General features: G+C 43.0%; 1 protein-coding gene and 1 pseudogene across 1 annotated transcript; both read right to left on the bottom strand.

Moving 5' to 3' along the window:
• Positions 1-31322: 31322 nt before the first annotated feature.
• Positions 31323-33477, bottom strand: LOC105733428 (60S ribosome subunit biogenesis protein NIP7 homolog; annotated as a pseudogene).
• Positions 33478-38359: 4882 nt separating this feature from the next.
• Positions 38360-64934, bottom strand: STEEP1 (STING1 ER exit protein 1). Its single transcript, XM_012475826.3, has 7 exons — positions 64750-64934; positions 60918-61035; positions 44885-44926; positions 43742-43880; positions 42311-42400; positions 41165-41257; positions 38360-39364 (listed from the first exon to the last, which is right to left on the bottom strand). Exons 1-7 carry the CDS (start codon positions 64871-64873, stop codon positions 39302-39304), a joined length of 669 nt encoding a protein of 222 aa, XP_012331249.1. The 5' UTR covers positions 64874-64934; the 3' UTR covers positions 38360-39301.
• Between the last annotated feature and the right edge of the window lie 7155 nt (positions 64935-72089).

Below are 72089 nucleotides of genomic sequence, written 5' to 3'. Positions count from 1 at the left end.
TCCCTGTTCTGCTTGAAAACATGAGAAAAAGTTTTTTTGTGTGTGTGTGTGACAGAGTCTTGCTCTGTTGCCCAGGCTGGAGTGCAGTGGCACAATCTCGGCTCAGTGCAACCACTGCCTCCAGGGTTCAAGCTATTCTCCTGCCTCAGTCTCCTGAGTAGCTGGGATTACAGGCACCCACCACCACACCTGGCTAATTTTTTGTATTTTTAGTAGAGACGGGATTTCACTATGCTGACCAGGCTGGTGTTGAACTCCTGCCCTCGTGATCCACCCGCCTCAGCCTTCCAAAGTGCTGGGATCACAGGTGCGAGCCACCACCCCTGACCAAGAAAAGGCTTTAACTGGGGGAAAATATATGGGTAAATTCACAACGCCAAGGTCCCAGGTGGGCATTCAGAAAATTGCAGCACCTGACAGGAATGATTAGATATTCAACAGTGCTCATTAACCTTTTTCAATCTGCAGCACACACAGAAAATATTTGTCTTGCAAAAAGAAGGAGGTTTCTTATGGCCAGAGCTGCCCCAGTCTCTGCCCAGCTACCCCAAAGGCTGAGAGCAGCAACATCTCAGGATTCTTGGAATTTTTGCAGCATGTGGGGCTGACAGATGTGGCTGTATTATATAAGCAGTTGCAGAAACAGTGAGCATTGTCAGGATTCTCTTTCTCCTCTTTCCAAATAAGTCAGTCAGCAAAACGTTTGGGTGGGTGGCCCTGCCTCTTAGACACCCACAGAGTACATGGACACAGGTAGGAATCATCACTGCACAGTTGGGCAAGGGTCGTATATGCCTGGTTCAGCACGCTCTGGATCCATTGTGCTTCTTTTGTAATGCAGAGAAATTAAGACATCATAGCAGATTGCATTTTGGGATAATCTGGGTCTATCAGAGACCAAAGACAGGGTGTGTAGCCAGGGCAAAACTGACACAGGGCATCTGCCTCCTGCCTCCCCTCAAGCCTCATTTCCTTTTCTCCTGCTGCCTACTTGCCCCTCATTGACTCATTCATCCGACAATCACTTAATAAATGGCAACCAAGCGCCAAACCCTGTGCCAGGTCATGGGATTATAGGATGAAACCGTTGCCCTCAAGGAACTCTGTCTGGTAGGAAGAAAGACACAGAAAGAGAGGCACTGGGTAGGCTGCAAGAGGTCCAGTGGATGTCTGTGAAGAAGAGAGGAGGCTGGGCGCAGTGGCTTACACCTGTAATCCCAGCACTTTGGGAGGCCAAGGTGGCCGAGGTCAAGAGATCAAGATCATCCTGGCCAACATGGTGAAACCCCATCTCTACTAAAAATACAAAAATTTGCTGGGCAGGGTGGTGCATGCCTGTAATCTCAGTTACTTGGGAGGCTGAGTCAGGAGAATCGCTTGAACCTGGGAGGCAGAGGTTGCAGTGAGCCGAGATTGCGCTACTGCACTCCAGCCTGGGGGACAGAGTGAGACTTCGTCTCAAAAAAAAAAAAAACAACAGGAAGTGCAAGGGCCTAAGTCACCCTGAGAGAGTCAGGGATGCTTGGAAAGACACCTGAACATTAAATAAGGGGTGAAGAAGGGAAGAGTAACCAGGGAGAAACAAGGCAGCTTTCCAGAGAGAGGGATATGTGCAAAGGAGGCTCCAAGACATGACAGAATGAAGCGTGTTGAAAGCACTTCAAGTAGCCCAGTTGTGCTACAATATAAAGTGATAGATGAGGCGGGGGAGATGGAACCAGACAGGCAAGGTCCGCATGAGAGGGATGCCAACTGAAGGGGTTTTTATTCAATACTTCATCATTTATAAAATAGTTTAGCCACAGGCATGGTGGCTTATGCCTATAATTCCAGCACTTTGGGAGGTTGAGGTGGATGGATCGTCTGAGTCCAGGAGTTTGAGAGCAGCCTGGTCAACATGGCAAAAAACAGTCTCTACAAAAATACAAAAATTAGCTGGGCATGGTGGTGGGCTCCTGTAGTCCCACCTAGTCAGGAGGCGGAGGCAGGATAGTCGCTTCAACCAGGGAAGCAGAGGTTGCAGTGAGTCAAGATCCCATCACTACACTCTAGCATGGGCAACAAAGTGAGACTCTGTCTCAAAAATAGATAGATAGAGAGACAGACAGATAGACAGACAGATAAACAGACATATAGATAGACAGACAGGCACACAGACAGACAGATAGATAGACAGAAAGATAGATAGATAGATAGATAGATAGATAGATAGATAGACAGATAGCCAAATAGATAGATAGATAGCCAGATAGATAGACAGACAGAGACAGATAGAAAGATAGATAAATAGATAAGAAACAGACAGACAAATAGACAGATTGATAGACAGACAGATGATAGATAGATAGATAACCAAATAGATAGATAGATAGCCAGATAGACAGAGACAGATAGAAAGATAAATAGATAGATAGAGAAACAGACAGACAAATAGACAGATTAATAGACAGACAGACAGAGACAGACAGACAGACAGGCACACAGACAGATAGACAGATAGATAGCCAAATAGACAGAGAGACAGAAGACAGACAGATAGCCACACAGATAGATAGATACATAGAGACAGATAGATAGATACATAGAGAAACAGACACACAGATAGACAGACAGACAGATAGATAGAAAGATAGATACATAGAGACAGATAGATACATAGAGAAACAGACACACAGATAGACAGACAGACAGATAGATAGACAGAAAGATAGGCAGACAGACAGACAGGCACACAGACAGAGATAGACACATAGATAGATAGATAGCCAGATAGATAGGCAGACAGATAGAGAGACAGACAGGCACACACACAGACAGATAGACAGACACACAGAAAGATAGATAGATAGATACACAGACAGACAGATAGATAGGCAGATGGATAGATAGCCAGATAGACAGACAGAAGGACAGGTAGATAGACAGATAGACAGAAAGACAGAGGCAGATAGATAAACAAACAGACAGAAAGACAGATAAATAGACAGACAGACAGACAGACAGAAAGGCACACAGACAGATAGATAGCCAGATAGATACATAGAGAGAGAGAGATAAATAGATAGACAGAAAGATATACAGACAGACAGAAAGACAGATAGACAGATGACAGACAGAAAGACAGTTAGATAGACAGAAAGACAGATAGAAAGACAGACAGACACACAGATAGATAGATAGATAGATAGACAGATAGATAGCCAAATAGACAGACAGAGAGATAGCTAGATAGCCAGATAGACAGACAATCTGACAGATAGATTGATAGATAGAGAGATGGATAGATAGATAGATAGAGAGATACATAGATGGGTAGATAGACAGCCAGACAGACAGACAGATAGATAGAGACAGATAAATATATAGAGAAACAAACGGAGAGACAGACAGATGAACAGACAGATAGACAGACAGATAGACAGGCAGGCACACAGAGAGAGAGAGAGAGAGAGAGACAGAGATAGAGAGATAGGCAGACAGAGATAGATAGATAAATAGAGAAACAGAGAGACAGGCAGATAGACAGACTGACAGATAGGCACATAGATAGATAGATAGATAGATACATAGATAGATAGATACATAGATAGATACATAGATACATAGATAGCCAAATAGATAGGTAGGTAGATAGATACATAGCCAGATAGGTAGACAGACAGACAGAGAGATAGATAGACAGACAGAGAGAGAGAGAGAGATAGACAGACAGATGGATAGACAGAGACAGACAGATACAGAAACAGACAGATAGACAGATAAACAGACAGAGATATAGACAGACAGAAAGACAGACAGGTAGATAGATAGATAGACAGATAGATGGATAGATAAGACAGAGAGATAGACAGATAGATAGATGGATAGATAAGACAGAGAAATAGACAGACAGATAGATAGACAGAGACAGAGAGATAGATACATAGAGAAACAAACATATACAGAGATAGACAGACTGACAGAAAGATAGACAGGCAGATATATAGACAGACAGACAGGCACACAGACAGACAGAGATAGACACACAGATAGATGGATAGACAGACAGATAGATAGATAGATAGATACATAGATAGCCAAATAGATAGATAGGTAGGTAGATAGATACATAGCCAGATAGGTAGACAGACAGAGAGATAGATAGACAGATAGATAGACAGATAAAGAGAGAGATGGATAGATAGACAGACACAGATAGACACAGACAGATAGTTAGATATAGGAACAGAAAGACAGACAGATAAACAGACAGAGACATAGACAGACAGAGAGATAGACAGATAGAAAGACAGACAGACAGGCAAACAGATAGATAGGCAAATAGGTAGATAGATATAGATAGATAAGATAGATAGATAGGCAAATAGGTAGATAGATATAGATAGATAGATAGATAGATAGATAGATAGATAGATCAATAGACAGATAGACAGATAGCCAAATAGACTAGATAGATAGAGAGATGGACAGAGACAGATAGATGGATAGATAAACAGACAGACAGAGAGAGAGAGAGACAGACAGACAAACAGGCACACAGAGAGACAGGCAGATAGAGAGATAGATCGATAGATAAATGATTGATTGATAGATAGATAGACAGCCAGAGAGACAGATAGACAGATAAACAGACAGACAGATAGACAAAAAGATAGATAGAGAGACAGACAGAGACAAACAGAGAGACAGACAGACAGATAGAAAAATAGATAGCCAGAGAGATAGATAGATACATAGCCAGATAGAAAGACAGACAGACAGCAGACAGACATACAGATGGACAGATAGATACATAGAGACAGATGGATAGATAGACAAAGAGACAGATAGACACACAGACAGATAGACAGAGACAGACAGACAGATAGATAGCCAGATAGATAGACAGACAAACAGATAGATAGATAGCCAGATACATAGATAGACAAATGACAGACAGACAGATAGAAAGATAGATAGCCAGATACATAGACAGACAGACAGACTGATAGATAGATAGATAAATAGATAGATAGATAGACAGACAGATAGACAGATACATTGAAACATAGATAGATAGACAGATAGACAGCCAGAAAGACAGATAGATAGATAGACAGAGAGACAGACAGATAGACAGAGACAGATAGCAAGATAGATAGACACACAGACAGGGATAGATAGATAGATAGACAGATAGGCAGAAAGACAGATAGACATATACATAGACAGACAGACAGACCGGCACACAGGCAGACAGATAGATAGATAGATAGATAGATAGATAGATAGATAGATAGATGATAGATAGACAGACACATAGATAGACACACAGATAGGCAGAGAGACACATAGACAGATAGATAGACAGACAGACAGGCAGGCACACAGGGAGACAGACGAATAGATAGATAGATAGATAGATAGACGAACAGATAGACAAATAGACAAATAGATAGATAGAACGGTAGATAGGTAGATAGCCAGATAGGTAGACAGACAGACAGAGAGATAGATAGCCAGATAGATAGATAGATAGATAGATAGATAGATAGATAGATAGATAGCCAGCCAGATAGACAGAAAGATAAAAAGACAGACAGACAGACAGATAGCCAGATAGATGGAGAGCCAGATAGACAGAAAGACAAAAAGACAAACAGACAGACAGACAGATAGCCAGATAGAAAGACAGACAGAGAGGAGACAGACAGATGGATAGATAGATAGAGAAATAGATAGATAGATAGATAGATAGAGACAGATACATAGAGAAACAGACAGACAGATAGAGACAGAGAGAGAGAGATAGATAGATAGATAGAGATAGACAGATAGATAGACAGGCAGATGGAAAGATACATAGCCAGATAGACAGACAGACAGACAGATAGATAGATAGATAGATAGCCAGATAGAAAGACAGACAGACAGCAGACAGATGCATAGATAGCGAGATAGAGACAGATAGATAGAGAAACAGACAGATAGACAGAAAAACAGACAGACACACAGAGAGACAGAGACAGACAGACACATATAGATAGACAGTTACATAGATAGATAGATAGATAGATAGATAGATAGATAGATACACAGATAGCCAGATAGATAGATAGACAGACAGACAGAAAGATAGAGAGATAGATAGGTAGGTAGGTAGGTAGATAGATAGATAGATAGATAGATAGATAGATAGATAGATAGATGATAGATACACAGATAGCCAGATAGATAGACAGACAGACAGACAGATAGACAGACAGAAAGGTAGATAGCCAGAGAGATAGACAGACAGACAGAGAGATAGATAGATAGATAGATAGATAGATAGATAGATAGCCACATAGATAGATAGACAGACAGACAGACAGATAAAAAATTAGCCAGATAGATAGACAGACAGACAGACTGATAGATAGATAGGTAGATAGATAGATAGATAGATAGCCAGAGAGAAAGACAGAGAGACAGACAGCAGACAGACAGACAGATGGATGGATAGATAGATAGATAGAGACAGAGAAACAACCAGACAGACAGATAGACAGACAGACAGAGAGACAGAAAGACAGAAACAAACAGACAGACAGACACACAGACATATAGATAGATAGATAGATAGACAGATAGGTAGGTAGATGCATAGATAGATACACAGATAGCCAGATAGGTAGAAAGAAAGAAAGATAGACAAAGAGACAGATAGATAGACAGAGAGACAGACAGAGAAAGATACATACAGAGATAGAGAAACAAACAGACAAGTAAACAGACAGACAGACACATAGAAAGATAGACAGGCACACTGACAGAAAGATAGACAGATAGATAGATAGATAGATAGATGATAGATAGACAGACAGGTAGCCAAAGAGATAGACAGACAGACAGACAGATAGATAGAAAGATACCCAAATACATAGACAGATAGATAGATAGATAGATAGATAGATAGATAGATAGATAATAGATAGACAGACAGGTAGCCAAAGAGATAGACAGACAGACAGACAGATAGATAGAAAGATACCCAAATACATAGACAGATAGATAGATAGATAGATAGATAGATAGATAGATAGATAGATATACAGATAGATAGATACATTCATACATACATACATACATACATAGAAAGATAGATACATACATAGATACATAGATGGTTAGATAGCCAGAAACATAGACAGATACCTAGACAGACAGAGACAGATAAATAGATGGATAGACAGATACATAGATAGATAGATAGATAGATAGATAGATAGATAGATAGATAGATAGAGAAACAGACAGACAAACAGACATTCAGACAGATAGACACACAGACACACAGACAGACAGACAGATAGATACATAGAGACACAGAAAGATAGCCAAATAGATAGACAGACAGATAGATGGATAGATAGATGGACAGACAGATAGATGGATAGATAGATGGACAGATAGACAGACAGAAAGATACACAGACAAAAAAGAAAACAAAAATGAAAAAAAAAAGATACACAGACAGAGACATACAGATAGATAGACAGACAGACAGACTGATAGACAAATAGAGAGACCAATAGATAGACAGATAGACAGACATGCACACAGAGAGACAGATAGACAGACAGACAGACCGGTAGATACTAGATAGATAGACAGCAAGATAGATGGATAGCCAGATAGACAGGCAGACAGAAAGACAGACAGACAGATAGATAGCCAGATAGAAAGACAGACAGACAGATAGATGGACAAATAGATAGATAGAGAGAGAGAGAGATAGACAGACAGAGACAGATACATAGATAGAGAAACAGATAGACAAAGAGACAGAGAGAGACACACAGACAGAGACAGAGAAAGAGACAGATAGATAGACAGATAGCCACATAGATAGATAAACAGACAGAAAGATAGCCAGATAGATAGACAGACAGACAGACTGATAGATCGATCGATAGATAGCCAGATAGAAAGACAGACAGAGAGACAGCAGACAGACAGATGGATAGAGAGATAGATAGAGACAGATAGATAAACAGACAGATAGGAAAACAGAGAGATAGACACACAGAGACAGAGACAGACAGACAGACATATAGATAGACAGAGAGATAGATAGATAGACACACAGCCAGATAGATAGACACACAGACAGACAGATAGCCAGAGAGATAGATAGATACACAGACAGATGGATAGATAGATAGACAGATAGAGAGACAGACAGACAGATGGAAAGATAGCCAGACAGACAGACAGATAGATAGGTAGGTAGATAGATAGACAGAAAGATAGCCAGACAATGAGACAGATAGATAGACAGAGACAGATAGATACAGAGATAGAGAAACAAACAGACAGACAGGTAAACAGACAGATAGACAGGTAAACACACAGATAGACAGATAACAGACAGACAGACACACTGACAGAGAGATAGACAGATAAATACATAGATAGATAGATAGCTAAATAGATAGACCGACAGACAGACGGATACATAGAAAGATACCCAAATAGACAGACAGACAGACAGATAGATAGATACATACATACATACATATATACATATATACGTACATACATATATATGTACATACATACATAGAAACATAGATACATACATAGACAGCCAGAAAGACACACAGATAGACAGACAGACAGATAGAGACAGATGGATGGGTAGATAGAGAAACAGAGAGACAGATAAACAGACAGACACACAGACAGACAGAGAGAGAGAGAGAGAGAGACAGACAGACAGATAGCCAAATAGACAGACAGACAGATAAATGGGTAGATGGACAGATAGACAGAACGATAGACAGACAGAGACATACAGATATAGATAGATAGATAAACAGACAAATAGAGAGACAGATAGATGGACAGATAGACATGCACACAGACAGACAGATAGACCGATAAATAGTAGACAGATAGATAGATAGATAGATGGACAGCCAGATAGATGGATAGCCAGATAGACAGACAGACACAAAGAACGACCAACCGACAGACAGACAGACAGATAGATAGCCAGATAGAAAGACAGACACACACACACACAGACAGTCAGACACATAGATAGATACATACATAGACAGATAGAAAGATAGATAGCCAGAAAGACAGACACACAGACAGACAGAGAGACAGACAGACAGACAGATAGGTAGGTAGATAGTCAGATAGAAAGACAGCCATATAGACAGACAGACAGATAGATAGAAAGATAGACAGAAAAAGAGACAGATAGACAGATAAACAGACAAATAGAGAGACATATAGATGGACAGATAGACATGCACACAGACAGACAGATAGACCGATAAATGGTAGATAGATAGAGAGATAGATAGATAGATAGATAGATGGATAGCCAGATAGACAGACAGCCAGCCAGATAGACAGACAGATTGACAGACAGCAGAGAGACAGACAGACACACAGAGACAGACAGACAGACACATAGATAGATAGATACATAGGTAGACAGACAGAAAGATAGATAGCCAGAAAGACAGACACACAGACAGACAGACTGATAGATAGATAGCCAAATAGAAAGACAGACAGATAGCCAAATAGATAGATAGATAGACAGACAGACAGACAGATAGACAGAGAGCCAGGTAGAGACAGATAGATGGATGGATGGATGGATAGATAGATAGATTGATAGAGAAACAAACAGAGAGACAGACAGATAGACAGACAGACAGAGAAACAGATAGATAGATAGAGAGAGAGAGAGACAGATAGCCAAATAGACAGGCAGACAGACAGACAGATAGATGCATAAATAGATGGACAGATAGACAGATAGAGACATATAGACAGACAGATAGATGATAGATAGATAGATAGATAAACAGACAGAGAGACAGATAGATGGACAGATCGACAGATATGCACACAGACAGACAGATAGACCAATAAATAGTAGATAGATAGACAGACAGATGGACAACCAGATAGATGGATGGACAGATAGACAGACACAATGATAGACACACAGACAGACACATAGATAGCCAGATAGAAACACAGACAGCAGACAGACAGAAAGATGCATAAACAGAGAGATAGATAGATAGATAGATAGATAGATAGATAGAGACAGATATATATATATAAACAAACACACAGACAGATAGAGAGACAGAGACAGACAGACAGATGGATGGATAGAGACAGAGAAACAGACAGATAGACAGAGACAGACAGATGGAGAGATAGACAGACAGCTATAAAGATAGCCAGATAGACAGACAGACAGACAGATAGATGGATAGATAGATAGATAGATAAATTGAAAGATTGATTGATTGATTGATTGATATACAGCCAGATAGATAGATAGATAGATAGACAGATGATAGATACACAGACAGATAGATAGACAGACAGATAGGCAGATAGACAGACAAATAGACAGGCACACAGGCAGGTAGACAGGTAGGTAGGTAGGTAGGTAGGTAGGTAGATAGATAGATAGATAGATAGATAGATAGATAGATAGATAGATAGACAGACAGCCAGACAGATATATAGATAGACAGATAGACAGAAACAGATAGATGCTTGATAGAGAAACAGACAGACAGACAGACAGACGGGCACACAGACAGACAGACAGATAGATAGGCAGACAGACAGATAGCCAAATATATAGACAGACAGATAGATAGACAGACAGATAGAGACAGATAGATTGATAGATAGATAGAAGCAATAGGGGCCACTGGTGCAATTTAAACAGAAGACTGTTCCAAATTATATTTATTTTATTTATTTATTTTGAGATGGCGTTTCCCTCTTGTTGCCTAGGCTGTAGTGCAGTGGTGTAATCTCGGCTCACCGCAACCTCCGCCTCCCATGTTCAATCAGTTTTCCTGCCTCAGCCTCCCAAGTAGCTGAGATTATAGGCATGCACCACCACGCCCGGCTAATTTTGTATTTTTAGTAGAGATAGGGTCTCATCATGTTGGTCAGTCTGGTCTCAAACTCCCAACCTCAGGTGATTCACCTGCCTCAGTCTCCCAAAGTGTTGCTACTACAGGCATGAAACACACCGCCAGGCCCCAAATTACATTTTTTTTTTGAGATGGGGTCTTGCTATGTTGCTCAGGTTGGCCTCGGCCTCCTGGACTCAAGAGACCCTCCTGCCTCAGCCTCCTGAGTAGCTGGAACTACAGGCACATGCCACCAAATTACTTTGGTTGTTGGGAAGTAAGTAATAAGGGAGAGAGATTGTGCTGAGAGAAATCTGTTTTCTTGCTTAAGTAACCAGATACATAGTAGCATTCACTGAATCTGGGAACACAGGGAGGACCCAGTTTGAAGCAGGGAATGAAGACAAGAGCCATTGTGAATATGTGGGGTTTGAGATACCTGTAAGACATAGGGGCGTCTAATAGTCGCTTGGATATAAAAGCGTTTCATGGGTAGGCACAGTCAGTTGGATATGAAAATGTTTCATAGGTAGGCACAATGGCTCAGACCTGTAATCCCAGTGCTTTGGGAAGCAGAGGGGTGAGGATTGCTTGAGGCCAGGAGTTTGAGACTGTAGTGGGCGATGATCACACCACTGTACTCCAGCCTCTGCACTCCAGCCTGGGCAACAGAATGAGATCCTGACTCAAATAAATAAATAAAGTAAGTAAGTAAAATTAAAAAAATAAAGTGGGAGAGGGCCAGGCGCGGTGGCTCATGCCTATAATCCCAGACTTTGGGAGGCCGAGGCTGGCGGATCATTTGAGGTCAGGAGTTTGAGATCGACCTGGCCAACATGTCGAAACCCTGTCTCTACCAAAAAATACAAAAATTAGCGGAGAGTGGTGACAGACGCCTGTAGTCTCCACTACTCAGGAGGCTGAGGCAGGAGAAGCGCTTGAACCCAGGAGGCGGAGGCTGCAATGAGCTAAGATTGCACCACTGCACGCCAGCCTGGACAATAGTGTGAGGAGACGGAAAAGAGAGAGGGAGAGAGAGGAAAAAAGAAAGGAGGGAAGGAAGGGAGGGAGGAAGGAAGGGAGGGAGGGAGGAAGGGAGGGAGGGAGGGAGGGAGGGAGTGGGAGAGGGCCAAGTGTCCTAGACATGAAGGGAAGAGGCGATGACCATCAGAGCCACACTCACACAGAAGTCAAATAAGACAGCGCTGAAAAAGGAGAACGATTTCAGCAGTGATGGAGACCGAAGCCAGACCACGGTGGGCTTGTTCAAGAAGCTTAGACTGTCAAAGGGAGGAAACATCGGAAACTAGAAGTGGGCTCTGTGTCAAGGGAGGGTTTTGTTGAAGGCATTAGTTCAAATGTACGTGCTGAGGAGGAGAGATGGAGAGAGAGGGAAAGGTTGAGGCTGCAGGAAAGAGAGACGGTAATAGAACAAAGACCAAGGGGAGGTGAAGGGGACTGAACTGAGCACATGGGGGAAGTGGGTGTCAGCTTGGGGCAGGAGAAGGGAGTTGGGGAGAGGGGAAGAGGGTGGTGCCGGTTGGATTTGCTGAGCAGACTCCGAGATGAAGATTAGCACGCATGAGGTTTCTTAGGGAGTGCTCTTGGGATCATCACACGTGGAAAGGAAGGAATGGAAGCAGGATTGGAGGAAGGAGACACGGGCTGCAATGCAGACTCAACGAAGGTCTCAGCCAGACCTATTGGAAGTTCTGAAGCTAAGGGCGAAGACAAGGAGGCCAGGCCTTTATATCCCCACATCAGTCCTTCATTGGACACAGGCTTCCCTGGGAAGGAGGCATGCCCTTGGGCAAAGTGAGTCTCTTCAGCTAAGGCTGTCCCCAAAGGGGTCCACCAGCTGAGGGCTGTCTACTGTTAAGCACTGAGTCTTTCAGTTGTGAAGATCAGGGAAGCATATTGCAGTGTCCGCTATAGAGCGGAAGGGGGCGCTATTGCATTTGCGTTGAAGCTGTGCGCCAGTTGGTGCGAGGCTGAAGTTCCCGCTGTTGGCTTGAATTTTGCTCGGTGAAAATGGAAACCAATCTTTCTGATGAAAGGGGAGCTAGCTGGGGTTGGGGGCTAGAGGAGAGTGGAACGGTGATGAATTGGCTGCTTCAGGACACTGAAGACGCGCAGACCAGGGACATGCAATAGGATTGCCAAGTGATGTTAGGGTATTAGTTGAAACTAACAAAATCATTTAGCAGGCCCAAACAATGTTGTGATGTCAAGGCTCTGTCATTCTTGGATATGTCCTTCCTCCTGTGGATTTTGTTAGTTTTTATGAGGAAATGTCTATATTATTTAGAAAAGAACATTTTGTGAGACCGTGTTCCTAGATTCTGCAACTTTTTACCTAAACTGCTTCCTGAACCAGGCCTAAATTCAAGGCCTTCAGTAGATAATTACAATTTTTGCTACAACAGTCTTTACCGATAACAGTCTTGCTAGTGGAAAACAAAACAGTGTGGATATTAATATATTATAAACCAATTAGAAAACGATTTATGGCGTGGCAATAAAGAAGATAAACACTTGTCTAGAAGTAGATGAATAAAAAAATCAGGATTAAATCTAATTAGTAGGCAAATACAAAATGTAGAAAATTACACAGGAAAACGAAATTTGAAGCTCCAAGGAAAAAAATGCTGTTTTAATAATGAAATATAGAACAGATGGCTCATCAGGTACTAGAGTAACAATAGACAAGTCCACCACCCAATTAAACAATGGACTTTTAAAATCCACACAGGAATTATGTGGATGATCTTTCGAAAACAATGTCCCGCTGTTCTATGAAGAAAGGGTCCCCCATATGAGGGGGAGCAGTTATAATGAGAATTCATTAGGACCGAAGTGTGGGCTAGGTAACCAACTGTGCCTTGCTCACGACATCAGCTTGTTACTCCTGAGTAACTATGAGCAAGCAACAATCATGTTCATAATAGCAGTAGCAATATGGTTCTTTTGTTTTGATTTTTTCTGAGACAGAGTTTCGCTCTTGTCGCCCAGGCTGGAGTGCAGTGGCGTGATCTCGGCTCATTGCAACCTCCGCCTCCTGGGTTCAAGTGATTCTCGTGCCTCAGCCTCCTGAGAAGCTGGGATTACAGGCGCCTGCCACCATGTCCAGCTATTTTTTGTATTTTTAGTAGAGATGGGATTTCACCATGTTGGCCAGGCTGATCTCGAACTCCTGACCTCAGGTGATCTGCCCACCTCAGCCTACCAAAGTGCTAGGATTACAGGCGTAAGCCACCTCACCCAGCCAGCAATACGGTCCTTAGGGGAAAAAATGAAATGTCCAATTCAATAATAAAATCAACATTCATGATGGGGCCTCAGCCTCCCTGTACAGATTTACCGTGAGCATACATTTCAACAAAGGCTTTGGTGCCCACGAGACTCCAATTGTAGAAATTTTAGGACATAAAGGATGGAAGACCTGTAGGGAAGCTCTTTAGGAGGAATTAACCAGATGTACCTTAAAAATCACTCTAGGGCCAGGAGTGGTGGCTCGTGCCTGTAATTCCAGCCCTTTGGGAGGCCGAGGCAGGAGGATCACTTGAGACCAGGAGTTCAAGACCAGCCTGGCCAACATGGCGAAATTCTGTCTCTACTAAAAATGCAAAAATTAGCCAGGCGTGGTGGCCCACCCCTGTAATCCCAGCTACTCAGGAAGCTGAGGCAGGAGAATCACTTGAACCCAGGAGGCGGAGGTTGCAGTGAGCTGAAATCACGCTACTGCACTCCAGCCTGGATGACAGAGTGAAGCTCCGTCTCAAAAAAAAAAAAATCACTCTAGATATGAGAGGAGTCAGTACTCTTTCCCACCCAACTTTAGCGAAGAGCCGGAGATACCCACACCCTCTAAGAGTGAAACACTCCCAGCAAGTATAATCTTACAGCTCTTTTCTACCAGCCTGCCAGACCACTAGGCACTAATTCCAGGAGCTCCAACTACTGTTCCCCAGTCCTATACCCCCTAATCTCAGAAAGACACACAGGTACTGTCTCGGCTCACTGCAACCTCCACCTCCTGGGTTCAAGTGATTCTCATGCCTCAGCCTCCCAAGAAGCTGGGATTACAGGCGCCTGCCACTACATCCAGCTAATTTTTGTATCTTTAGTAGAGACAGGGTTTCACCACGTTGGTGAAACTTAATAACAACTTAAATAACAGAGAGAGATTCTCTAATAGAAACTGATGTTTATTCGAAAATAGGGCATTGCAGTGAGAATAATCATGCATAGTAAACTATGTGCATATTCAGGGAGGTAAAGGATGACAAAGGTTTTTAAAGGAAAAATGAGGAGGATGACATAATTGTTTTTGAAATGATTATCCTTGGCTACAAAGATCAATAACAAGGGTTATGCCAGTCTGAGGCTGGACAGGCAGTTGCTGGGCAGATGTCCTTTCAGACGTTTGTTTTGTTTGTTTGTTTTGAGATGCAGTTTTGCTCTCGTCGCCCAGGCTGGAGTGCAATGGCGTGACCTCGGCTCACCGCAACCTCCGCCTCCCAGGTTCAAGCGATTCTCCTGTCTCAAGTAGCTGGGATTATACGCACGTGCCACCACACCTGGCTAATTTTGTATTTTTAATAGAGACGAGGTTTCTCCATGTTGGTCAGGCTAGTCTCAAACTCCTGACCTCAGGTGATCCACCCACCTCAGACTTCCAAAGTGCTGGGATTACAGGCATGAGCCACCGCGCCTGGCCACAAGTATTTTTTGTGTAAGGTTGCAGTGGCCATTTTGCAAGGTTCTGGTTTTGGTGGAGTTTTTTGTGAAACTCTTGTTATCATACAAGTGTGAGAATTCTCTCTTCATAGCCTTCCCTAGCTCTATGTGTCAGGGCTTTTTTAATAATATAAAAGTGACTCCATTTTGATTCTGACAGCTTTCACAGTACACATGCACAGAAAAAGTACTGATGATCTTGCTGATCTTCTGAAGCTCCAAGGATAGCTACCTTACCATGTTCCGGACAATTCTACTAAGGGCTTTGTGCTATTACCCCCTTCTTCCTCTATAAAGCAGTTACTTCTATTATCCCCATTTTATAGATGAGGACATGGATACACGAAGAGGTAGCATGACTTGCTTAAGATCGCAGCCAGTAAGTGACAGCCAGAACACAAAACTAGGCGATCTGATGGTAAAGCTGTCCATTTCCCATAATGCTATGATGCCTCCCACATTTTGAGGACTAGACCAGTGATTCCTAACCATTCTTTTTTCATTGGCCCCTCTGAAAATTGGGTGAAATCAATGAATCCTCTCCCCAGAAAAATGCCCATCTGTTTGTTCACAGGCACACAGAACATATTTAATTTCTTTTTTTTCTTTTGTTTTCTTTCTTGACAGAGTCTTGCTCTGTCGCCCAGGCTGTAGTGCAGTGGTGCGATCTCTGCTCATGGCAACCTCCGCCTCCTGGGTTGAAGAGATTCTCCTGCCTCAGCCTCCCGAGTAGCTGGGACTACAGGTGCCTGCCACCAAGTCCGGCTAATTTTTTTGTATTTTTAGTAGAGATGGGGTTTCACCGTTTTAGCCAGGATGGTCTCGATCTCCTGACCTCGTGATCTGCCCACCTCAGCCTCCCAAAGTGCTGGGATTACAGGCATGAGCCACCGCTCTTGGCCTAGAACATATTTAATTTCAAGGAGCTTGTGGACTCCCTGAAGCTCATCCCTGAAGCCCATGGAGCCCCGGTTAAGAGCCTCTGTTGTGTAGGCTAGTCTACTCCCAGGAAGCAGCTTGGCCTAGACCCCACCCAGCTCATCACACCCCTCGCTTCCTCTGGGAGAGCTCATCCGTGTGCTTTAGGCTACTCTAACAGCTGAAGTTCAGAATGCTCCAGGGCTTTGTAACCTGACATTTGTGAGCTTACATTTGTCCCCAGAATACTATGTCCATGCCATCTCCTGCTGCACCAGGATAAGTTTTCTACTGGGCTAGGCCAACCCTGGCCTAGAGAAGATAGGCTGAAAGATTGTTCACATAGAGAGCAGGGCACATAGTGCTTCAACTCCAGAAACAGAAAGGGAGGGAAATCAAGTTCCCTGGCAGAGCAAATGAAAACTGGTGATGCCCAAGAGCCAAGATTTGGAAGCAACGTAAGTGTCCATCAACAGGCAAATGGATAAAGAAAATGTGGTACATGGCCGGGCACAGTGGCTCACGCCTGTAATCCCAGCACTTTGGGAGGTCACGGTGGGTGGATCACAAGGTCAGGAGTTTAAGACCAACCTGACCAACATGGTAAAACCCCATCTCTACTAAAAATACAAAAATGAGCTTGGTGTGGTGGAGCCTGCCTATAATCCCAGCTACTCAGGAGGCTGAGGCAGGAGAATCGCTTGAACCCGGGAGGCGGGGGTTGCAGTGAGTCGAGATCACGCCATGCCACTGCACTCCAGCCTGGGTGACAGAGCAAGACTGTCTCAAAAAAAAAAAAAAAAAGGTGGTACATATACACAATGGAGTACTATTCAGCCATAAAAGAGTAAGATGCTGTCATTTCAATAACATGGATGGAACTAGAGGTCATTATGTTAAGTGAAATAAGCCAGGCACAGAAAGACAAACTTTACATGTTCTCACTCATTTGTGGGAGCTAGAAATGAATTCATGGAGAGAGAGAGAGTAGCAGGATAGTTACCAGAGGCGGGAAATGGGAGTGGGGGGTTTTCGGGGGGAAGTGTGGATGGTTAATGCGTACAAAAAATAGAATGAGATCTAGTATTTGATAGCACAACAGTGTGACTGTAGTCAATAATCATTTAATCATACATTTAAAAATAACTGAAAAAGTGTAATTAGATTGTTTGTAACAAAAAGATAAACGCTTGGGGTGATGGATACTCCATTTATCCTGATGTGATTTTTACACATTGTATACCTATATCAAAATATCCCATATGCCCCATAAATATATACACCTACTATCTACCCACAAAAATAAAAACAAAACTGGTGATGCCAAGGGCTCCCCAAGCACTAGCCAGCACTGGAAGTACGGTCAGGAAAGGATACAGGTGGACACAGTAGACACCTGCTCTGGGGGCATCTAGGGTGGGTGCTGTGGTTTGGCCTCCCCCATCATACATTCAGTAGATTTGAGCTGCTCCAGAGTGCGAAGCAGGAAAGACGTGTGAGAGTCACATTTGAACTCAGAACAGATGGGGGCAGCCACATTTGCAGTTCATTCATGCAACAGATGGTATTTAGCATTTTTGTTTTGTTTTGTTGTTGTTGTTGTTGCTGTTGTTTGAGACGGAGTCTCCCTCTGTTGCCAGGCTGGAGTGCAGTGGCACGATCTTGGCTCACCACAACCTCCGCCTCCCGGCTTCAAGTGATTCTCCTGCCTCAGCCTCCCGAGTAGCTGGGCTACAGGCACACACCACCATTCCTGGCTAATTTTTGTATTTTTAGCAGAGACAGGGTTTCACTAGGTTGGCCAGGCTGGTCTTGAACTCCTGACCTCATGATCCACCTGCCTGGACCTCCCAAAGTGCTGAGATTTACAGGCGTGAGCCACCATGCCTAGCCTGTTGGTTTTTTTTTGTTTTTGTTTTTGTTTTTTTGAGACCAAGTCTCAATCTGTTTCCCAGGCTGTAGTGCAGTGCTGTGATCTTGGCTCACTGCAACCTCCGCCTCCTGGGTTTAAGTGATTCTTGTGCCTCAGCCTCCTGAGTAGCTGGGATTACAGGCATGAGCCACCACGCCCAGCTATTTTTTTGTATTTTTAGTAGAGACAGGTTTTACCAAGTAGGCCAGGCTGGTCTCAAACTCCGGAATCAGGTGATCCACATGCCTCGGCATCCCAAAATGCTGGGATTACAGGCATGAGCCACCACACCCGGCCCAGAACTCTACTAGACTCTGGGATATAGCAGTTAACAACAATGGAAAAAATCCCTGTCCCCACTAAACTTTTAGGTTACATTATAGCAGGAGCACCAGACAATAAGCTAAATGAGAAAATATTTCTATAGGGTTTTACAGGGAAACAATAGGAGAGGGGGATAGGAAGTATGCGGAGGCGATGAAATTTTAGATACAATGGTCAACAAAATCCTCTGAGAAACTGACATTTTCTCAGACAAAATCAAGACCCGAAGAATGTGAAAGGGTAGGCCATGCAGAACGAAAAAATGTCAAGGTAGGAACGTGCCTGGCACGTCTGAGGGCCAGCGAGGAGACCGCTGTGTCTGGAGCAGAGGGAGCTAATGGGGACTGGAGGAGTTGAGGTCAGAATGAATGAACAAGTGGAGATTGAGCATGGTGCCGAGAAGCAGGGGAACCCAACCAGTTCCACACCCAGAAGCCCTCCAAGTCCTGACCGGCCCCACAATGAAAGGGAGAGGAGAGCCCCCACGGGAATGCCTATTAACTCACACTCCTCCAGCTCCAATCCAAAGGCATGACTTGAGTCCCTACCCAATGCCCAGCCCTTACCGAGCCTCCTGGAAAAGAGGCAGGGTATTTCTTGAACCTCCTTTTTCTCCTCAATTGGGAATCAGGGCTGAGCTGGCAGGAACAAGTGGAGATTGAGAATCGACCTGTAGAGCTAACACAGTCCACCCTTCCTCCAGAATATTCCATTTGTCCTTGGAGACACCATGACGGAGGGCATGATGGGCTCAGGCCATCTGTTCCCTCTGGTCCCTCTGAAAGAAAATACTTTCAGGCCAGGCACCAGAGCTTATGCCTGTAATCCCAGCATTTTTAGAGGCTGAGGCGGGAGGATCACTTGAGGCCAGGAGTTTAAGACCAGCATGGGCAACATGGTGAAACTCTGTCTCTACAAAATATATATTATATTTTATATTAAATATATATATATAAGGTGGTGTAAAAGTAATTGTGGCTTTTGTCATTAAAAGTACTGGCAAAAGCTGCAATTGCTTTTGCACCAACCTAATATAAATATAATTATATATATATGTAAGCCAGACATGGTGGCACATGCCTGTGGTCCCAGCTACTCAGGAGGCTGAGGTTGGGAGGATCACTTGAGCCCAGGAGGTGGAGGCTGCCATGAGCCGTCATGATGCCACTGTACTCTAGCGTAGGCAACAGAGTGAGACCTTGCCTGAAAAATTAACAAAAACAAAAACACTTTCAATTAGGGTCTTTAGACAGCACGTTTCTTTGAAAGTTCCACTTTTCCACCTTCCCCCCTCACTCTGGCCCCACCACCAGAGGCAAAAAGTGTCACTGGCACTGCTCTTTCAGGATCCCTGTGTCCAAGGACGTGGCCCTGCACTGTCCCTAAAGAGTCTAAAGTCAAACCCTCCATTACCTAAAAGATGGTTTGGGCTGAGCGAGGTGGCTCACGCCTGTAATCCCAGCACATTGGGAGGCCGAGGCGTGCAGATCACCTGAGGTCAGGAGTTTGAGACCATCCTGGACAACATGGTGAAACCCCCTCTCTACTAAAAACACAAAAATTAGCTGGGCATGGTGGCAGGCGCCTGTAATCCCAGCTACTTGAGAGGCTGAGGCAGGAGAATAGCTTGAATCCAGGAGGCAGAGGCTGCAGTGAGCTGAGTCACGCCACTGCACTCCAGCCTAGGCAACAGAGTGAGATGCCGTCTCAAAAAAAAAAAAAGGTAGTTTGTAGGAACTCTATAGACATTCTGGATGCAAGCCCTTCGCGACTTTTGTCTTACAAGTATCTTCACCTTCTCTGTAGCCTTTCTACCCTCGAGAGCATCTTTTGATGAGCAGGTGCTCTTAAATTGAATGTGGTATCCATCTTTTCTTTTATGGTTAGTGGTTTTGTCATAAGAGGTCTTTCATTTCCCAAAGATAATGAAAATATTTTTGTTATTTTCTAGAAGTTTTACCACTGTACTTTTTGTATTTAGATCTGATTTACCTGGAATTGATTTTTGTGGACGATGTGAGGTAGGGGTCAAGTTTTCTTTTTACCATGTAAATAGACAATTGTTTTACCAAAATTTATTAGAAAAAAATTAAAATAATTTTTAGATTATTAGAATTTTTACAGGCGGTAGCTCACACCTGTAATCCCAGCACTTTGGGAGGCCGAGGCGGGTGGATCACCTGAGGTCAGGAGTTCAAGACCAGCCTGACCAACATGGTGAAACATAGTCTCTACTAAAAATACAAAAATTAGCCAGGCGTGGTGGCGCACACCTGTAATCCCAGCTACTCGGGAGGCTGAGGCAGGAGAGGGACTCGCCTGAACCTGGGAGGAGGAGGTTGCAGTGAGCTGAGATCACACCATCATACTCCAGCCTGAGTGACAAGAGCAAAATTCCATCTCAAAAAAAAAAAATTCTAAATAGCAGGAGCGCCTTTGCTGTGTATCTGGTGACTGCATGTGTGGGCCAGTTTCTGGACTCTATTCTGTTTCATTGGTCTATTGTCTACTGAGCCAATACCATACTGTTGAAATTACTTTCAATATATAATAAAACAGTATCTAGTAGAATAAGTCCTATCACCTTGTTCTTCAAGAGTTATATTAGACCTTTCCATTCTGTATAAATTTCATTCCTATTCTTGGACCTTCTGATTTCTGTATAAATTTAAATTAGCTTGTCAAGTCTCTCCTCCCCCCTGCCCAGCACCACACACATGCACACGTGGACACACACACACAATTGTTGAGATTTTTACTGGGGTCTCACTGAATCTATAAATCAGTTTGTGGAGAACTGACACTTTAAAGCTATTGAGTCTTCCCCACAAACACAGTGTATCATTCCATTTATTTAGGTTTTAATTTTTCTCGATATTTTATAGTCGTCTATGTAAAGGCCTTGCATAATATTTTCTTAGATTTATCCCTAAATATTTTTATGCTATTTTAATGACTTAATATGTCTAATTTTAAATGTTAAGTTTCCAACTGCTTGTTACTTAGATACAGAATGCAATTGGTTTTCTGTATTAACCACATGTCCAGCAACTTTTTTTTTTTGAGACAGAGTCTTGCTTTGTCACTCAGGCTGGAGTGCGGTGGTGTGATCTTGGCTCACTGCAACCTCTGCCTCCTGGGTTCAAGCGATTCTCCTGTCTCAGCCTCCCAAGTAGTTGGGACTACAGGTGCGCACTACCACAGCGGCTAATTTTTGTATTTTTAATAAAGATGGGGTTTCACCATATTGGCCAGGCTGGTCACGAACTCCTAACCTCGTGATCTGCCCACATCAGCTTCTCAAAGTGCTGGGATTACAGGCGTGAGCCACTGCGCCCAGCCAACTTTTCTAAATTCGTTTATCAATTTAAATATTTATTCTTCAGTTATTTTGGATATTCTATATACACATCAGGTTTTCTACAAATAATGATGGTGTTATTTCTTCCAAGTCTTTAAACTTTTTGTTTCCTTTTCTTCTCGTTGCACTGGCTAGGATCCCAATACCATGGTAATAAAGGGAATCTTTGTCTCATTTCCAATTTCAGGAGGCAAAACTTTTTTTTATTTCTGAGATGGAGTCTTGCTCTGTCACCAGACTGAAGTGCAGTGGTGCGATCTTGGCTCACTGCAACCTCCACCTCCCGGGCTCAAGCGATTCCCCTGCCTCAGCCTCCCAAGTAGCTGGACTACAGGCACGCACCACAATGCCTGGCTAATTCTTTATATTTTAGTAGAGACGGGGTTTCACCATGTTGGCCAGTATGATCTCGATCTCCTGATCTCGTGATCCACTCAGGAGGCAAGCTTTTAAGTATACTTGCTGTAGGATTTTTTAATAGGTATCATTAATCATAATTTAAAAGTTTTCTTCTATTTCTCATTCATTTCCATGTGTATCCTTACAATTAATCCTTCTCATTTAATTCTCAATTTAACTTGAGTATTGTTTCTAATATTCAAAAAAGCCTAATTAAAACATTGATAAATTTGTCACTTTCTTTTAAATATTAATTGCTTATATATTTTTCTTTAAAAAAACTTTTTAAAAATAGAGACAGGGTCTCAGCATGTTGCCCAGGCTGGTCTCAAACTCCTGGGCTCAAGGGATTCTCCTGCCTTGGCCTCCCAAAGTGCTAGGATTACAGGTATAAACCACCCTGCCTGGCTCCCACATTTCCCTTAAATTTTAATTGACACATAATAATTGTACATATTATGGGATACAGTGTGATGTTCTGATACATGTATGCAATGTGAAATAATCAAATCAGGGTAATTAATATATCCATCACCTCAAATATTTATCATTTGTATGTGATAATACTAAAAATCCTTTCTTCTAGCTATTTAGAAATATACATTATTGTTAACACTGCAATAGAACATTGGAATTTATTCCTCCTAATTGTAACTTTGTACCTACTGATCAACCTCTGCCATCCCTCCTTCCCCCTCCCTAGGCTATAGTAACCACTGTTCTATTCTCTACTTCTATAAAATCAACTTTTTTTACATTCAACATATGAGTGAGAATATGGGATATTTCCCTTCCTGTATCTGGCTAATTTCATTTAACATAATGTCTTCTAGGTTCATCCATGTTGTCACAAATGATGGGATTTCATTTCTTTTTATGGCTGAATGATATTCCATTATGTATATGTATATATGTGTGCATATATATATTTATATATGAACTGGGATTGCTGTATCGTGTGTGTGTGTATATATAGATAGATATTGCTGTATCATGTGTGTGTGTGTATATATACACACACACACACGATACATGGGATATATGCTGGGATTAATTTCCTCAGTTCCATACTGTGTTCCATAATCCATAATAGCTGTACTAATTTACATTTCCACCAGCAATGTGTAAGGGTTCCCTTTTGATTTGCATTTCCCTGATTAGCAACGTTCAGCATTTTTTCATATACCTCTTGGCCATTCTGTTTGTCTTCTTTTCAGAAATGTGTATAAAGGTATTTTGTCAATTTAAAAGTCAGATTGAGGCGGGGCGTGGTGGCTCACACCTGCAATCCCAGCACTTTGGGAGGCCAAGGCAGATGGATCATTTGAGGTCAGGAATTCAAGACCAGCCTGGCCAACATGGTGAAACCCAGTCTCTACTAAAATACAAAAATTAGCCAGGCAGTGGTGGCATGCACCTGTAATCCCAGTTACTCAGGAGGCTGACACAAGAAAATTGCTTGAGCCTGGGCAGTGGAGGCTGTGGTGAGCCAAGATCACGGCATCGCACTCCAGTCTGGGTGACAGAGACCCTGTCTCAAAAAAAAATCAGATTGAGGCCCAGCACGGTGGCTCATGCCTGTAATCTCAACACTTTGGGAGGCTGAGGCAGGTGGATCACCTGAGGTCAGGAGTTTGAGACCAGCCTGGCCAACATGGTGAAACCCCGTCTCTACTAAAAATACAAAAATTAGCTGGGCATGGTGGAAGCTGCCTGTAACCCCAACTACTCGGGAGGCTGAGGCAGGAGAATCCCTTGAACCTGGGAGGCAGAGATTGCAGTGAGCCAAGACTGTGCCATTGCACTCCAGCCTGGGTGACAAGTACAAAACTCTGTCTCAAAAAAAAAAAAAAATTGGATTGAGTTTTTGCTATTGAATTGTTTGAATTCCTTATACAGTCTGGATATTAGCCCCTTGTCAGATGTAGAATTTGCCAGTATTTTCTCCCATTCTATAGGTTATATATTCACTCTGTGGACTGTTTCCTTTGGTGGACAGAAGCTTTTTAGTTTGATGAAATCCCACTTGTCTATTTTTGCTTTTGTTGCCTGCCTGTGCTTTTGAGTTCTGTGGGGATTCAATCAAGCTGGCAGGAGAAAGTTTAGTTATAGAGAATATACACAAACCCTTTGGAAGGCCTAAGGGTTTTTATTATAGTACTTGGCTGAAGGCAGCCTTGTCCCCTTAGTGAAATAAAGTAGAAAGAAAGGAATGTGGAGAATTCACCCAACTAACTTGTTTGCTCATGTGGTCCTAAAATTAACCTTTGATCATTCTGGATGGCTCTCTTGGAGGGAGGTCAACCAGGGATACTACCCACTAATGGTGTTTGCCTTAGGCCTCGGAACCTGGCCTTTAATCTTCACCCTCTAGTGGTGTTGTCTCAAAGCCTTTGTCATTTAATGTGTGCTGAATAAAGGCCGGCAAGGCCAGCCTTTATTCATGGCTGTGGCTGCTATCTCTTTACAGCACTCTCGAGTGTGAGTGGCCACAGACATCCCAGCCCACTCTTTCACTGTATTCCATGTGTGAGTGAATTTATTCATCTGTCATTGAGTCAGGGTCTGCAGGACAGACCTTGCAGGTGGTGACCCCAACAGAGTTCATATGAAAAAAAAATTGTTGCCCAGTCTAGTCCAATGTCATAAAACATTTCCCTTGTTTACTTCCAGTTGTTTCAGTTTCAGATCCTACATTTTTTTAAGCCATTGAGTTAGTTTTTGTATATGGTGAGAGAGAGGGGTCTGATTTTATCCTTCTGCATATAGATATGCAGTTTTCCAAGCATCACCTATTGAAGAGACTGTCCTTTCCCTAATGTATGTTACTGGCACGTTTGTTGAAAATCTGTTGGCTGTAGATGCATGGATTTCTTTCTGGGCTCACTATTCTGTTATATTGATCTATGCATCTGTTTTTATGCCAGTACCATGCTGTTTTGGTTACTATACTTTTGTAGTATACTTGAAATCAGGTAGTGATATGGTTTGGTTCTGTGTCCCCACCCAAATCTCATCTTGAATTGTAATCCCCACGTGTTGCAGGAGGGAGGTGATTGGATCATGGGGGCAGTTTCTGTCATGCTGTTCTCAAAATAGTGAGTTCCCACAAGATATGATGGTTTTATAAGTGTTTGAAAGTTCCTCCTTCACATGCTCACTCTTCTCTCTCCTGCCATCTTGTGAAGAAGGTGGCTGTTTCCCCTTCCAACTAAGTTTCCTGAGGCCTCCCCAGGAAATGAAAATGCCTCTAGAATTTTTTGTAAAAAGTTTTTATTTAGACAAGGCTGGAGTACAGCGGCACAATCATAGCTCACTACAGCCTCAACCCTCTGGGCTCAACAGATCTTCCCACTTCAGCCTGCCTAGTAGTTGGGACTAAAGGCACACATCACCATGCTCAGCTAATTTTTTTATTTTTCTATAGAGAAGGGGTCTTACTATGTTGCCCAGACTGGTTTCAAACTCCTGCGCTCAAGCGATCCTCCCACCTGAGTCTCCCAAAGTGCTGTGATTATATGTGTGAGCCACTGTGCCTGGCTTAGAATTATATCTGAATTCTGTTTAAAACTTTACATCTATATTCAGTATTTTTATATATAAACTTGGTTGATTGGTCCATATATTTCCTTTAACTGCCATCACCATTAGGTTTTGGCATCAGTTACCCTATTTTTTTTTTTTTTTTTTGAGATGTAGTCTGGCTCTGTCACCCAGGCTGGACTGCAGTAGGGCGATCTCGGCTCAATGCAACCTCTGCCTCCTGGGTTCAAGCAATTCTTCTGCTTCAGCCTCCCGAGTAACTGGGACTACAGGCAGGTGCCTCCAAGCCCAGCTAATTTTTATATTTTCAGTAGAGATGGGGTTTCACCATATTGGCCAGGCTGGTCTTGAACTCCTGACCTCATGACCCGCCTGCCTCGGTCTCCCAAAGAGCTGAGATTACAGGCGTGAGCCACTATGCCTAGCCATAATAGGAACCCACTTTTTTTATTTTTGAGACGGAGTTTTGCCCTGTCGCCCAGGCTGGAGTGCAGTGGCATGATCCTGGCTCACTGTAACCTCCACCTCCCAGGTCTGAGCGATTGTCCTGCCTCAGCCTCCTGAGTAGCTGGGATTACAGGTGCATGCCACCATGCCTGGCTAATTTTTGTATTTTTAGTAGAGACGGGGTTTCACCATGTTGGCCAGGCTGGTCTCAAACTCCTGACCTCAAGTGATCCACCTGCCTCGGCCTCCCAAAGTGCTGGGATTATAGGCATGAGCCACCATTCCTGGCCCAGTTATCCTATCTTCATATAAAGAATTGGGGAGCCAGGCTCAGTGGCTCACGCCTGTAATCCTAGCACTTTGGGAGGCCGAGGCAGGCGGATCACGAGGTCAAGATATCGAGACCATCCTGGCCAACATGGTGAAACCCCGTCTCTACTAAAAATATTAAAAAATTAGCTGGGTGTGATGGCATGCACCTGTAGTCCCAGCTACTTGGGAGGCTGAGGCAGGAGTATCACTTGAAGCCAGGAGGCAGAGGTTGCAGTGAGCCAAGACTGCCCCACTGCACTCCAGCTTGGCGACAAAGCGAGACTCCGTCTCAAAAAAAAAAAAAAATGTCCAGGCGCGGTGGCTCACGCCTGTAATCCCAACACTTTGGGAGGCCAAGGTGGGTGGATCATGAGGTCAAGAGATAGAGACCATCCCGGTCAACATGGTGAAACCGCGTCTCTACTAAAAATACAAAAAATTAGCTGGGCATGGTGGCGCATGCCTGTAATCCCAGCTACTCAGGAAGCTGAGGCAGGAGAATTGACTGAACCCAGGAGGCAGAGATTACGATGAGCTGAGATCGTGCCATTGCACTCCAGCCTGGGTAACAAGAGCGAAACTCCGTCTCAAAAAAAAAAAAAAAAGAATTGGGGAAAGTTAGCCTTTTTCTATTCTCTGAAACATTTTAAGAACCACCTTTTCATTGAAGTTCTGCTAGAACTCAATGCCACATTCCCACTACCCAGAGACTAATGCTTTTAACATGTTAATGATGCACATCAACCCATATCTCTCTCCCCACCATGTTATGTATATACACACACAAATAGACATATAATAACTCTACAAACTGTACTGCAAACTGCTTTATTCAGTCAACAATCTCTACAATTTTAATAAATTTTCATCTCATCTAATACCCTATATTTATATTTTTCTAATTGACCCTAAAATGACCCTCACAGTTGGCTTCTTCAAACCACAACTCAATCCAGAACAAAGCACTGATTCCAGGCTGGCACAAATTCCAGAAGATCCTGCCAGGAGCGGTGGCTCATGCCTGTAATCCCAGCACTTTGGGAGGCCAAGGTGGGTGGATCACTTGAGGTCAGGAGTTTGAGACCAGTCTGGTTAACATGGCGAAACCCTGTCTCTACTAAAAATACAAAAATTCGCCGGGTGTGGTGCCACACATCTGTTAATTTCAGCTACTCAGGAGGCTGAGACATGAGAATTGCTTGAGTCTGGGAGGTAGAGGTTGCGGTGAGCCAAAATCGCGCCACCGCACTCCAGACTGGGAGACAGAGGGAGACTGTGTCAAAAAAAAAAAAAAAAGAAGAAGAAGAGAGAGAGACAGAGAGAGAGAGAGAGAGAGAAGCGCTGATTCCATCTGGTTGTTTTCTAAAGGAAAAATTAATGGTATTTGTCTTAAAATGAAAATGACTGTTTTGGGAAAGTCTAAGTTTACCATCCCTGGAGACTTTAAAGCAAAGGCTGAACCAATATGTGTCTAGGAGGTTACACAGGAAATTCCTACACAGAAGAGAAGGTTAGAGGGTATGACATTTAAGGTCTTTCATCTTTTCTAAACTTGAGTGATGAAGATCCTGTGACTCTGAGTTTCTATAAATCTTATTACTGCACCGTGCACAGTGGCTCAAGTCTGTGAGTTCAAGAAGAGGGGAATGGGTCTGAAAGCAAATAGACAAATGACCAGCCTGTATTTAAAGGAGGAGGAAATAATCATCTCCCAAATACCACAGACAAGATGAGGACTTGGAAATGACCACTGCATTTAGCAATGGGGAGGTCATTGGTGACTTTCACAAGCAGTTTGAATAGAGTGGCATAAGCAAAAGCCTAGCAGGACTGAGTTCAAGAGAGAATGAGAGAAGAGGAATTGGAGGCAGTGAATATAGGTGCTTTTTTTTTTTTTTTTTTTTGGAGTTTTGCTATGAAAGGGAAGAGAAATGGGGTGGTATTTGGAGGGGAAGTAAGATTAACAGTATTTTAAAGATGGAAGAAATAACAGCATATTTGAATGCTGATGAGGAAAAATCCAAGATAGAAGTAAAAACTGATAATGCAGGAGACAGAAAATAACTGAAGCAATATACTTGAGTAGGCAGGAGGGAATGGGATCTGGTGCAGAAGCAGTACAATAATCAGATTTTTTTTTTTTTTTTTTTTTTTTTTTGAGACGGAGTCTCACTGTCACCCAGGCTGGAGTGAAGTGGCACAATCTCAGCTCACCGCAACCTCCACCTCCCGCGTACAAGTGATTCTCCTGCCTCACCCTCCCAAGTAGCTGGGATTACAGGTGTGCACCACCATGCCCGGCTAATTTTTTATTTTTAGTAGAGATGGGGTTTCACCGTGTTAGCCAGGCTGGTCTCAAACTCCTGACTCCAGGTGATTCGCCTGTCTTGGCCTCCCAAAGTGCTGGGATTACAGGTGTGAGCCACCGCACCCGACTTCATTCCCCTCTTCCGCGGTGCTGTGTGCAGCAGACAACTACACTTCCCAGGCTCCTTTCCCTCCTGACTTCCTGATCGGTTTCACCTATGGATGGGAATCTTTGGCAGAAGATTGGAGAGCAAGAGGAGAGAAGCCAGGGTACTTCCTCCCTTTCTCTCTGTTTTAGGTGTCATCTCCAGCACGGATTGTATCTCCTCTGTGGTTCCCACTGGATAGTCACTCCCTCCATGAACCAAGCTCCTGGTGGGTTGGCATTCCTGCTTCTGCTGGGTGGTCCTTGATCCCAGACTTGGGTGATACCACCTTCTGCTTTTGTCCCTCTACCCCTAGAGGTGAAGCAGCTTCCTGCTGTTGCTAAATCTCTGGATCAATTCATCATCCCTTCCTGGAATTCTAAGGTCTTCTATCACCTGAGTACCAGTTCCTCATGTCAAATTGTTTACAATTCTGAATGTTTTCTGTTTTTTTGTTTTTTGTTTTTTGTTTTTTTTTAAAGCAGGAGTTGGTAATGTATTCTTAAAGACTTCACCTTTGGAACTTAAGCAGTATATTCATTAAAAAATAGTTTAGTTTTGCAATACAGGTAGTCTTTAAATTTTTTGTCTATAAAATGTTATTAAAGAAATATTCTAATGATCTTAAAATAACCTTGGGAGGCACGGGGAAGGTCAAAGAGACTGAATTTTTATGTCACGGTCTCTGATCAGTGCTTTTAGTACAAAACAGTCAAGTAAGGTTCATAGAAAAAATTATGTTTTATAAAATCATAGTGATGAAAAAAAATTCCAGCCTAGGATTATCCCATCCAAGAAAAAGACTGAGAAAACGGCTTGTAAAAAAGAAGATAATATAATCAAATTATACTCATAAAACTCTACACTTAAAAACAGGAATACATAATATAAAAATAATTCTTACCATTTATTCCACACCTATCATTTCCCAGGCACTGTACTAGACGCTTTACAATCATTTTTTTTTTTTTTTTTTTTTTTTTTTGAGATAGAGTCTCGCTTTGTCGCCCAGGCTGGAGTGTGATGGCACGGATCTCAGCTCACTGCAACCTCTGCCTCCCAGGTTCAAGCCATTCTCCTGCCTCAGTCTCCCAAGTAATTAGGACTATAGGTGTGTGTCACTAAACCTGGCCAATATTTTTGTATTTTTAGTAGAGGCGGAGTTTCACTATGTTGGCCAGGCTGGCCTCAAACTCCTGACCTCAAGGGATCTGCCCACCTTGGCCTCCCAAAGTGCTGGGATTACAGGCATGAGCCACTGTGTCCAGCCTACAATCATGATTTCTAATTCTCAGATGGCCAAAGCTGTTTTTTAAGTTTTGTGTCTTTTTATTTTTTTTTTTTTAGACAGAGTTTTGCTCTTTTTGCCCAGTCTGGAGTGCAATGGTGCAATCTTGGCTTACCGCAACCTCTGCCTCTTGGGTTCAAGTGATTCTCCCTCCCAAGTAGCTGGGATTATAGGCATGTGCCACCATGCCCAGCTAATTTTGTATTTTTAGTACAGACAGGGTTTCTCCATGTTGGTCAGGCTGGTCTCGAATTCCTTCAGGTGATCTGTTCACCTCAGCCTCCCAAAGTGCTGGGACTACAGGCGTGAGCCACCACATCCAGCAAGTTTTGTGTCTTTTTAAACAGAAGAAAATGAACCTTATTAAAGCTGAATGACTCATTCAAGGCCATATAGCTGGTAGTTGGCAGACTGGTTTTTTTTTTTGAGACAGAGTCTTCTTGCTCTGTCACCCAGGCTGGAGTGCAATGGCACGATCTCGGCTCACTGCAACCTCCTCCTCCTGGGTTCGAGCGATTCTCCTGCCTCAGCCTCCTGAGTAGCTGGGACTACAGGCACATGCCACCACATACAGCTAATTTTTATATTTTTAATAGAGACGGGGTTTCATTGTGTTAGCCAGGATGATCTCAAACTCCTGACCTCATGATCTGCCCACCTCAGCCTCCCAAAGTGCTGGGATTACAGGCGTGAGCCACCATGCCTGGCCAGAACTGGGGTTTGAACCCATTTTTCTTCCATACCACACAGCACTTACTGTATAGAAAAATAGCTGAATAAATTGCTCTTATTTTAGCCAAATTTCATTTGTAAAACTCCATGTGGCTACTATTCTGATAGCAATGTCTATCTTTCATATTAATGAAAATGAAAATCCATGTGTTCTTATGAGTTTAGAAAACAAAGTGTTATCACAGATAACAATAATTCTTGTTCCTAGTTCCAATGATTTGGAATCTATTTCTTAGAACAAGAAGCCCTCTGATTCAAATGTGAAAGAATATTCTATTTCCTCACAAACAGAAAGATCTGAAACCCCATTTTTAAGCCATCTCTGTATATAATAAGAATCTAGCCTGCACTTGTTAGTGACAGAGAGCACAGTAAACTAAGAAGTCCCTGGAGAGGTCAGAGTGTTGACAAAATGCAACATGATGGTAGAGTCTACACAAACACAGGAAACAAAGCTCGGCCCTTCCACACAGCCGCCTGCCCTTGCAATGACTTTAAGTCAACGTCTCTTCATGCCACATGTACATCCCAATGTCTGCTTGATGAAATTCCACAATTGCCATGGGGTCACTTTTCTGCAGTCTTGTGTAGATTTTGCTGCCACCCCAAAACCCAAAGGGATGGCTGCCATGGAGTACACCACCACTCCCTGCTACTGAGAAGTATTTTCGGTGATTCGACCCAGACCAATTTCAACACATGGTTCCCATACAGGAAGGACTGCTCTGCACCTGGCTTTATCCATACTTTATACTTGGCATAAGGTGCAAGTTAATCCAGGCCTGTGATGTGCAACCGAAACTTGTGGGTCTTAGCGAATTTTCCAAAGCAGGTCCTCAGTGACACTGACCTATCCCCGGAGATATTGGTGGCCAGCTTCATAATCTTCTCACTCATATAGTACACCGGTCATTGTGCAGTCAGAAACAGTAAGTGCCATCGGGCCGGTCCACCAGCAGCTGAGGATTCTCCCCGATGAATTTTGCAATCTTCTCAAACATGACACGGGTCTCCTCTTCAGTCAAAGGCCCCATTTCCCACTGGGTTGGAACACTGGATCCTCATGCCTCAGTAACTGGAAACGGAAGTCCTGTTTTGTTTTCTTAACTGGACCTTGAGTCATGTAAAACACTCGCCTCTCTTCGCTCTCAGTTTTACTCTGTCTTCATCCAGTCTTAGTAGCCATTCCTCTCTTGACCATTAAATGATGCCCCAGGACTCGATCCTTGGATTTCTTCCTTTTGCTATCTGTACTTACATCTTTGGCAATTTCATTCTGTCTCATGGCTTTAAGTAACATCTATATACTGACAAGTCTCAAATTTATATTTCTAGCTAGACCTTCCCAGCTGAGCTGACTACATATCCAACTGCCTACCTGACAACTCCACTTGGATAATCAATAGGCATTCCAAACATAACATGTTCAAAATGGTGCTTGGCTTTCCCTTGAAAGCTGTTCTTCCCCATCTCAGTAAATGGCACTTCAATTTGCCCAGTTATTCTAGCCACAATTGAGGAGTTATCCTTGATTCCCCTGTTCCCTTCACTTCCCACACCAAAACTATTGGCTAGTCCTGATAACAAAACCTCCAAAACACATCTCAAATCCATTCACTTTCTCCAATTCTTCTTTTACTACCTTGTTCCAACCACTCTCACCTCTCACCTGGACTACTGCCATGGTCTCCTAATTGGTCTCTCTGCTTCACTTCTTGTCCCCCAACAAGCCACTCTCCATGTACCAAGTAGACTGACTTTAATTTTTTTTTTGACACAGAGCCTTGCTCTGTTGCCCAGGCTGGAGTGCAGTGGCACAATCTCAGCTCACTGCAGCCTCTGCCTCCCCAGTTCAAGCAATTCTCGTGCCTCAGCCTTGGAGGAGCTGGGACTACAGGTGTGTGCCACCACACCCGGCTAATTTTTGTATTTTTAGTAGAGGTGGGGTGTCACCTTGTTGCCTAGGCTGGTCTTGAACTCCTGACCTCAAGTGATTGTTCTGCCTCAGCCTCCCAAAGTGCTGGGATTACAGGCGTGGGCCACCGCACCCAGCCTAGAATGACTTTAAAACATAAATTGGCTGGGCATGGTGGCATACATCTGTAATCCAGCACTTTGAGAGGCCATGGTGGATCACTTGAGCCCAGGAGTTCGAGACCAGCCAGGGCAACATACTGGGGAGAAAGAAAAGAAAAGAAAAGAAAAGGGGAAAGGTAAAGGAAGGAAAATAAAATAAATTCTTTCTACAAAAAATAGAAAAAATTAGCCAGGTGTGGAGGCACACACCTGTAGTCCCAGCTTACTTGGGAGGCTGAGGTAGGAGAAATGCTTCAGCCCAGGAAGTTGGGGCTACAGTGAACCATGATAGTGCCGCTGCACTCCAGCCTGGGCAACAGAGACCCTATCTCAAAAAAAAAAAAAGAAAAGAAAACATAAATTATATCATGTTACTGCCCTGCTTAACAGTTCAATCAATAACTTCTCACTGTATTTTTAAGATCCAAAATCCTTATTCAGGCCTGCAAGGACCTACATGGCCTGGTTTCTGTTCACTCCTCTGACCTTACCTCCTTCTGCTTGCTTGCTCTCTTACTCACTACAACCTTGTCACACTGGCCTTCTTTCTGTTCCTCCAACATGTAAACTTATTCCCTCTGTAGGGCCTTTGTCCTTTCTAATGCCATCATCACCTGGAATGCTTTCGCCTGATCCTTATATGGCTGGCTCATTCAGATCCTTCAGGTCTTCTATGGCTCAAGTGTCCCCTCCTCAGAGCCCATTCCTGATTACTCATCACTCTCTATCATATCACATTATTTTCACTGATAATTTTCTTGTTCACTTGCCCTCAGAATGTGAGCTGTTTTGTTTGCTCCTATGCCCCCAGCTCCTAGTGCAATATCTGGCATATAATAGATCAATGTATACTAGTTAAATGACTAAAAGGTAGTAGATTCGCCTTAAGTAGGAAGAGGGGGATCTTTTCCTCTGAGATTTGAAAGAGAAAAAGTGGAGGCAGACGCAACTAAGTGTGCCGTTAAGTTGTTGGTGCTTTGGAGATACCTCTCTAATCATCTGCCGAGAGAGAGCTAGCAAGGAGAGGCTTGAAGAAAGTGGCTGAACACTGTTCCTTACGGAAGCAGGAGAGTTGTTGACCCAAAACATACAGAAGGATTGACTAGCTGTGGTGAGAACCCATCTGACATTGGAACCATAAATTCACGGTGCCAAATATCCACTCACTGACAAGATGTGAACACTCATTTGGGTGAGACATCAGACAAAGTATATTGTAGGGCTGATTCTAAATTGAGAGTTTGTAGGACAGATGTTACAGTTTTAAAAGAAGGTAAGGTTTACAATAGCACTGGAAAAATGAAGTAGTTAGGTATAAATTTAAACAAAATATCTGCAGGATCTATACATGAAAAACAGTAAAACACTGATGAAAAAAATCAAAGATCTAAATAAATGGAAAGACACACTTTGCTTATGGGTTGGAAGATATCGGTTTTTTAGGGTTTGTTTGTTTGCTCGTTTGTTTTCTGAGATGGAGTTTCACTCTTGTTGCCAGGCTGGAGTGCAATGATCTCGGCTCACCTCACCGCACCTCACAGCAACCTCCCCCACTCCCAAGTTCAAGCGATCCTCCTGCTTCAGCCTCTTGAGTAGCTGGGATTACAGGAATGTGCCATCACACCTGGCTAATTTTGTATTTTTAGTAGAGATGGAGTTTCTCCATGTTGGTCAGGCTGGTTTCAAACTCCCGACCTCAGGTGATTTGTCTGCCTCATTCTTCCAAAGTGCTAGGATTACAGGTGTGAGCTACCGCGCCTGGCAAATATAATATTGTTAAGATGTCAATTCTCCCTGATGTGATTTTTAGATTTTACACGATCCCAATCAAAATCCCAGAAAGAATACTGGAGATACCAACAAGCCAATTCTAAAATTTATACTGGAGGCCGGGAGCAGTGGCTCACACCTGTAATCCCAGCACTTTGGGAGGCCGAGGTGGTGGATCACTTGAGGTCAAGAGTTCGAGACCAGCCTGGACAACATGGTAAAACCCTGTCTCTACTAAAAATACAAAAATTAGTCAGGGGTGGTGGCACACATCTGTAGTCCCACCTACTCGGGAGGCTGAGGCAGGAGAATCACTTGAACCTGGAAGGCAGAGGTTTCAGTGAGCCGAGATCATGCCACTGCACTCCAGCCTGGGTGACAGAGCAAGACTCTGTCTCAAAAATAATAATAATAATAATAAAATAAATAAATACATTAACAAAAAAGTCAAATAATCCAATTTTAAAATGGTCAAAAGAACTTGAAAAGACATTTCTCTAAAGATGATATACAAATGGCCAACAAGTATGAAAAGATGATCAACATCACTAATCATTAGAGAAATGCAAAAAAAAAAATCTACAATGAGATATCACCTCACATCCATTAGGATGGTTACTATTAAAAAAAAAATAAGAAGAAGTGTTGGTGAGGATGTGGAGAAATTAGAACCTTTGTGTATTGTTGAGAAGACTGTAAAATGAGGCGGGGCACGGTAGTTCATGCCTGTAATCCCAGCACTTTGGGAGGCTGAGGTGGGTGGATCACTTGAAGTCAGGAGTTTGAGACCAGTCTGGCCAACATGATGAAACTCCGTCTCTACTAATAATACAAAAATTAGCTGGGCCTGGTGGCACGCACCTTAATCCCAGCTACTTGGGAGGCTGAGGTGAGAGAACCGCTTGAGCCTAGGAGGTGGAGGTTACAGTGAGCTGAGACTGCACCACTGCACTCCAGCCTGGGTGATAGAGTGAGACTCTGTCTCAAAAACAAACAAAAGAAAAAGATTGTAAAATGGTACAAGTGCTATGGAAAACAGTATGTATGGAGGGTCCTCAAAAATTAAAAATAGAACTACCAGCAATTTCATTTCTGGGTATATATCAGAATTGAAAGCAGGGTCTCAGAGATATTTGCACACTCATGTTCATAGTGCCACTATTCCACAATATCAAGAGGTAGAAGCAACCCAAATGTCCACTGACAGATGAACGGATAAACAAAATGTATATATATACAAGCAAATATTACTCAGCCTTAGAAAGGAAGGCATTCTTGTCACATACAACATGATTTAACATTGAGGACATTATGCTAAGTGAAATAAGTCAGTCACAAAAAGATAAATGCTATATGATTCCACTTATATGAGATATCTAAAGTAGTCAAACTCATAAAAACACAAAGTAGAATGGTGGTTACCAGGGGTTGTGGGGAGAGAGAAAAGGAGAGTTGTTACTTAATGGGTATAGAGTTTCAGATTTATGACATGAAAAAATTCTGGAAATCTGTATCACAACAATGCAAATATACTAACACTGTTGAAGTGCACAATTAAAAATGGTTAAGATGGTAAACTTTAAGTGTTTTTTTTAACCAAAGTTAAAAAAGAAAAAGGAAAACAAGATGTTCAACACCATCTGTCATTAGGGAAATGCAAATTAAAATGATGAGACACCACGAAGAAAATTACAAATCAGAGACCAAGGAGACGTGGGCAGAGTGACGAGGAACCGAAAATGGCCCAGGCAAGCTAGTTTTCTAAAAATCTTTTCAATAAAGTGACATTTCCAAATGTCACTAATTGTTAGAGTGAGAACATTTTGCAACATTTTAATGTTTTGTCACGGCTAATTTGCAAAAACAAAACCAAAAATAGAGTAAGACTCTCCAAAACGTCAACATGGCTCTTCATGCTAACATTAAAATGCTGTATTTGCTGTTAAAATACAAGTTAATAAAGAAAATAGAGAAACTAAATACTAACATTCATGTTATTTTAATAACTATTTCAACATGAAAGAGTAAAACAGAATGAAGAGCATATGCTTGCTTGGTGCTAATGACAGTTTACAGTCCTATAGATGAAGCAACATGCATAATTTCAACCAGATGTTGAAATGGTTCAGGATAAGTATCTAAAGACAAGTATTTTAGAAAATATGTAGACAGGTAACCACACGTTTGCTACAGGGCGTCCTCTACGCAAGTGTCTTGACTTTGCACTTTTCTTGATTTTTCAAAATGAAATTATAATCTGTTCTGAATAATGTATGTTTTTTAAATTCATAGAGGCAGTTCAGCATAGTTAAGAGCTCAGGTTTTAGACTCAGATTTTTGGCTTTATCACTTATTGGCTATGGGATCTTGAGAAACTTATACTCTCTGAGCCTCAGAGTACTCATTTCTAAAACAAGGATGGTCACAGTTAATCCTGTCTCATAGGATATTGTGTTGTTTAGATTAATATTAATACCTGAAAAGTGCTTTCCATGGTATTCAACACATAGTAAGTACTCAATAAATGGCAGCTAGTATTATTGTTGCTATTCTTACTACTATTTTTCATTATTACTGTTAATCAAATAATCCCCCTTCAAATCAAAACAAAATAAAACAGGTTTAGAGGAAGTAAGCGCATGAGAGTAGCAAGGATAGGTTGTGGTCAGAGAGCAGAGTACTGGATTTCAGAGGCGGTGTGGATGACATCCAGGCTGTGGTATGGGAGTTTGTGGCTAAAGTGCAGGAAAGGTAAAGGTCAGTGTCTGGACTTGAGGTTAAGGAACTGTAAGGAGGTTATGGTTTGTCATCTGCATGACGGTTCTCTCTCAGAATACAGGAAACGAGGTGGAGAGGAAGAACTGGTTGCAAAGACTTCATTGGATATAGGAAAATAACTGGGCAGATGGTAACACAGCCCCATCCTGGGCCTTCCCGGGACCCCCACCCCTCTTTTTCCCAGTACTTGCTAGCTCACATCTAACCTACTTTGCCTTGCAATTCAGGAGATCAGAAAAAAAGAAAAAAAAAAAACAAACCTGTCCTACTACCCTACTATCATCTCCCAGTAGCTAGCACCTCACAAACCTGCCTTGGGCACCTACTAAGTGCAACTTAATGTATATAATACAAAAAGGTCAACACAACTCCTGTCCCAACATCTTTTAATACAGATGAATGGATAAAAACATGAATACAAACACATGGATATAGGTATCACTGAAGCAGAGTGACATAAAATAGTATCTATATATACAACACTCCTCTGCAAATAGGAAATGTAAACTAAAAGATACCCAACAGATCATTTTGTTTGTCTCGCTATCATTTCTTAATCTGGAACGTCTTCCTCCCGTATATGAATCCACGCAAGAAAGCGGTACTAGCTGCCCGACTAGACGGGAGCTCCCCTGGGTGACTTAATGAGACCCTATTTTCATTCGGATCTGAGCTGTCCTACCACCTTCACTGCAATCTGGCTTTCCCTTCTCTGAGTATAATGTTTGACATGGGATGGCTCACCTATTGCTTCCGTGTTTGAAGCAAAGAAAGCTTTATGCAGATTCTGGCTTTTAATGGGTCTCCTCTGACAGTAGAAAGATTCAAACCACAGTCAATTCCAAGAACCCTTCTAAGAACAGAGACAGAGTCAATTCAAAGGATCTGACTTGCTATACCTAAATATAATTCACACTGCTTTTCTCTATGACACACTATAATATTTTGTCCAAAAATCTTGAAACATGTTATTAACTTTGAAGAAAGAATAAAAGCAGCCACTTTAGAAACTGGAGACACTCAAGCACTGATCTATTCATAAAGTTTCTACACAGCTGAAGAAGTTTGCATCAAATGGACAAAAAATAGTACCGAAAACCTAAGTAGAGAAAAATTTAGAAAAATCCATCTCCTAGAAAGCAGGTCAAATGGACTCAGTTAAAGATGTTACTGAATGCAGGACAATCAAAGGGAAACAACGTAAAGACTTCTGCTAGGACATAAATAGGAACCAGTCTATGTAATCAAGAAATTACTTTGCCTCCTGATCTAAATGTTTGCCTCCAGTCTAGGGCTCAGAAAACAGTCTGGTTATTTGAACTGGTTGTCAATCAAGGTCCCCTTCATTTTTGCTTTCTTGGCTTCCAGTTCAGCCTAGAAAGAAAAAAAAAAGTGTATGTCTTGATACATGACACGAAATTATGTTCCTTCCTTATTCTAACCACCTCAAACACTCTTCCTTAATGTTCCTTTAGTGTACAAACTAGAATCACGGTTCCCAAATCATTATATACCTCTAACATCTACTTTCCAACCTTTCTGATATTATAGCGCATATAAAAAATGCTATTTGGGGCCAGGCGTGGTGGCTCACGCCTGTAATCCCAGCACTTTGGGAGGCTGAGGCGGGTGGATCACGAGGTCAAGAGATCGAGACCATCCTGGTCAACATGGTGAAACTAAAAATACAAAAATTAGCTGGGCATGGTGGTGCATGCCTGTAATCCCAGCTACTTGGGAGGCTGAGGCAGGAGAATTGCCTGAACCCAGGAGGCGGAGGTTGCAGTGAGCCGAGATCACGCCATTGCACTCCAGCCTGGGTAACAAGAGCGAAACTCCATCTCAAAAAAAAAAAAAAGTGCTATTTGTAGGCAAAATGGGTGAAAAGACAAGGCTGTGGCCACGGGAAATCAGTGCAGGGATTCCAGCAGCCCCAGCACCCCCCACGGGCTGAGGGAATCAATACTGTGACATACCAGTATCCTATTCTTGGCAGAACAGGAAGAACACCATTCTGGAACAGTGCTACTTAAAGTTATATGGTCTATGAACTATTTGTTATTGGTCCACACAGAATATGTACAAACACTGATAGTAAGCATTTAGAAGCTTTTATAGCAATCTGACACAACAGTAATTTTTAAAATCTGATAAAAATTGAGACAATTCATTTTTATTGTATTTTATAAATTACAAATCTGTTCATGCCAAATTGGAAATTTCAGAAAAGGAAAGCACTGGTCTTTCTACCTTTGAAAGGTTGAGAAGCACTGCTCTAAACCACTATGGCAAGGTAAAGCAGCTCCCAGGACCCACCCCTTCTGTTACCAAAAACTTATTACAGACACTAGAAGAGATTGGTATATCTTTTGATGAGACACCAACGTAGTGACGTCTGATTCTGATGAAATATCTTAAGTAATGATTAAAAATATATATATATAGGCACCATCATATACAGATGCGTATGCTCTAAGATGAGCCCATGAATAGTGCAGAAAACCACCATTGCTTTAAGAAGCAATGACCAGCCCCAGTCTTGATACTGCCAAGGTAACCCTGTCATGTGCCATTACATCCTGAGAGAATGACCAGAAACCTGACCTTGGACCACAAGTAGCAGATTAAAATATCATCCTGGCCGGGCATGGTGGCTCACGCCTGAAATCCTGCACTCTGGAAGGCCGAGGCGGGTGGATCACCGGAAGTCAGGAGTCCAAGACCGGCCTGGCCAACATGGTGAAACCCCATCTCTACTAAAAATAGTCAGGTGTGGTGGCGTGCACCTGTAATCCCAGCTACTCAGGAGGCTGAGGCAAGAGAATCCCTTGAACCTAGGAGGCGGAGGTTGCAGTGAGCCAAAATCACACCACAGCACTCCAGCCTGGGCAACAGAGTAAAATTCCATCTCCAAATAAAATAAGATAAAATAATAAAATATCATCCTACTTAGGGCTATAACAAATACGATGATTTAGGACCGAGATCCTAGGGTCACTACTACAGAGTAGGATATACTGACAGTCACAGACCAGGGTTACAAAACCGGCAGCCAACTACCCTAGAAACCCCCAACAGATTTCCTAAAGGATTTCCCTGCCTGCTTGGAAGGTCTTTCAGACCAAGAAATCCAAACAATCAGGCCCCAGCACCTTGCTACCCCCTGCTACTCACCAGCTCTTGCAGTCGCCTCTTGCTCATGCCTTTGCGCTCTAGCTGTTTTTCAATCACTTTGGCATTCTGTGCATACGAATCAGCAACTTCCCTCTGAAGGAAAAAAGGAGCATCCTTAAAGCAGAAGTCTCACCAAGGAATTAACAACAAAGACCTTAAGTTATAATGTATACTACTCAAATCATGAAATCATAACTAAAATGCCAGGACTCTGTTCCTTTTCCATTCTCCATCTTTTCAGTAGGAATCCAGGAGCATTTAGGGTTTTATTTAGTTTGTTTGTTTCTTTTGGGGTGGCAGGCCAGAGACTGACTCTGTCATCGAGGCTGGAGTGCAGTGGCACAATCTCAGCTCACTGCAACCTCCACCTCCCGGGTTCAAGTGATTCTTCAGTAGCATTTACCCTTTAACCGAAACATATGTAAAACAGCAGATGACATCTCACCATCAATACCATTATACTGAAGAACCATAAAGGTAATTGCTGCTACAACTGAGGACAGACTCGCAAACCATCACAGCTGGACTGGAAGGAACCTGAAATCATTCAGTCTAGTAGTTTTTGAAATGAAGAGGGATGAGGACTTTGCCCTCTAGGGCATCTCTAAAAATAGTATGGGGGGAAAAAAATCACTGATCTCGTCCAACTCCTTCATTTTTATTTTACAGATGTCCCCGAGATTCAAGGAAACAGGAACTAGCCCACTGTCACAGTTTCTTTTTGTTTTGTTTTTTTTAAAACAGAGTTTTGCTCTGTCACCAGGCTGGAGTGTAGTGGCATGATCTTGGCTCACTGCAGCCTCTGCCTCCCAGGTTCAAGCGATTCTTGTGCCTCAGCCTCCCGAGTAGCTGAGATTACAGGTGCGCACTACCACACCTGGCTAATTTTTTGTATTTTTAGTAAAAATGGGGTTTCACCATGTTGGCCAGGCTGGTCTCGATCTCCTGACCCACCTCGGCCTCCCAAAGTGCTGGGATTACAGGCATTAAGCCATGACATCTGGCCCATAGTTTCTTATCGGCAGAGCTGAGTCTAAAATTGAAGTCTCTAATTTTTCCAGTACTCCAAGGCTCCAGCTCTAGGGTCCCCTTTTCTCACACCCTTCCCCCCCAAATTCCAGTTTCCTTAAGACCAGAGGCACTTACAGCCTCAATCTCTTCTTCCTCTTCATCGATGGTAGACACAGTGACAGAACTGAACTTGCCCATGTCTTTGGTCCGTTTGGTCATCATCACCTGGAATGCCAGGCACGAAGAAGTCAGTCCGGTTCACCACAACAGGATCCATGAGCCATGAGTGTGTGCGCACACGCCTGTGTGAGGGGCTATGGGTACTGGGGAAAACACTACCTCTTTGGGACAGGCTGACCTATTTAAAAGTGCCAAAGTTTTTATTTACATATTTTTCTAACATTTGCCATCAAAGCCTTTTTTTTTTTTTTTTTTTTAAACAGAGTCTCACTCTGTTGCCCAGGCTGGAATATAGTGGCACAATCATAGCTCACTACAACCTCAAATTCTGGGCTCAAGTGATCCTCCTGCCTCAGCCTCCCACGTAGCTGGGATTACAGCCATGTGCCACTACGCCTGGCTAATTTTAGAGACTGGGTCTTGCAAAAAAAAAAGGACAGAAGGTATAAAGAAGCATCCTTAGCACGTAATGTCTCAGGCTTGTATCCTAGCCTCAGGCAATCCTCCTGCCTCAGTCTCCCAAAGTGCTAGGATTACACGTGAGAGACACTATGCATGGCCCATTATGGGTTCTTAAATTTATTTTTAATTAATTTTTATAAGCGACAGAGTCTCACTGTCACCCAAGCTGGAGTGTAGTGGCACAATCATAGCTGACTGTAACTTCAAACTCCTGGGCTCAAGTGATCCTCCCACCTCAGTCTCCTGAGTAGCTAGAACTATAGTTGTAGCTATAGAACACCCAGCCAATTTACTTTTTATTTTTTGTAGAGATAGAGTCTCGCCATGCTGCCCAGGCTGGTCTCAAACTCCTGGCCTCAAGCGATCCTCCCACTTCCGCTGCCCAAAGTGTTGGGATTACAGGTATGAGCCACCGTGCCCAGCTTGGAATACATTTTTTAATTAGCCTAATTCATTGTTTTTAATTGTTTAAAAAAAACCCATTTGTAAAATAACAGATGACATCGCTCCATAAAAAGAGGAAAATTTGAAGAAAATTAATGTGAGTAAAAACCATACAATTTCTAACCTTACTCACAGGGCAACTGTAGAAAAGAGAAAACACATAACAGGTGTTACAATTACATAGCGTCTGTTTATACACAAAATGGCACCCCATTAATAAAGAATGCATTAATATATATGCTCGAGGGAATGAACACTCCATTTCCCATGATGTGATTATTACACACTGCATACCTGTATCAAAATATCTCATGTACCCCATAAATATGCACATCTATGTACCCCCAATTTTTAACTTTTAAAATATAAAGTATAAGAATACATTCATAAAGAGCAGTTTTTCAGGCACTATAATCTTACTTCAAAACGTGAGCTAAATCTGTAGCTATATTAAGCAGTCTCTCCTTCAGTGATAATTACCTTTTTAGGAGGCTCTTGTTTCTGAGTATATATGTTTGTTTTCCCAAAGCCCTGGCCAAACTTGACTACTGCTCCATCCACAATGAAGGTAACAGGAGCATTCTTTGGCTGGGATTGGTAGAAGAGCGGCAGTCCACACCTGCAATGACACAGTGAATCTCTGGGAGGTCTCATAATCCAAATTCCCAAAATAGCAATTTGCAAAGTGTGCTTAGACTCTGGGAATATTTGTGCTTGTGGCATAAACTAATGATTGGCTCTTCTGAGTGTTTCCCAAAACTACCTCTACCTAATAAGAATCACTTAGGCCGAGCATGGTGGCTCACGCCTATAGTCCCAGCATTTTGGGAGGCCGAGGCGAGTGGATCACCTGAGGTCAGGAGTTTGGGGCCAGCCTGGACAACGTGGTGAAACCCTGTCTCTACTAAAAATACAAAAAATTATCCAGGAGTGGTGGTGGGCGCCTGTAATCCCAGCTACTCAGGAGGCTGAGGGAGGAGAATTGCTTGAAGCTGGGAGGTGGAGTTTGCAGTGAGTGGAGATCGCACCACTGTACTCCAGCCTGGGCAACAAGAGCCAGACAAGAAAGGAGAAAGAAAAGAAAGAAAGAAAGAAAAGAAAAGAAAAATTCATTTTTCTGGCCAGCTGGTTGAAGATGTAATTTTGACTAGCCTCTGTGGGCAACATATTGGTATTTGTGCATAGTTGAAGTCTGAAGGCAGCTGAGATTATAAGGATAAAGACATAATAGAGGCTGGGCACGGTGGCTCAGGCCTGTAATCCCAGCAGTTCTGGAGGCTGAGGCAGGCAGATCAACTGAGGTCAGGAGTGCGAGACCAGCCTGACCAACATGGCAAAATCCCATCTCTACTAAAAATACAAAAATTAGCCAGGCATGGTGGCATGCGCCTGTAATCCCAACTACTAGGGATGCTGAGGCAGGAGAAATCGCTTGAACCCAGGAAGCAGAGGTTGCAGTGAGCTGAGATTGCACCACTGCACTACAGCCTGGATGATAGAGCAAGACTCTGTCTCAAAAAAAAAAAAAAAAGACATAATGGAGAGTTGCATCCAAATAATTATTTTCCTAGCACATGCCTCTACTTGTCTATGCTTGGAGAAACCCACATTGTTAATACTTACTTTGCACATTTCTTCCTGTACTGTCGTTCAATGCCTTCAGGTCTGCATAGAAAATGGAAGTTAAAAAATTGTGAACAAATCTCACAATGTATGAACCTTACTATCCCATTTCTTCAAACGCTAAGAGGGCCTTTCAAAAGTTTTCATTTCATAGATCAACTCATTAGTTAAATATTCCCCACTTCTTCCAACAAACATTTACTGAGCCCCTGATAGAGGTCAGGTATCTCCCTGACAAAGGAAGAGGAGGAGGAGGAGCAGCGTAGTAGTCCTAATCACAGGTAGCAATAGTAGTTGTTGTAATAACAACAATAATAGCAGCAACCACTTATAAACCTTTTACTATGTGCCAAGAGCTATTGTAAAGTATACATGTTAACTTTAACTCGACTGGGCGCAGTGGCTCACACCTATAATCCTAGCTAGCACTCTGGGAGGCCGAGGCGGGTAGATCACTTGGGGTCAGAAGTTCGAGACCAGCCTGGCCAACATGGAGAAACCCCATCTCTACTAAAAGCACAAAAATCAGCTGAGCGTGCTGGCAGGAGCCTTGTAATCCCAGCTACTCAGGAGGCTGAGGCAGGAGAACTGCCTGAACCCAGGAGGCGGAGGTTGCAGTGAGCCAAGTTCATGCCATTGCACTCCAGCCTGGGTGACAGAGAAAGACTGTCTCAAAAAAAAAAGTATACATGTATTAACTCATTTAATCATTACAACAACTCTGTGAGGTAGGTCATATTACTATTCTCACTTTACAGATGAGGAGCCTAGACCCAAAGCATTACATGGCTTGCCCAAAGTCGTGGAACTAGGAAGCAGAAGTTGAATTTAAGCCCAGGCAGTCAAGCTCAAGAGCCCACACAATACCACCTTAGATACCAACTCATATACACAAGGACTCAATTCCACCTGCACAGCTGCTTAACAGAAACCTGGGACTCATCGTTGATTCTTCTCTTTCCCGCATCTCCCACACCTACTTCATCAGCAAATCCTACAGATTTTATCTCCAAGAAAAGACCTTGAATCTGTCTGCTTGTGTCCACCTTCCTGCCACTATCTTGGCCTACACCACCAGTATCAACTCCCTGGACTACTGTAACAGCTGGTCCTGACTGGTGTCCTCACTTCCCCTCCCCTTGTTTCAACTTTTTAATAGACAATATATGCATATGGTATACATAAGAGTATAAAACAAAAAATATCATCCCCATTCATCCTCCACCCACCCAGTTCCCTTCCCCAGAGGCAAATACTGTTTCTGGTTTCTTCTGTTCATCCTAGAGATAGCTGACACATATACAAGCAAAGAACTCTGATTGGTACATAAAGAAAATATTTTTTCTGTTTTAGACAAATGTACACTGTTCTCTACTTTTGTTCACTTAAAAATATAACTTGGTTACATATAATACATATAGATATTCCATATCAATAGATAAAGAGCTACTTCATTCTTTACAAGGACCACATTGTATTCTTTTGTATAGATGAACCAAAATGTCTTTTACATGTTGGATAAATTCCTAGAAGTGTGTACATTTTAAATTCTGGTAGATGCTGCCAAATTTCTCTCTATAGAAGTTGAACCAATTTAGACTCCCACTACCAATATATTGAGAGTTCCTGTTTCCTTACAGTCTCATCAACACTGTATTCTGTTAAATTGTATCACTGCCATTCTCACACATGAAAAATGGAATCTTATCATTTGTATCTCTTTTTTTAGGAGTAAAGTTATACATCTTTTCATACATTTAATAGTCATTTGCATTTTCTTTGTTTTGAACTGCTAGTTCATATCCTTTGTTTATTCAGTTACCTTTTAATTTTATATTAAGGAGTCTTGCAAATAATTAAGGGGCCTTGTTTCTTCTCTTGTCATTTGTCTTTGACTTTTTCCACCATGTGGAAATTTTAGGTTTTTCTGTGGTCCAAGCAATCTTCTTTTCTCACATAGTAATTCATACAACTCAATAGCAAATAAATAAATAACCTGATTTTTAAATGGGCAATGGACCTGAATAGACATTTTTCCAAGATATACAAATGGTATATGAAAAGACTAATCATCGGTGAAATGCAAATCAAAACCATAATTAGGGCTGGGTGCGGTGGCTCACGCCTGTAATGCCAGCACTTTGGGAGGCTGAGGCGACTTGAGGTCAGGATTTTGAGACCAGCCTGGCCAACATGATGAAACCCCCTCTACTAAAAATACAAAAATTAGCCCGGCATTGTGGCATATGCCTGTAGTCCCAGCTACTTGGGAGGCTGAGGCAGGAGAATCGCTTGAGCCTGGGAGGCAGAGGTTGCAGTGAGCCAAGATCATATCACTGAACTCCAGCCTGGGCAACAGAGAGCAAGACCCTGTCTCAAAAGCAAACAAACAAACAAAAAAACGATAATGAGATATCCCCTCACTCCAGTTAAAATGGCCATTATCAAAAAGACAAAAGGTAAGTGTTGGTAAGGATGTGGAGAAAAGGGAACTCTTACACACTGCTGGTGGAAATGTAAATTAGTACAGCCATTATGAAACACAGTATGGGAGGTTCCTCAGAAAATTATAGAACTACCCTATAATCCAGCAATCCCACTTCTTAGTATATATCCAAAGGAAATGAGCTCAGCACGTCAAAGAGATATGTGCACTCCCATGCTCATTGCAGCATTATTCATAATAGCTAAGATATGGAAACAACCTAAATGTCTATCAACGGCTAATTAGATAAAGAAAAGGTGGCACATACGTACACACAATGGAACGTTATTCAGCCTTACAAAAAGAAGGAAATCCTGGCATTTGTAATAATATGGACAGACTTGGAGGACATTATGCTAAGTGAAAAAAAGCCAAACACAGAAGAACAAATACTGCATGATCTCACTTGTTTGTGGAATCTAAAATAGTCAAACTCATAGAAGCAGAGAGTAGAATGGTGACTGCCAGGGGCTGAAGGTAGAGGAAACGGGAAGTTGTTCAATGGGTATAAAGTTGCTGTTACGCCAGATGAGTGAGTTTTGGAGATCTAATGTACAGCATCATGACTACAGTTAACAACCCTGTATTGGACAGTCTACATTTTTTAAGAGGGTAGATCTTAAAGTATTCTCACTGCCTACATACACAAAGAAAATGCTAACTGTGAGGTGATACATTAATTAGCTTAACTGTGATGATCATTTCACAAAGTATATCAAAATATCAAGCTGTATACCATAAACATATATAATTTTTGTCAATTATACCTCAATAAAGCTGAAAAATTAACACATCATAATAGAATAAAAGAGGAAAAACATAATCATTTCAATAGACACATAGAAAAAGCACCTGACAAAATTCAAAGTCCCTTCAATATACTAAGAATAGAAGGGAACTTCCTCTACCTAATAAAGGGCATCTCTGAAAAACCCACATCTATTAACTCACATGTCAGTGCATTTTCTGTTGCTGTAACATAATACCACAGTGTGGATAATTTACAAAAAGAAATTTATTTCTCACAGTTTTGAAAGCTGGGAAGCATCAGAGCATGGCTCTGGCATCTGGCAAGGGCCTTCGTGCTGCAGCATAACATGGCAGAAGGGCAAGCAAGTGTGAGAAAGCTCCGTTTTAAAACAAAGCCACTCCTGCAATAACAAACCCACTCACATGACAGCAACATCAATCCATTCATGAGAGCAGAGCCTCATTAATCCATTAATCCATTCATAGGAAAGACAGATTAAGTTTCTAACACATGAACTTTGGGGGAACACATTCAAATCATAGCACCACATAAACTAACATCATACTTAACGGTGAAAGACTGAAAGCTTTCCCCCTAAAATCAGGAACAAGATAAAGATGCCACTCTCACTACTTCTATTCAACACTTAGAAGAAATTTAACAAAAGAACTGTAAGAAATGTAGACTGAAGGGAGGGATAACATTAGGAGAAATACCTAATGTAGATGACGGAGAGATGGATGCAGCAAAAAACTATGGCATGTGTATACCTATGTAACAATCCTGCACGAGTTGCACATGTACCCCAGAACTTATATAATAAAAAAAATTTTTTTAAAGAAATGTACACTAAAAACTAAAAAATATTATCAAAAGAAATTAAAGAAGACCTAAATAAATGTAAACACAGTTTGATCTTCATGGATTGGAAGACTTAACATTGTTAAGGTGGCAATATTCCTCGAATGAATTTCCAGATTCAACACAATCCCTTTCCAAATCCTAGCTGGCTTTTTCGCAGACATTTAAGCTGATCCTAAAATTGATATGGAATTGGAAGAAATCCAGTATAGCCAAAGCAATCTTGAAAAACAAGAACAAAGTTGGAGGATTCACACTTCCCAAATTTCAAAATTGACTACAAAGCTACAGTAATAGAGACAGGGTGGTACTGGCTTAAGGATAGACATATAGGTAAATAAAATAGAACTGAGAGTCTAAATTAATCCATACATATAGGGTTAACTTATCTTCAACTAGGGTGCCAAGACCACTAAGGGGGAAAATCCCAGTCTTTTTAACAAAAGGTGCTGAGACAACTGGATAGCCACATGCAAAAGGATGAATTTAGCTCCCCACCTCTTGTTATATACAAAAATTAACTCAAAATGAATGAAAGACCTAAATGTAAGAAGTGAAATTATAAAACTCTTAGAAGAAAATATAGCTGCAAATCTTCATATGCTTGGATTAGGCAAATATTTCTTCTTTATTTCTGAAACAGAGTTGGGCTGTGTCACCCAGTCTGGAATACAGTGGCATGATCCCGGCTGGCTCACTATAACCTCCACCTCTGGGGTTCAAGCGATTCTCCTACCTCAGCCCCTCAGTAGCTGAGATTATAGGCATGGACCACACCTGGCTGTTTCTTAGATATGACACTGGGCCGGATGCAGTGTGAGGCTCACACCTGTAATCCCAGCACTTTCGGAGGCCAAGGCGGGTGGATCACCTGAGGTCAGAAGTTCGAGACCAGCCTGACCAACATGGTGAAACCTCGTCTCTACTAAAAAATACAAAAATTAGCTGGGCACGGTGATGGGTGCCTATAATCTCAGCTACTCAGGAGGCTGAGGCAGAAGAATTGCTTGAACCTGGGAAGTGGAAGTTGCAGTGAGCCAAAATCACGCTACTGCACTCCAGCCTGGGTGACAGACCAAGACTCTGTCTCAAAAAAAAAAAAAAATTTCTACTTCCTCTGTATCTCCTGTCCTTCCTAAGGTCCCCATCCAACTTGCCTGGCCAAGGCAGAGAGGAGGGAGGAACAAGGAAGCAGGCAGGCAGGCAGTACCACTGAGGCAGATTATCTACTGGCGAATGCCAGCTGTTTGGGAAAAACTCTGTCAAACTGGGGTTTTCCTGCTCTCACACCACAGCAACAACCCTCAACACAGAAGACTTCTGCGACCAAATGTGTGGGGGTTTTTCCCCACAATCCAATAAATGAATACCAGCTAGGTGTCCTCTGATTCAGTTCTGACAGTCTACTCGGACACAGTGTCAGATACTACAAGTTGAGGGCTTGGTCCCCAAGACTGGCCACCCACCAGATAACAGTCACAAGTTCAGACCTCTAGAACTGCTTTTTTTTTTTTTTTTTTTTTTTTTTTGATACGGAGTCTCGCTCTGTTGCCAGGCTGGAGTGCAGTGGCACAATCTCAGCTCACTGCAACCTCTGCCTCCTGGGAGGCAATTCTCCTGTCTCAATCTCCTGAGTAGCTGGGAACACAGGCACGTGCCACCATGCCTGGCTAATTTTTTTTATTTTTAGTACAGATGGGGTTTCACCATGTTAGCCAGGATGGTCTCAATCTCCTAACCTCAAGTTCTACCTGCCTCTGCCTCCTAAAGTGCTGGGATTACAGGCGTGAGCCAGCACACCCGGCTGCCCAGCTAATTTTTGTAAATTTTTTAATAGAGACAGGGTTTCACCATGTTGGCCAGGCTGGTCTCGAACTCCTGACCTCAAGTGGTCTGCCTGCCTCAGCCTCCCAAAGTGCTGGGATTGAGCCACCATGCCTAGCCAGGCCTCCAGAACTTCTGACCAACCAGCTTCAAGTTTGGGTTCCCAAGACACCCTCTTTGGGTTCGATTAATTTTCTAGTGTGGCTCACAGAACTCAGGGAAATACTTAGTGTTTACCAGTTAACTGTAGAGGATATCACAAAGGATACAGATGAAGAGACGTGAAGGGTGAGGTAAGGGGCAAGGGGCGTGAAGCTTCCATTCCCTCCCTGGGCACACCAAACTTCAGGAACCTCCACGTGTTCAGCCATCCAGAAGCTTCCCAAACCCTGTCCCCTTGGGTTTTTATGGAAGCTTCATTACAGAGGCATGATTGACAACCCATGCAGAAATGTGAATGGACAAAAAGCACATGATCTAAACCCAGCAAGGTCTGTCTGTTTAGACTTTTCCTGGCTTCTGTACAGCATTCCTTTCTCTAGGGCAGAGGTGTCCAATCTTTTGCACAATCTTGCAAACATACTAAAACCACTGAATCATACACTTTAAAATGGCGACTTTTATGGTATGTAGATTATAACTCAATTTAAAAGAAACTAAATCTTGCCCGGGTGTGGTGCCTCATGCCTGTAATCTCAGCACTTTGGGAGGCCAAGGTGGGCAGATTACCTGAAGTCAGGAGTTCAAGACCAGCCTGGCCAACATGGTCAAACCCCATCTCTACACAAATACAAAAATTAGCTGGGCATGATGGCGGGTGCCTGTAGTCTCAGCTACCCAGGAGGCTGAGGTGGGAGAATTGCTTGAACCCGGGAGGCAGAGGTTGCAGTGAGCTGAGATTGCGCCATTGTACTCCAGCCTGGGTGACAGAGTGAGACTCCGTCTCAAAAAAAAAAAAAAAAAAAGACTCCGGATAGACCCAGTGGCTCACAGCTATAATTCCAGCACTTTGGGTGACCAAGGTGAGTGGATCACGAGGTCAGGAGTTTGAGACCAGCCTGGTCAAGATGGTGACACCCCGTCTCTACTCAAAATACAAAAATTAGCTGGGTGTGATGGGGGGTGCACCTGTAATCCCAGCTACTCGGGAGGCTGAGGCAGGAAAATTACTTGAACCCAGGAGGTGGTGGTTGCAGTGAACTGAGATTGCGCCACCGCACTCTAGCCTGGGCGACAGAGCAAGACTCCGTCTCAAACAAAAACAAAAACAAAAACTCCTTCAGATGATTCTAGTACACAGTGAAGGTTGAGAATCACTTTGCTAAGGTGCACATGAAAAGTAGAATTGCTGAGGCATACATTATGTGCATTTTTAGCTGTACTGGATGTTGCGAAAGTGCTTTCCAAAGTCATTATCACTATTTACGGTCCTTCTGGTACTGTAGGAGACTTTCAGTTGCTCTTTGATAACACATGGGTATTATTTTCCCAGTTGAAGGATAAGGAAATTGGGGGCCTAAAAGATTACTTACCCAAAGTCACAAAGTGGTACTGCTTGGGATATAACTATACAGACTGTGCTGACCATCATCTTTAATGTTCTGCCTCTCCACTTACCAGTATTATTTATGTCAAAGCTGCTCCAATTCACTGACATCACTGGACCAGGGCAATTACAATATTTTTGGTTTTGTATACCTTGTCTGGTCCCACTGGGACTAAATTCAACCCCAGACTGAAGGGAGAGATTCACCATACAAAGAATGAACTCCTAGAATCCTGAAGTCAGCCAATTCCTTAAGTTCAAGCTTTCAAAACACATAGAAATATTAAATAAATGGGGCTCTGTATTTCTTAATGAGTTAAATCTTCAAGTACCAATGACAAACTGGATTTTGTCAAGTTTATAAAAATGTATCTATTTCTAACCATGTGCCAAGAAGCAGGCAAGATGTCTGTCCTAAGGGTTTCAGAAAAATAAGGCAGGGTTCCTGCTCCCAAAAAGTTCATCTTATTGAAATAATGAGACTTTAATGTAAATGGAGGTAAGGATTTTAAGTGGTATGATCATAAAGAAGTGATTGATATGAGCTAGATGTTTAAGATAATTGACCTTGATTTTCTTTCCTACCCTGAATCTCAAGGAATATATGAGACAGGGAAGACTCTGTGACCAAAAACAAAACAAAACATTCTCAGCCGGGCACAGTGGCTCACGCCTGTAATCCCAGTACTTTGGGAGGCCAAAGCGGGTGGATCACCTCAGGTCAGGCCAGTTCGAGCCTGGCCAACATGGTGAAACCCTGCCTCTACTGAAAATACAAAAATTAGCCAGGCATGGTGATGCCTGTAATCCCAGCTACTCCGGAGGCTAAAGCAAGAAAATCGCTTGAAACCCAGAGGTGGAGGTTGCACTGAGCCAAGATTGCGCTACTGCACTCCAGCCTGGGCAACAGAGCAACACTCCGTATCAAAAAAAAAAAAAAATTCTCCATTCTAGCTGTGGTAGCCAGCCTCTATGACAGCCCCCAACGATCCTTGTACCTGGCACTAACACTCTTGTACAGTCACCTCCCACAATGAATAGCACTGACTTGTGACAACAACAGGACATCACAGAAACGATTGTGTGTGCCTTCTGAGTCATAGCCATAAAAGACATTGCAGCTTCTGCCTTGCTCTCCTGAATTACTAACATTCTGGGAAGCCAGCTGCTATGTCATGAGGATACTCAAGCAGCCTTATGGAAAGATCCCTGTGATGAGAAACTGAGACTTCTTGCCAACAGTTAGCACTCAGCTGCCAACCACATGAGACACCTTGGAAGAAGAATCTCCAGCCCTAATTAAGATTTCAGGCCAGACATGGTGGCTCACACCTGTAATCCCAGCATTTTGGGAGAACAAGGCAGGGGGATTGCTTGAGCCTAGGAGTTCAAGACAAGCCTGGGCAACATAGCAAGACCCTGTGTTTACAAAAAAATTTACAAATTAGCCAGGTATGGTGGCACATGCCTATGGTCCCATCTACTCAGGAGGCTGAGATGGGAAGATCACTTGAGCCCAGGAGTTCAAGGCTGAAGTGAGCTGTGATTGTGCCACTGCACTCTAGCCTGAGTGACAGAGTGGGACCCTGTCTAAAAAAAAAAAAAAAAAAAAAAAGACTTCAGATGACTGTTTACATGGTCATCTTCTTAATCACAGCTTCATGAGAGACCAGAACCACCTAGCTAAGCTTGCTCTTGAATTCCTGACCCACAGAAAGTATATAAAATGATAAATGTTTGTTCTTTTAAAGAATCAAGAGAGTACAAGAAGATGAGGATGGATAGATCATACAGCCCATTCAGGCTTAGATTTTTTTCTTTTCCTGAGATGGAGTCTCGCTCTGTTGCCCGGGCTGGAGTGCAATGATGCGGTCTCGGCTCACTGCAACCTCCGCCTTCTGGGTTCAAGCAATTCTCTGCCTCAGCCTCCCAAGTAGCTATGATTACAGGTGCCCACCACCATGCCCAGCTATTTTTGTATTTTTAGTAGAAACAGGGTTTCACTATCTTGGCCAGGCTGGTCTTGAACTCCTGACCTTGTGATCCACTCACCTTAGCCTCCCAAAGTGCTGGGATTACAGGTGTGAGCCACAGCGCCCAGCCCATGCTTAGATTTTATCCAGCTAACTAGGAGTTTTTTCCTTGTACCCCACAATGATCCCTAACTGAAATCAGATGGGGAGGAGAGAGGAGTCCTTAATGGATTGGGCTAGATTCTTCCCCACTCGGAGTAGCTTTCTGCTTACCAGTCTTATATGTTTATACTTCTGGGTAAGAATTTAATTAAAGAAAGGATTTTTCATTTAAAAATGTCTGAAAAGGCATTGCTGTAAGTGATGAAGAGTCACTAACAGATTTGAAGCAGGTGATTGACATAATATGCATTTTAGATAATTCAGGCAGTAAAGGATAGACTGGAGGAGAGCAAAACTAGAGACCAAAAGACTAGGTAAGAGGCCGCTTCAGTAGTCTAAGCAAATGATCTGGGGTACTAGAATAATGGCAGTGCAGCAGGGCTGAACAGGAGGAAGCAGCCACAAAAGAGATTAGAAGGCAGAACCAATAGCACATGGTGAGTGACTAGATACGTGCAGGGGATGGTGGGATGGTGGGATGGTGGGAACAGATGAGACACAGACCGACTGACTCCCAGATTTCTGGCTGGAGCCACTGCACGAATCCTGGTGTCATCATAGGAAGAAGGAAAAGAAGGACTAGCATTTGGCTAATAGTAATAGAGACCTGACTACAATGGCTTCAACAAAAGAGCTTGTCCTCTCATATAAAAGACATCAGGAGGCAAGCAGTTCTGAGCACTAGTTGAGACCCAAGGGTAGCAGGACAAAGGCCCTGCAATTCTTGTGGCCTCTCCTTCCCAGTCCCAGGCTGGCTGCTAGTGCTCCAATTATCATGTCCATTTCCCAAGAAGCAGGATGGAATGACAAAAGAGTAAAAAAGCCTTGAAGTTGCCCATCAGCTGACATCTACTTCCATCTCTTTTGCTCGGCAAAAGCTAAGTCATATTCAGAATCTTAGTTGCTGGGGGGAAAGGGACTGAAATATGCACCCTAACTTTACAGACACTCTCGTATAGGAGGGTATAGCAGAAGAGTGTTGGAGTGGTGCTGAGTGAATCAATCTGTGGTAGTCTCCACAGTAGAGAAATGATGAGTTTGGTCTTCGTCATGTTGGATCTGAGAGGTAGGACATCAGGTGAAGAGGGAGAGTAGGCAGTTAGCTATACAGTTCTGGGACACAGGAAGGCACAGCAGGCAGATTTAGATTTTATCATCCGCATAAAAGTGTAAGTGTAACTAATGCCATGTAAGGTGACGAGAATGCCCAAGGAAGGCATAAAGACAGTGGGGACAAAAGCAAGGTCAGAACCGTGGGGAATACCAATACTTGAGGGGCAGGCAGAAGAAAAAGAATCCAAAAGATTGAGAAGGCCAAAGAAGGAGACTCACAAGAGCAGCTTCACAAAAATCAAGTAAAGAGACTGCATCAAGGGACACATGGTCAACAAAGATGTGGACAGAAAAGCACTCACTCAATTTGCAACTGGGAGAGCGGTCGGTGAAGGGAAACAGGGTACTAGAGAATGATAGTGTCAAAGGAGGGTTACTCTAGAATGGAGAGCCTTGGAGGTAGAAAGTGATGAGCTCCAGGGCATGTGTTGGGAGATGGCTATTTTCTGTAACTGGTGCTTCCCATAGGCAGCTGGATTTTAAAAAGAGGAAAGGTAAGAGCAGACAAAAATTCCACCCTGACTGACAGAGAAGCCCACTGAGTGGGTCCTTGGAAAGACTATCTATGATTAGAGCAGTAACTAGCAACCAAGGGGGAAGTTTACCATGGCTTGCTGGTAAACTCTAAGAGCTGTAGCCCAACAGAGTCATTTGGTGAGAGGCCAATGGCCTGAGCACTACCTGACAATATGGCTAGGCCTAAAGCTGGCTCACCTCCAAGAGCAGGCAGGTTGAATTTGGGGTTTCTACTTCAATCTAGGGCTATCCAGCAGTTTTCTGGCCTAGAGGTAAGGGCATCTACCGTACAGTGCCTTAGGAACCTGTGGTCTAGTTGTGTTGTTAGATTAGTTTCTATATTAACTAAATAATACATACTAAATTAATATACACAACACTTACATGTAATGATACATAAATATAATATAGATAATAAAAATTTAATGATCCTGAACATAGTCAGCTGATAATTTTCAAAATCACAAACCTAAGTAATAGAGGGAGACAAAGCACAAGAGAATGGATTAGCCTTCAATATCGGATGTTATTTAGGAACCTTCCTATATACCATACATAATGAACGATTTCCTGATGTTTCCTGGCGGGCCTTCCTTTGCAAATTTCCTAAGTTATATAATCTGTACTTCCAGTTGTATCTTGTATATAACCAATTTTCTCTTCAAGTGCTCCATTCTAAAAACCCAGTTGTCATAATGGTGCTTGATGCCTGATTTGCTACCAAAAGTCACCTAGCAGTATTTTCTAACTCTTTTCATTAGTGTGGGCTAACAACTGTTTGGTGTCTTAAATTAAATGTAGCTAGGCCTGGTGCGGTGGCTCACGCCTGTAATGCCAGCACTTTGGGAGGCCAAGTTGGGCAGATCACCTGAGGTCAGGAGTTCGAGACCAGCCTGACCAACATGGCAAAACCCCATCTCTACTAAAATACAAAAATTAGCTGGGCGTAGTGGCGCACAATTGTAATCTCAGCTACATGGGAGGCTGAGGCAGGAGGATCACTTGAACTCAGGAGGCAGAGGTTGCAATGAGCTGAGATCACATCACTGCACTCCAGCTTGGGTGACAGAGCAAGACTCCATCTCAAAAAAAAAAAAAAAAAAGAAAAAGAAAATACGTAGCTAGATGTCAGCCTATAGCTTTCTCTGGTTCATCATTAAAGTTCCATAAGGGCAAGATTCTTTGCTGTTTACCGGTTGTACTGGGTTAGATAGTGACCCTTAAAAACTCATATTCTGGGCCGGGCGCAGTGGCTCATGCCTGTAATCCCAGCACTTTGGGAGGCCGAGTTGGGCAGATCACCTGAGGTCAGGAGTTCGAGACCAGCCTGACCAACATGGCGAAACCCCATCTCTACTAAAATACAAAAATTAGCTGGGCATGTTGGTGGGTGCCTGTAATCCCAACTATTCAGGAAGCTGAGGCAGGAGACTTGCTTGAACCCGGGAGGCAGAGGTTGCAGTGAGCTGAGATCACTCCATTGTACTCCAGCCTGGGCAACAGAGCAAGACTCAGTTTCAAAAAAAAAAAAAAAAAATTTCACCACATTCTGGCTGGGCACAGTGGCTCATGCCTATGAGTCCAGCACTCTGGGAGGCCAAGGTGGGAGAATCATTTGAGTCCAGGAGTTTGAGACCAACCTGGGCAACATGATGACACCCATCTCTACAAACAATAAAAAATTAGCTGGGCATGGTGGCACACACCTGTAGTCCCAGCTACTAGGGAAGCTGAGGTGGGAGGATCGCTTGAGCCCAGAAGGACAGGGCTACAGTGAGCCGTGACTGTGCCACTACACTTCAGCCTGGGTGACAAAGCAAGACCCTGCCTTAAAAAAAAAAAAAAAAAAAAGGCTGGATCCAGTGGCTCACAGCTATAATCCCAGCACTTTGGGAGGCCAAGGCAGATGGATCACTTGAGGTCAAGAGTTCGAGAACAGCCTGGCCAACACGGTGAAACCCCGTCTCTACTAAAAATACAAAAACTAGCCAGGTATGGTAGCAAGCACTATCTCAAAAAAAAAAAAAAAAAGAAAAGAAAAGAAAAAAAGAAAAAAAACTCATATCCATCTAGGAATCTTGGAATGTGACCTTATTTGGAAATAGTGACGATGCAGATATAATTAGTTAAGTTAAAATGATGTCATACTGGAGTAGGATGGGCCCTTAATCCAATATGATTGGTGTCCTTATAAGAAAAGAAAAGACAAAGGGAGAATGCCATGTGATAATACAAGCACTGACTGGAGTGATGCATTTACAATACAAGCCAAGGAATGCCAAGGATTGCTGGCAAACAGCAAAAGCCAGGAATGAGGCAAGGCAGGATTCTCCCCTACAATCTTCAGAGAGAGCAGGGCCTTACCAGCACCTTGATTTCAGACTTCTAGCCTCCACAATTATTCAACAATTTCTATTGTTTTAGGCCACCCAGTTTGTACTTCTTTTTTTTTTTTTTTTTTTTTTTTGAGACAGAGTCTCACTGTGTCGCCCAGGCTAGACTGCAGTGGCACAATCTCATCACCCAGGCTAGAGTGCAGTGGCACAATCTCACCTCACTGCAACCTCTGCCTCCCCATTCAAGCAATTCTCCTATCTCAGCCTCCAGAGTAGCTGGAATTACAGGCTCACAAGCCACCATGCCCAGCTAATTTTTGTATTTTTAGTAGAGATAGAGTTTCACCACATTGGCCAGCCTGGTCTCAAACTCCTAGCCTCAAGTGATCCACCCAACTCAGCCTCCCAAAGTGCTGGGATTACCGGCATGAGCCGCCACACCCAGGCTGTAGTACTTTATTATGGCAGCTCTAGTAAACTAATACACTGGTATATTCCAGACTTCTAGGATAGCACCTGGAACACAGTAGGAACTTGGTAAACGAAATATTTGTTGCATGAATGGATGGATTTTTTAATTCCCTAGGATTGACCTTTCCATGACTTCTGGCACCTGTTACTGACCGTCCCCTACCCATATCCCCACACACTTCTTAATACTCTCTCCTGTCTTCCGCATCACCAGGTTCTTCTGGTTCTGTTCTAACTCTTTTGTCTGCCTTTTAAATATTCAGTCTTCTCTGCTTGCTCCACACTCTGTAATTTTATCCCTTCCCAGGTTTCAATTTCACATATATACCAAGGACTCCCAAATCTAAAACAGAGCTAACTACATCACTCCCCTGCTTAAAAAACAGAGATGGCTCTTCATTGCCTACAGATTAAGGCCAAACTTGTCCACTTCTGCACTTTACTCTGTCCTCACCCCAGTATGCACGAACCCCTTCCTGTAATCTGTGCTCCACTCACGAAGGACAACTCAGATTTCTAAAGCACATCGTGTTTTATGTTTCTAATGCTTCCATATTCCTTCCACCTGGAATGCTCCTCATTCCCTTCATCTCCTTGGTGAAATCCTAGTTCAGGCTAAACACAAATGCCATCGTCTTTAGAAGACTTTCCTGGCTACCATTCAGGAAAAATGACCCACTCCCATCTGTTTTTCCTTTTGTTCAGAAGACCAGTATTTTTTCCTATCACAACAGGAGTCATTTCCTCAAAGTCATGAACTCTTTAATAGCAAAAATTGGGCAGGGGGTGGTGGCTCATGCCTGTAATCCCAGCACTTTGGGAGGTTGAGGCAGGTGGATCACGAAGTCAGGAGATCGAGACCATCCTTGTCAACATGGTGAAACCCCGTCTCTACTAAAATACAAAAAAAATAGCATGGCATGGTGGCACGCGCCTGTAGTCCCAGCTACTCAGGAGGCTGAGGCAGGAGAATTGCTTGAACCTGGGAGGTGGAGGTTGCAGTGAGCCACAATTGCACCACTGCACTCCAGCCAGGCGACAGAGTGAGAGACTCGTTCTCAAAAAAAAAAAAAAAAAAAATTGTAAAAATCATACCTTATTCATCTTCACAGATCCAGTACCTAGCTCAATGCCTGGCACATGGTATGCTCCACAAATACAGGTAAACCTGTATTTGTAAACAAACTACAGCTATCAAATGGCAATGGAGGAGCCGGGCAGAGTGGCTTATGCCTGTAATCCCAGCACTTTGGGAGGCCGAGGAGAGAGGATCACTTGAGGCCAGGAATTCGAGACCAGCCTGGCCAACATGGTGAAACCTCATCTTTACTAAAAATACAAAACTTAGCTGGGTGTGGCGGTGCATGTCTGTAATCCCAGCTACTGGGGAGGATGAGGCAGGAGAGTTGCTTGAACCTAGGAGGTGGAGATTGTAGCAAGCCGAGATCATGCCATTACACTCCAGCCTGAGCAACAGAGTGAGTGATACTCCATCTCAAAAACAAAAAAAAGCAATGTAATCACATCTGAGCACCACTTCAACAAAGCACACTAAAGATATTACTGCATTAACAGAAGTTAGAAAACCACCACAAATGTCAAAGTATTGGGCCCAACTGACCTGTTCAACAATAGATGTGACTTTTTTTTTTTTTTGAGACAGAGTCCCGATCTGTCGCCCAGGCTGGAGTGCAATGGTGCGGTCTCAGTTCACTGCAACCTCCGCCTCCTGGGTTCAAGCAATTCTCCTGCCTCAGCCTCCCAAGTACCTGAGATTACAGGTGCCCGCCATCACACCCAGCTAATTTTTGTATTTTTAGTAGAGACAGGGTTTCACCATGTCCTGACCTCGCAATCCACCCGCCTTGGCCTCCCAAAATGCTGGGATTACAGGCATGAGCCACTGCGCCTGGCCTTAGATGTGATATTTATATTCTTCAGAAATAGACTCCAACACAATAGGAAAATCCTAAACAGGGAGCAACAGCCTCTTACCTCCGCAGATACGTAGTCTCCTCGTCTTCTGTGTTACAGAACTTATGGGCATGTTTGGCAGCATCAATCACACGGGACCGGTCCCGGGGTCTCATGGGCAATTTCTCTAACTGGCAGTCTGAAGGAATAGAGAGATTGTGTCACTAGAGTCACTGTAAAATATCCTGAGACGTTTTCAGTGGGGCCCCTGGCACTAGAATTTGCTACTACAATAACTATGCTTATTGAAGCCTATTATTGAATGTTCCAACTAAAAATAACTTGCTGTTAGGAGATCTTGGTTTTGGTTCCAGCTCTGTTACTACCTTGGTGATCTTTGGCAAATCACTTCCTCCTTCAGAGACTTTTGCCTCATTTGAAAGATAAGTAGATGATATTATCTCAAAAGTCCTTCCCAGTACTGCAATTCTGTGATCATAGTACACTTGGTTTGTGTTACAATGCATGAATCAGGAGACACAATCAAGCATACTGGAATGCCTACAAGGAAGCACTGGGAAAAGCGGGTATGTGCTAACAAAAGGAGAAAGGCTGGGCAAGGTGGCGTGCAGCTATAGTCCTAGCTACTCAGGAGGATGAGGCAGGATGACTGCTTGAGGACAGGAGTGCACTGCTATCGTGTGCCATGATTGTGCCTGTGAATAGCCACTGTACTCCTGCCTGGGCAACATAGTGAGATCCTGTCTCTGTTTTAAAAAAAAAAAAAAGAGGCCAGGAGCGGTGGCTCACACCTGTAATCCCAGCACTTTGGGAGGCTGAGGCAGGCAGATCACCTGAGGTCAGGAGTTGAAGATCAGTCTGGTCAACATGGTGAAACCTCATCTCTACAAAAATACAAAAATTAACCAGGCATGACGGCAGGGCCTGTAATCCCAGCTACTTGGGAGGCTGAGGTGGGAGAATCACTTGAACCTGGGAGGCGGAGGTTGCGGTGAGCTGATATCACACCATTGCACTCCAGCCTGGGCAACAGAGCAAGACTCTGTCAAAAAAAAAAAAAAAAAAAAAAAAATGCCGGGCGCGGTGGCTCACGCCTGTAATCCCAGCACTTTGGGAGGCCGAGGCGGGTGGATCACAAGGTCAACAGATCGAGACCATCCTGGTCAACATGGTGAAACCCCATCTCTACTAAAAATATAAAAAATTAGCTGGGCATTGTGGCGCGTGCCTGTAATCCCAGCTACTCAGGAGGCTGAGGCAGGAGAATTGCCTGAACCCAGGAGGCAGAGGTTGCGGTGAGCCGAGATCGCGCCATTGCACTCCAGCCTGGGTAACAAGAGTGAAATTCCGTCTCAAAAAAAAAAAAAACAGAAGGAGGAGGGTAAGTGGTATGATTTATATAGGATACAAATGATCCATCCTATTTGGAGGAGTTTTAATATGAAAACACAGTAAACAAATTAGGTACAGTTGTAAAGCAGATTGAAAATGGATATAACAGGCGAGACACGGTGGCTCATGCCTAAAATCCAGCACTTTGGGAGGCTGAGGTGGCCAGATCACCTGAGGTCAGGAATTGGAGACCAGCCTGGCCAACATGGTGAAACCCCATCACTACTAAAAATACAAAAATTAGCCGGGCATGGTGGCAGTCACCTGTAATCCCAGCTACTCGGGAGGCTGAGGCAGGAGAATCACTTGAACCTGGGAGGCAGAGGTTGCAGTGAGCCAAGATTGTGCCATTGCACTCCAGCCTGGGCGACAAGAGCTAGACCCTGTCTCAAAAAAAAAAAAGAAAGAAAGTCCCCGCCCTGATAAAGCTTACATTCTAGTGGAAGAGGCGACATATTTTAAAATAATAATATGATCTTCGGCAATAACAGCTAATTTAAAAAATTAGGCTGGGTAAGAGGACAAAGTGACAGGGATGCTGTTTTAGATAAGGTTATCAGGGAAGAGTTCTCTAAGGAAATGACATTTCAGCAGAGACCTGAATGAAGTAAGGAGGCACTGAGGGAAAAGTTTTTGGGGCAGAAGAAATACCAATTCCAAAGGCACTGGGGAGCAGGAACACTTTTCACATGATGGAGAAAAAGCAAGAAGGCCACTGTGGCTGGAGTGTAATCAGCAAGGGGAAGACTGTTAGGAGATGAAGGCTGAGAGGTAGCCAGAGGCCCAATTATGAAGGGCTTTGGTATGGATGGACTTTAGTTTTATTCTCAGTGTTATATGAACCCATCAGTTTTGAACAGGACTCTGGCTACCATGTGGAAGAGTGGAAGCAGTGAGAGCAAGAGACTATTGTGCCAATCCAGGTGAAAGATGGTGGTAGCTTGGACTAGAGTGTTTGAAGTGTAGGTGGTAGGCCAGGCACAGTGGCTCACGCCTGAAATCCCAGCACTTTGGGAGACCTAGGCGGGTGATTACTTGACATCAGGAGTTCAAGACCAGACTGGCCAACATGGTGAAACTCCGTCTCTACTAAAAATACAAAAATTAGCTGGGCCTGGTGGCATACACCTGTAATCCCAGCTATTTGGGAGGCTGAGGCAGGATAATTGCTTGAACCTGGGAGGTGGAGGTTGCAGTGAGCCAAGACCATACCACTGCACTCCAGCCTGGGTGACAGAGGGAGACTCCGTCTCAAAAAAAAAAAAAAAGAAGAAGAAAGAAAGAAAGAAATGGAGGTGGTAAGAAGCAGTCACATCCTGCATACATTCTCAAGAAAGCACCTGCAGGATTTCTTGATGGACTGGACAGATGTAAGGTATGTGACAGAGAGCAGTCAAGAGTGGTTCCAGGTTTTAGTCTGAGATACTGGATGAATAGAAGTACTACTGACTGCAATAGCGATGACTACAAGAGGAGCAATTGGAGAGCAGGTGAAGAGGGTCATGAATTCAATTTTGAACATGATATATTTGAGAGGCCCATTAGATGTTCAAGTGGAAATGTTGAATAGGCAATTGCAGTCTGAGAAGACGTGCAGGCTAAAGATTAACATCTGGGAGTTACCAGCATCTAACTATTTATTTAAAGCTTGGGAATGACCAAGATCACCGAGGGGGTGGGTACAGAGTGAGAATAGGTGAGAGTACTGAGCTCTAGGGCAATGGATCCCTAAAGTCTGAGAGAGAAAAGAGAGCCAGACAAGAAGGGGAAAAATCTGAGGTGGAAAGAAAATCAGGAGAGTATGGACTCTTGGAAGCAAATAAAAAACGTGTTGCAAGAATAATGGAATAATTACCTCTGTCAAATGCCATTGAGAGAAGAACTAAAATGAACATTGATAATTGACCAATGAACTGGTAACATCGAGTTCAGTTAGTAATCTTGCCAAATACGGTTTAGATGATGAGGTGGGAAGGAAAGCCTACCTGAAGTGAGGTCAGGAGAGAATGAGAAGTCAGGATGCAGAGACAGCCAATATAGGCAACTCTTTTGAGAAGTTCTGCTATAAAAGAAGCAACGAAATGGGGTTATAGCTGGAGGGGAATACAGGATCAAGGGAGGGTTTTATTTTCATTTATCGTAAGATAAGAGCAATGCAGCATCTTGGTATCCAGCAGAAACGTTATAAAGTTTCTAGAGGCAGTCGTTTTTGAAGGCAGTGGCGTAAGAGGGAAATACAATGTTTGTGCTTCTATTTTTGTTTTCCTGAAGTTTAGTTTTGAGGAAGGTATGGATACAGAGTCACAAGCTAAACAAAAAGCAGGAAAAAAAAATATGCCCTGGAGTGGGGCGGGGATGTGTAGGGAGGATTTCGACAGAGAGAGAAAACCCACCAATCTTCATTGAGAAGTGGCTCCCAGATCACAGCCAGAGGAAATTCGCCTTCAAGAACAAGAAGGCTCGCTCCTTGCAGACGCCCCCGCAGTTCCCAGCTACTCACCCAGTACTAGGACCATCTGGCCGCACAAACAGTAGTACACATGGAGGGGCTTCTCGCCGTCGTCATACTCCTCTCGGTCCCGAGTGTCAGAGCAGACTACTGACCTAGACACTACTTTCGGCATAGTTCCCAAGAGCAACCTGAAAACTCTACGCCAAGAAGAGGGTCGCGCAGAAATGACGTCACGACCGGGCCTTGCGCCTTTTCCCTGCGGCTACGCTGGTCACGTGTTATTAGTAGTCTTATAAACTTCCGGGCTATCCTATCAGGCTAAGACATACGGGGGTGTGCCTGGAACCTCCCAGACCTACTTTGTCTTGGCCAAGTTAGCTGGGACTCCTGTGATCTGGGAGCCACTTCTCAACGAAGATTAGCGGGCTTTCTCACAACACCCTTAATAGTATATAAATTCTTTATATTTCTATAACGCATGCATATATATGTATATATACACATATGTATATATAAGACCAGCTAAATAAAGGACTATACATTATATATTCTATATATGAGATTTCACAGTGGGTGTCCCTGCCAATACCAGGTCGTACCACATTTGTTGGTGGGTCACTGATGGGCCCCTTGGCTTTCCCCTTTCCTTTGGCTCCCTTGTCTCTTACCCCAGTAGCAAATTTAAAATTTTTTTAAATTAAAAAAAAAGGGCTGGCGGCCGGGCGTGGTTATTCATGCCTGTAATCCAAGCACTTTGGAGGCCACGGCGGGCAGATCACCTGAGGTTGGGAGTTAGTTCAAGACCAGTCTGACCAACATGGTGAAACCCCGTCTTTAAAAAAAAAGAAAAGAAAAAAAAGGGCCAGGTGTGGTGGCTCACCTGTAATCCCAGCATTTTGGGAGGCCGAGGTTAAAAGAGATACTGATTTAGGTGTATTTCTAAATAGGATTTTGATTTTAATGATTATTCTGGATGAGTACCTAATTTTTTAGGTAACTTATTTTTTAGTTGACAAAATTCACCCTTTTAAAATGTGTAATTGAGTGGTTTTTAGTGTATTCACAAAGTTGTATAACCGTCACTACTACTTCCAGGACATTTCCATCATCTCAAAAAGAAATCTCATACCATTAGTAGTCACCACCACCCCACCCCTCAACTTCCCAGCCCCGGGCAACCAGTAATCTACTTTTTGTCTCTGTGGATTTGCCTATTCTGGACATTTCATGTAAATGGAATCCTGCAATATGTGACCATTTGTCTGGCTTCTTTCATTTACCATAATGTTTTCAAGGTTCATCCATGTTACAGGACTTTTTTCCTTTTTGTGGCTGAATAACATTTCATCACATTTTGTTCATACATTCATCAGTTGGTGAACAACAGGGATGTTTTCACTTTTTGGTTATTATATAGATAATGCTGCTATGAACATTCATGTACACGACTACATCCACTACAAATTTGTGTGGGAATATAAATCTGGATTTTTAACTTTTGACAGCAGGAGAAGTGATTAAAGCACTTTGACAGTGTTTGTGATTCAAACAATGTTAGTTGTCATTGAATGACTTTACTGCAAGTTTCACGTACAAACACTGTTTTACATTATAATTCTAGGTTAAATTCATTAAGGAACTTTACTAAGTCTACGGCAAAAGCCATTTTTAAAAACGATTCATGTTCAATAATAGTGATCAAAGATGGTTCTTCTCATTTAGATAATTTTCTTTTTGCTTTTTTTTTTTTTTTCTGAGACAGAGTCTTGCTCTGTCCCCCAGGCACCATCTCGGCTCACTGAAACCTCCGCCTCCTGGATTCAAGTAATTCTCCTGCCTCAGCCTCCCAAGTAATTAGGATTAATGCACCACCACGCCCAGCTAGTTATAGACGGGGTTTCACCATGTTGGCCAGGCTGGTCTTGAACTCCTGGCCTCCAGTGATCCGCCCACCTCAGCCTCCCAAAGTGCTGAGATTACAGGCATGAGCCACCACACCTGGCCTAGAAAATTTTCAGTCTCAGCCCTGAACTCAAGAAAGTTTCAAAACCTCGCCACTGCTCAGCTTTTGAATTGCTATTCATAGGGCAAGTCAGAAATATTTAACTTCTGTTTCTGAAAAAAAAACATGGAATTGACAATGGTTTAATCTATGAGAGTGAATGAACTTCACTGTTGACACTACTGTCAACAATAACACAAGATAGATTCAAGTATTTTTTTTGCGAAGTACCTGCTATTTAATAATACAATTAATAACTATAGGATTTTAAACAACTACATTTTGATAAGTTTTGTACATTTGTCTAAGCCTTTTCTGCTCCATACATGTTTGTGATACATCTTAGCAGATTCTGCTTTAGACTGAATTGAATTAGTGTTTTTTTTTTATTTCTTTGAAAATACTCTCCTCTGCAGTTGTCCCACACAAACCATACACACAGGCCAACTCTTGTTTTTTTTGTTTTGTTTTGTTTTGTTTTTGAGACAAGGTCTCATTCTGTCACCTAGACTGGAGTACAGTGGCACAATCTCGGCTTACTGCAACCTCCACCTCCCAGGTTCAATCAATTCTCCTGCCTCAGCCTCCCCAGTAGCTGGGGTTACAGGAGTGTGCCACCACATCCAGCTGATTTTATATTTTTAGTAAAGATGGGGTTTCTCCATGTTGGTCAGGCTGGTCTTGAATTCCTGACCTCAGATGATCCGCCCTCCTTGGCCTCCCAAAGTGCTGTGATTACAGGCATGAGCCACCGTGCTCGTGCCCGACAGTTTTCTATATTCTTAAATGGTTGAAAAGTCAAAAGATTTAACAATATTTCATAACACATGAAATTCAAATGTCAATACCCATAAATAAAGTTTCACTAGGACACAGCCATGCTCTTTCATTTACGTACAGTTGTCCCTTGGTATCCACAGGGGATTGGTTCCAGGGTCCCTCTCAGATACCAAAATCCACAGATGCTAAAGTCGCCCAGTCAGCACTCCGTATCTGTGGGTCCTGCATTCACAGATGTGGAGGGCCTACTGTATTGGTTGTGGCTGCATCTGTGCTACAATGGCAGAGTTGAGTGACAGATTGTGTGTGGTGCTCTCATCACCTCATACTGCTGCTCCTAGTACTATAAATTGCAGGAATGCAGCATAACTCCACAGTGTTTTGAATACTACATGTATCTACCATGGCATTTTAAAAACTTACAAGTGCATACTTATTGTGTCAAAAGTAAAGAAAGTGGACTTTGAAGGTCTGGCTTTTAAAGAACAATGGAGTGTGGATTACTTAGTTACCAAATTAGATGTGGGAGCATTGTTTATTACACAATGACATCACCGCATTTCTACAAGGTTATAATATATATCAATGTTACCAGTCTAAGTATTCATCACAATATTCCCAACTCAGAGGAGAGCAATGGCTAGCAAAATTAGAAATTTTAAATAGAGTATCTTATTGTAGTACAATCCATTATGAAAGTAAAAAATAGGCCAAGCGTGGTGACTCATGCCTGTAATCCCAGCACTTTGGGAGGCCCAGGTGGGCAGATCACGAGGTCAGGAGTTCCAGACCAGCTTGGCCAACATGGTGAAACCCCATCTCTACTAAAATACAAAGAGTAGCTGGGCATGATGGTGTGTGCCTGTAATCTCAGCTACTCAGGAGGCCGAGGCAGGAGAATCGCTTGAACCTGGGAGGCGGAGGTTGCAGTGAGCTGAGATCGAGTCATTGCACTCTGGTCTGGGCGACAGAGCGTGACTCCATCTTGGGAAAAAAAAAAAGAAAAAGAAAAAAAATGAGCCTGTAGCCAAAGTAAGTTTCTGAGTGGTTCGTTTGTTAGCCAAGCAAGGAAAGCCGTTTATTGATATTGAGCTAAATTGTGTTTGGTTGCAGAAGTCAAAGAAATATGCTCAAGAAAAATAAAACTTGTTAAAGACTATTCACCTTTCAGCAAGAACAGTGGCTTCAAGAGCCATTCAAAAAAAAAAAAAGACTATGGAAAACCATTCTTAGTTTGTAGGCCATAGAAAAATAATGGCAGATTAGATTTGGCTGTAGTTTGCTGATCTGTAGTCTGGTGGATGTGGCTGGTTTGATTAGATTCCCATGTACAACATGGTAGACATGTGTATTAGTTTCATATTACTGCTATAACAAGTTACCACAAACTTGGTGACCTGAGACAACACAAATTTATTATCTTAAGAGTTTTGGACATCAGAAGTCCAAAGCCAACATCTTCAGTCCAAAGTCAAGGTGTCAGCATGTCTGATTGCTTCTAGGGGCTTCAGGCTTCCATCTTTTGCCTCTTTCAGCTCCTACTGCCGACATCCTTTGCCTCCTTGGCTGGTGGCCGCATCACTCCGATCTCTGCTTCAGTCATCACATGGTCTCCTCTTTGACTCCTACTTCATCCCTCGTAAAAGGACTGGTGTGATTGCCTCAGGCCCAGCCCTTTAATCCAGGATAATATCACCATCTCAAGATTCTTAATTTAACCACATCTGCAAGGTCCCTTTTGCCCTGTAAGGTAACATATTCACTGGTTACAAAGATAAGGAAATGGAGATATTGGGGGGTAGGGGGTAGAATTGTGCATTATTCAGCATACCATACCATGCCTTTGTTTTCTTTGATTCAGTAATTTAGCAGGTAGTGAAATCCCCCCCTCCTTTTTTTTTGAGATGGAGTCTCTCTCTGTCACCCAGGCTGGAGTGCAGTGGCATGATCTCGGCTCACTGCAGTCTCTGCCTCCCAGGTTCCAGCAATTCTCCTGCCTCAGTCTCCTGGGTAGCTGGGATTATAGGCACATGCTACCATGCCTAGCTAAGTTTTTGTATTTTAGTAGAGATGGGGTTTCACCATGTTGGCCAGGCTGGTCTAAAACTCCTGACCTCTAGTGATCTGCCCACCTTGGCCTCCCAAAGTGCTGGGATTACAGGCATGAGCCACTGTGCCCAGACTGAAATCCCATTTTCAAGGCCTTAATTTCCCCATTTCTCTCAGCTTTGATATTCCCCTCCCTCCAGCCCACCCTCTTTGTCTCTCTCTCGCTCTCTTTCTCTTTCTCTCTCTTCTCCTCCTACTCTTCCCACTTATGTTATAGGGGCTGAAGATGAACAACATACTACAAGATCTCAAGAGCAAGAGCACACCCTTTGCTAAGTGTTGCTTCCTAAAGTGTTGATTCTCTTGAAATATTTTCTGAGAGTATTGGAGTCAACAAAGACCTTTCGATTTTATTTTCTGTTGTTGCTTGGTTGCCGTTTGTACTTAATTTTCTCAACAGAGATGAAAGCCATAGGAAAATAAAATTCCTTTGCCTTCACTGGATAACAGAAATACAAATTTACAGCCTGATAAGGCAAGAAATGATCTTTAATTTGGTCTCTTCTCCTAACCCAAAATTGTTTGGGAAAATTAAAATCGATTTTGCATGTTGAAATCTTCATGAATGAAATTTCACAATCTTTTTGGGTTTTTTTTTTTTTGAGAAAAGTCTTGCATTTTTACCCAGACTGATCGCAAACTCCTCACTTCCAGCAATTCTCCCACCACCGCCTCCCAAAATGATGGGATTACAGGCATGAGCCACTGTGCCCAGCCCACTTTTCTTTAAATTGAGGAGACTTGTCCTTTCTGCTCTTGGGTAGTGGTGATGCTTGGCTGTGAGAAGGGTGTTTCTTCAAGATGTCAAGGTGAAAAGAGGGTAGAAAGAATGCTCGGCCAAACTGTGCTATACGTTCTAGCCTGATAATCATCATGCTGGAAAGCAATCTTCTTATCGCTGCTTGCTATGACAACCCTGCTTCTGCTGAGGAATGTGGGGGCACAATGTTCCTGTAATGCAGCTCCATTTCTTAGAGAATGCCACTCCCGTCCAGGTGCCTGGGGGCTTCCAACCATCTGGGTCATGCTCCTGACTTTTCTTGATTATGTAGTCCAAGGAAGGAAGAGAAAGCAGGTTTCAAAAAACAGACAAGCTCACGAGAAACTTCCATACATCTATATCCTTCAATACATTTCAGACATGTATATCCAGTAGCAGGAGCTTCTCAGACCCTTTCATACTCTCCAGTATGGTACATGCCACTTCTTTTTTTTTTTTTTTCTGGAGACAGAGTCTCGTTCTGTAGCCCAGGCTGGATCTCAGCTCACTGCAACCTCCACCTCCTGGGTCTTGGTTCAAGCAATTCTCTTGCCTCAGCCTCCCCAGTAGCTGGGATTACAGGCATGCGCCACTATGCCCAGCTAATTTTTGTATTTTTAGTGGATACGGGGTTTCACCACGTTGGCCAGGCTGGTCTTAAACTCCTGACCTCCTGATCCACCCGCCTCTGCCTCCCGAAGTGCTGGAATCACAGGCGTGAGCCACCATGCCTGTACATGCCGCTTCTTCATAGGATATTTTCTCTCTCTTTTGTCTCGTTTTGTCACCCAGGCTGGAGTGTGGTGGCATGATCTCCACTCACTGCAACCTCCACCTCCTGGATTCAAGCGATTCTCCTGCCTCAGCCTCCCGAGTAGCTCAGACTACAGGTGTTCACCACCATGCCTGGCTAATTTTTTTGTATTTTTTTAGAGATGGGGTTACCCCTTGTTGGCAGGCTAGTCTCAAACTCCTGACCTCAGGTGATCTACCCACCTCGGCCTCCCAGGTGCTGGGATTACAGGCATGAGTCACCATAGCTGGCCTCAAAAGAATATTTTCAATACATTCATGCTCAAACACCTATAAAAGCTGCCTAAATCCCCATCCTCAAATTTGAGGGCATTTAATCAACTTCTGTCACCCTCACTTTTCCTAGCTGAGGTCTCATCATTCCCCAGCGAAGAACCTCTCCATTAGCCAAGCTCAAAAATTAGCCAGGTGTGGTGGTGGACTCTTGCAGTTTCAGCTACTCAGGAGACTGAGACACTAGAATACCTTGAACCCAGGAGGTGGAGGTTGCAGTGAGCCAAGATCACGCCACTGCACTCCAGCCTGGGCAACAAAGTGAGATTCCGTCTCAAAAATAGATAGATAGATAAATAAAGGCAGTAGGGGCCCACTGGGTCATTTTAAACAGAAGAGTGCCATGGTCCAAATTGCTTTTCTTTCTTTCTTTCTTTCTTTTTTTGAGACAGAGTCTTGCTCTGTTTCCCAGGCTGGAGTGCAGTGGCGCAACCTTGGCTCACAGCAACCTCCGCCTCCTCCCTGGTTCAAGCAATTCTCCTGCCTCAGCCTCCCAAGTAGCTGGGATTACAGGCGTGCACCACCACACCCAGCTCATTTTTTTTTTTTTTTGTATTTTTAGTAGAGACGGGGTTTCACCATGTTGGCCAGGACGGTGTCGATCTCTTGACCTTGTGATCCACACCTGCCTCGGCCTCCCAAAGTGCTGGG

The sequence above is a fragment of the Aotus nancymaae genome, unplaced genomic scaffold (genome assembly GCF_030222135.1).
Source record: "Aotus nancymaae isolate 86718 unplaced genomic scaffold, 86718_ANA_hifiasm-v0.15.2.pri h1tg000004l, whole genome shotgun sequence".
Taxonomy (NCBI): domain Eukaryota; kingdom Metazoa; phylum Chordata; class Mammalia; order Primates; family Aotidae; genus Aotus; species Aotus nancymaae.
This window is presented reverse-complemented; position numbering and strand designations above follow the sequence as displayed.

Bases quoted from the DNA above. Each gene is read 5' to 3' on its own strand.
- STEEP1 (XM_012475826.3), bottom strand. From the start codon at position 64,873: ATGCCGAAAGTAGTGTCTAGGTCAGTAGTCTGCTCTGACACTCGGGAC. The intron at 44,927-60,917 runs GTAAGAGGCTGT...TTTTCTATGCAG, and splicing joins GAGACTACGTATCTGCGGAG to ACCTGAAGGCATTGAACGAC. The intron at 39,365-41,164 runs GTGAGTAGCAGG...TTTTCTTTCTAG, and splicing joins AGAGGCGACTGCAAGAGCTG to GCTGAACTGGAAGCCAAGAA.